Here is a 70,618-nt window from a genome sequence, read left to right as displayed (position 1 = left end):
ATGTACTTACGGTAAACCCTGCCTTTAGGTCAAAACAACCTTTTGGAAAAAAATATATTAAAAAAATATAAATAGGCCAGACACAGTGGCTCAATAATCCCAGCACTTTGAGAGGCTGAGACGGGTGGATTACCTGAGGTTAGGAGTTTGAGACCAGGCTAGCCAACATGGTGAGACCCCATCTCTACTAAAAATACAAAATTAGCTGGGTGTGGTGGCACACACACGTAGTCCCAGCTACTCGGGTGGCTGAGGAGGGAGAATCTCTTGAGCCTGGGAGGCAGAGATCACAGTGAGCCGAGATTGTGCCACTGCACTTAGCCTGGATGACAGAGTGAGACCCTCTCTCAAAAAAAAAAAAAAAAAAAAAAAGAAAAAAAAGAAAAGAAAAGAAAAGAAATATATATATATAGAGAGAGATAGGGTCTCACTATGTTGCCCAGGCTGCTAGGCTGGTCTTGAACTCCTAGCTTCAAACCATCTTCCCACCTCAGCCTCCCAAAGTGCTGGGGTTACAGGAATGAGCCACCACACCCAGTCCCCCAACAACCTAGACCATAAGCCCTGGACTTAGGCGGGTTCACTTGGCATTCTTACCTTTCTTTACAACCGCCTTCTACATTACTTCCCTATTGGTGTATAAGCCCTGGTCTGGGAGGGAATGGCGTGGGGATCAACCATCTGGCCTTGCAGCTGCCCGAGATGATAGTTTCTGTTCCTAAATCCCTATTAAATGTTCCTTTCTGAGGCTGGACGCGGTGGCTCATGCCTGTAATCCCAGCACTTTGGGAGGCTGAGGTCAGGATTTCCAGCCCAGCCTGGCTAACATGGTGAAACCCCATCTGTACTAAAAATACAAGGCCGGGTAGGGTGGCTCATACCTATAATCCCAGCACTTTGGGAGGCTGAGGCAGGCGGATCACAATGTCAAGAGATTGAGACTATCCTGGCCAACGTGGTGAAACTCTGTCCCTACTGAAAATACACAAATTAGCTGGGTGTGGTGGCACGCGCCTGTAGTCCCAGCTACTCGGGAGGCTGAGACAGGAGAACCACTTGAACTCCTTAAGGGAGGTGGAGGTTGCAGTGAGCTCAGATTGCACCACTGCACTCAAGCCTGGTGACAGACCAAGACTCTGTCTCAAAAAAAAAAAAAAAAAAATTAGGTGGTGTGGTGGTGGCTGCTTGCAATCCCAGCTATTGGGGAGGCGGAGGCAGGAGAATTATGTGAACTGGGGAGACAGAGGTGACTGAGATGAGATCAAGCCATTGCACTCCAGCCAGGGCAACAGAGTGAGACTCCATCTGAAAAGAAAAAAAAAAAAAAAAAAAGGCTGGGCTTGGTGGTTCACACCTGTAATTCCAGCACTTTGGGAGGCTGAAGCAGGTGGATCACTTGAGGTCAGGAGTTCGAGACCAGCTTGGTCAACATGGTGAGACCCCATCTCTACTAAAAATACAAAAATTAGCTGGGCGTGGTGGTGTGTGTCTGTAATCCCAGCTACTCGGGAGGCTGAGGCAGGAGAATTGCTTGAACCCAGGAAGTGGAGGTTGCGGTGAGCCGAGATCGTGCCACTGCACTCCAGTCTGGGAGTTGGTCCAGGGGAGTTAAATGTACTAGTTGGCTCCAAAGCCCAGCAGCTCCAAGGGACCTGGAATGGCCCCGAAACAACCTTTGCTCCCTGACAAATCTGTGGTTGTCCTGGCAGGGGAGTGAGTCCACCCCAAGGAATGGTAACTGGTCTTGCCTGCAGTTCTGGTGAAGGCAGCTGTGCATCCCAGTCCTTTGGCTCAGATCCTCTCTTGGTAGCATTTCCAAGCAGTCCTGGGTCACTCAGGTTAGTCCCACCGATCTGTCCACACCTTAACTGGCATCCAGAGGTGATGGTTAGGTGAGAGGCCTGACATCACTATCTTGGCTGGTCTCCAAGTCAGAATCCAGTGAGGAAGTGGATGACACCATCTAACAGCCTCTGGGCTCTCACATTGAAAAACACCAAGGCATGGTAGCTCAATCCTGTAATCCCAGCGCTTTGGGAGGCTGAGGTGGGAGGATCACTTGAGGTCAGAAGTTCGAGATCAGCCTAGCCAACATGGTGAGACCCCATCTCTATTAAAATTACCAAAATTAGCCTGGCTTGGTGGTGCATGCCTATAATCCCAGCTACTCGAGAGGCTGAGACAGGAGAATCACTTGAAGCCGGGAGGCAGAGGTTGCGGTGAGCTGAGGCAGCGCGACTGCACTCCAGCCTGAGTAACACAGCAAGACTCCATCTCAAAAAAAAAAACCTAAAAAAAATCAAAAATAAAACCAACACGAATGCAGTCACTGTGAGAGCGTCAGACAGACTTCGGGTGGTGTGGAAAGAAGTGGTGAGGTCACTGGGGCTGGGGGGCGATCTCCACCCCTCCTCCAGCTGTTGATGTCAGAGTTCTCGCTGTGAGCTGCTGCAGGCAAGGGAGAAGGGGCTCCAGAGGTCGACCTCAGTGGAAGCAACAACTCATGACTGCAGTATTAGAAATGGCCTCTGGCTGGGTGCGGTGGCTCGCGTCTGTAATCCCAGCACTTTGGGAGGCCAAAGCGGGTGGATCACCTGAGGTCAGGAGTTCGAGCCCAGCCCAGCAAACATGGTGAAATGCCATCTCTATTAAAAATACAACAATTAGCTGGGCATGGTGGTGCTTGCCTGTAACTCTAGCTACTCAGGAGGCTGGGGCAGAAGAATCGCTTGAACCTGGGAGGCAGAGGTTGCAGTGAGCCGAGCTCGCGCCACTGCACTCCAGCCTGGGCGACAGAGTGAGACTTTGTCTCAGAAAAAAAGAGAAAAGAAAAGAAACTGCATGCTTAAAATTGGGACAGAATGGGAGCTGGCCACTTGCTTGGATAAAGGCTTCTGGCATAAATGTAAACTCTGTATCTGTGAGAGAAAACTTGGAAAATAAGCTTCCTTTTTAAAAAATTTTTGTTACTTTTGAAAATAAGCTTTCTGAAAACAGTGTTCTAAGGCATTTTGTTCATTCATTCATTCAACAAAGGTGAATTGAGGTCTTACTATGGCCCAAGCATGGTACTGGGCAGCTGTGGCCAGATACACACCTTGCCCTGAAGAATCCCAGTGTGGGTGAGCAGGGGGCGGATGGGAGATACAGACAGGTCTCTGAAAGGAACATGCAGGCAAGCGCTGCGAGGAACCTTGCCTGGGGTGTGGGGAGCCTGGGAAAGCACTTTTCAGCTGGAGGAGAGGAGGCCACTGTGTCAGGGAAGGCTCTTTAGAGGAGGTCACGCCTGAATTGAGTGTGAAAGAATGAGTAAGAGTTTGGGGACTGGGGAGGGGGCGATGAGAGCATCCTGGCGGAGGGGATGAGAGCAAGGACCCTATGGAAGGAGGAAGTGTTGCTTTTGGGGATGCATGTGTGTATGTGCATGTGTATATGTGTGTGTGTGTGGGTGCATGTGTGTGTGTGTAGTGTGTGTATGAATGTATATGCATGTGTATATGTGTGTGCATCTGTTGGTGCATGTGTGTGTAGCATGTGTGTATGCATGCATGTACATGTGTATACGTGTGTGTATGCCTGTGTGTGTAGCATGTGTGTATGAATGTGTGCATGTGAATACACGTGTGTATGTGGGTGCATGTGTGTGTATGTGTGTAGCATGTGGGTATGCATGCATATATATGCATATGTACACGTGTGTATGTCGGTGGGTGCATGTGTGTGTAATGTGTATGTATGAATGTGTATATATGCATGTGTATACATGTGTGTATGTCTCTGGATGAATATGTGTGTATGTGTGTGGTGTGTGGGTATGCATGTGTGTAAAATGCATGTGTATGTGTGTGTGTCTGTGGATATGTGTATGCATGTGTATAGCATGTGTATATGTGTGTGGGTGTGTATATGTGTATATGTGTGTGTGCGTGCATGTGTTTAATTTAATCAATTAATTATATTTATTATAGCATGTATGTGTATGCGTGTGTATATGCGTGTGTATGTGTGGGTGCATATGTGTGTGTGTATGTGCATGTGTCTGTGGGTGCATATGTGTGTGTACGTGTGTGTCATGCGTGTGTGTGTGAGAAAAATTGTGGGGCTGGTATGTTAATCAAGAGGCAGGGGTGCAAGGCCTGAAAGGGGAGGGAGGCCCCCTTAAAAGGGATGTTGCATGTTATTCCACAAGGAATGGAAGGTACCAAGGCAGGAGAGTGAAACTGGAGTCCCCTTTGCCACAGACATTAATCAGGTCTCTTTTAGTTGCAAATTACAGAAACTCAGTTCCAACTAACTTAAGTACAGAAAGGTGCTATTGGTTTCCAAAAGTAAAATGGCCTCTAAGGCTAGGTCTGCTGCCTTCAGGTAGAGCTGGATCCAGGAGCTCAGGTGATATTGATAAGAATGGGCCTCCCTTTATCTCTGCTTTCTTTTGTGTGGGTCTCATTCTCAGGTGGGTGCACCCTGTGAGGTGGCAAAGGTGGCTGCCAGTGACTTAGCTCCTGTCCTGCAGATTCAGCGGATGCCCTGAGGCTGCTCTCATGGGCTGGGGTTGAGCCACAAGCCCCCTCAGGAACTGATCATTGTGACTGATTTAGACGACATGGGTCATGTGCCTGCCCCTGAAAGCAGCGGTGAGGCAGCCACGGGGATTGAAGGGAGGTCAAGACAAGGAGAGAAGGAAGCTGTGAGGTGTCTGACTCCATTTGTGTGAAATGTCCCGGATGCATAAGAGAGTCATAGAGACAGAATGCTGACTGGTGGATGCCGGGGCTGATGGGGTGTGGGGAAGAGGAGTGGCTGCCTCATGGGTAGGGAGTTTCCTTTTGGGGGGATAAGAATGTTTTGAAATTATGTAGAGGTGATGGTTGCACAACATTGTGAATGTATTAAATGTCACCAAATTGTTCACTTTAATTTTATTTATTTATTTGAGGCAGGGTTTCGCTCTGTTGTCCAAGTTGGAGTGCAGTGGTGTGATCACAGCTCACTGTAGCCTCAACCTCCTAGGCTCAAGCCATCCTCCCGCCTCGGGCTCCCAAGTAGCTGGGACTACAGTTGCATACCATCATGCCCAGCTCATTAAGACAATTTTTTTTTTTTTTTGTACAGATGGGGTCTCACTATGCTGTGCAGGCTGATCTTGAATTCCTGGACACAAGTCACGTCCTGCCTTGGCCTCCCAAAGTGCTGGGATTACAGGTGTGAGGCACCATGCCTGCAAACTGTTGACTTTAAAAATGGTAAATTTTGGTCTGGTGCTGTGGCTCAGGCCTGTCATTCCAGACGTTTGGAGTCTGAGGTGGGTGGATCACTTGAGGTCAGGAGTTTGAGACCATCCTTGCCAACATGATGAAACCCTGTCTCTACTAAAAATACAAAAATAAGCTGGGCTTGGCGGCATGTGCCTGTGGTCTCAGCTACTCAGGAAGCTGAGGCAGAAGAATGACTTGAACCCATGAGGCAGAGGTTGTGATGAGCCGAGATCATGCCACTGCACTCCAGCCTGGGTGACAAAACATGACTCCGCCTCAAAAAAAAAATTAAAAAAATAAACTAGTGAATTTTATGTAATGCAAATCTCACTGCAATAAAAAATTTTAGAACAACAGTTGCCCCTGCTCCTCGTCCCTAGGCATCCTGGGACACTCCCCTATCCATAGGGGCTGCTAGACAAGGTGACTCCCTCCTTCCATTTCTGCCTGTTTTCTCCCTTCTTAGACTTCAGAGGGTTTGGGACCCGCAGTGGATTTTAAGCCAGAGGCTACTCTACAGGGTAATTCCAGGCACGGGGGCTGGCAGAGTCCTAGCCCACTGCTGGGGCCACAGAAATGCCTGGTGGCTTCTCCAGAGGCCAGTTCCTGGATTTTCATAAGACCTGGTCTAGCAAGTTCCAGGGAGGTGCCAGGGACATCTTGTTCAGAGGAGAGCTGGTGACCAGGTTTTCCTGGTGGACCTTCAGCCAGTTGCACCTGTGTTCCTCTGGGCTGTGGGTGGAGTGGGCGCTGTCCCGACTTAGGGTCCAAGCAGCAGCTCCAGCAGGCTGGGAAGACTTGGAGCACCGAATTTCCATCATCGCTTGGCACAGAGGATGCTTGGTGAAGCCACCATGAGGAAGGGCTGGCTTGGGGAGGCGCCATTCACACTGGAATTGTAAAGAGGAAAGAGGGTTTTGGCTCACTTTCTGAGCAAATCCTCCATGCTGGGGTTTGGGCAGAAACCAGAGCCTCCTTTGGGCCCTCCCAGAGCGAGCCTGCATTGGCTCCTTCAGGAACCAGAGTTTCCATCCAAACCCTCTTCCCTGGGTTGCTCAGCGCAAGCTGGCTGTGGTGGGATGATGACTCCTGGTCCCCAGCAGGCTGGCACTGCACTCATCCGGTGTCGACACGGGGACTGGTCCCTCGGGCTGAGCTGTGCTCTCTGTTCCTCTTTGATTTTTTTTTTTTTTTTTTGACGGAGTCTCACTGAGCACGATCTCAGCTCACTGCAACCTCCACCTCCCAGGTTCAAGCGATTCTCCTGCCTCAGCCTCCCAGGTAGCTGGGACTATAGGCATGTGCTACCACACTCAGCTAATTTTTTGTATTTTTAGCATAGACGGGGTTTCACGATGTTAGCCAGAATGGTCTCAATCTCTTGACCTCATGATCCGCCTGCCTCAGCCTCCCAAAGTGCTGGGATTACAGGGGTGAGCCACCGTAATGATTTTTATTTTTATTTTTTTGAGACAGAGTCTTGATCTGGTGTTCTGTCACCCAGGGTGGAGTGCAGTGGCATGATCTCCGCTCACTGCAACCTTCGCCTCCTGGGTTCGAGTGATTCTCCTGCCTCAGCCTTCCCAGTAGCTGGGATCACAGGCGTGTACCACTGTACCTTTTTTTTTTTTTTTTTGTAATTTTTGTATTTTCAGTAGAGATAGGGTTTCTCCATGTTGGTCAGGCTGGTCTTGAACTCCTGACCTCAGGTGATCCACCTGTCTTGGCCTTGACAAGTGCTGGTCTAGTCGGTCTGTACCCACTTCCACCTGCTGAATGAGTCAGAATCTCAGGTGATTTTACAAGCTCCTTGAGGGATTTTCCCACAAGTTGAAGTTAGAGAATAACTGGAGCATGGAATCACATTGTTTTGCTTGTTTTTTAGACAAGGTCTCACTCTGTTAACTAAGCTGAATGAGGTGGCATGATCACAGCTCACTGCAGCCTCGACCTCCCAGGCTCCAGTGATTCTCTTGCCTCAGATTCCTGAGTAGCTGGGATCACAGTTGTGCAGCACCACACCTGCCTAATTTTTGATTTTTTGGAGACACGGGAGTCTTGCTATGTTACCTAGGCCAGTCTTGAATTCCTGGGCTCAGGTGATCCTCCCACCTCAGCCTCCCAAAATGTTGGGATTACAGATGTAAGCCACCACACCTGGCCAGGAGCAGTTTTTTTTTTTTTTTTTGAGACAGAGTTTTGCTCTTGTTATCCAGGCTGGAGTGCAATGGCACAATCTCGGCTCACTGCAACCTCCGCCTCCTGGTTTCAGGCAATTCTCCTGCCTCAGCCTCCTGAGTAGCTGGGATTACAGGCACGTGCCACCATGCCCAGCTAATTTTTTGTATTTTTAGTAGAGACGGGGATTCACCATGTTGACCAGGATGGTCTCGATCTCTTGACCTCGTGATCCACCCGCCTCGGCCTCCCAAAGTGCTGGGATTACAGGCTTGAGTCACCGCGCCCGGCCCCAGGAGCAGGTTTTGCTCTTGAAGGCTGACGATTTCCCACCTGTTTCCCTGCAGCTTGGCTGTCGTAGGACAGGAATTCTCAAAGAGGTCAGGTTCTGGCAAAGACAGTATGGTGGTGGGTCCTGGGCCAGGTGGCCTGGGTTCAAATCCTGACTCCATCACTTCCCAGCTGAGGGACTCTGTGCAAAGCATTTCTCATCACTGGCCCCCAGTTTTCTAATCTGTGTGAAGGGGGCACTGATACTGCCCTTCTGTGGTGGACCCCCATGATTCATGTCCACCCAGACCCTCAAATTTTAACCTTGTTTGGAAATAAGGTCTTTGCAGAGTAATTAATTAAGGATCCTGAGATGATGTCATCCTGGATGTGGGGTGGGCCCTATATCCAGCGAGTGCTGTGCTTATAAGAAGAGGAGACATGGAGACATTCACAGAGGGGAGATGGCCGTGGGAAGACAGAGAGTGGGTCAATGCGGCCACCAGCCAGGAAATGCCTGGTGCCCCCAGAAGCTAGAAGGGACCAGGAAGGATTCTTTCTTAAAGGCTTCAGAGGGACTGTGGCCCGCTGATATCTCGATTTTGGACTTCTGGACTCCTGAACTTCGAGAGAACTCATTTCTGTTCTTTTTTTTGAGATGGAGTCTCACTCTGTTGCCCAGGCTGGAGTGCAGTGGCGTGATCTCAGCTCACTGCAACCTCACCACTCAGGTTCAAGCGATTCTCCTGCCTCAGCCTCCTGAGTAGCTGGGATTACAGACACATGCCACCACACCCAGCTAATGTTTTGCATTTTTAGTAGAGATGGAGTTTCACCATCTTGGCCAGGCTGGTCTTGAACTCCTGACCTCGTGATTCACCCACCTCAGTCTCCCAAAATGTTGGGATTACCAGTGTGAGCCACTGTGCCAGGTCTCATTTCTGTTCTTTTTCTGTTTTGTTTTGTTTTGAGATGGAGTCTTGCTCTGTTGCCCAGGCTGGAGTGCAATGGTAGGATCTCGGCTCACTGCAACCTCTGCCTCTCAGGTTCAAGCGATTCTCTTGCCTCAGACTCCTGAATAGCTGGAATTATAGAGGTGTGCCACCATGCCCAGCTAATTTTTGTGTTTTTAGTAGAGACAAGGCTTCACATGTTGACCAGGCTGGTCTTGATCCTGACCTCATGGTCCGCCTGCCTTGGCCTCCCAAAGTGCTAGGATTACAGGTGTGAACCACTATCCCTGGCCCTCATTTCTGTTCTTTTAAACCACCCAGTTTATGATGACTTGAAGTGGCAGCCCCAGGAAATGAACATACCCTCTCAAAGGACAGTTATCACCTGAAGGCTTTGACATACAGCACAGAGTAGGTGCTTAGTAAACATCCACTAGGACCCGTGTGCTGCCTTCTGCAGGGTGGGAGGTAGGAGATGTGGACACAGGAAGAAAAACCATCAGGATAGCTCTGTCACCTTTCAGAGCAGCAGCCTGTGGCCTCGGATGGGACCATCCCGGGGTATACAGGGGCCCCCAGCTCCTGCAGCTGCTGGGTGTCACTCTGCCCTGCTGGCTGGCAGCTGAGGCTGGAGCCCTGGAAGGACAAAGGTGGAGGGAAAGCAGGGAGTCTGCTGGGAAGGGCAGCTGCAGGGCCAAGGGCCAAGGCTGTGAACAGGGATGCTCGCTGCTGTGAATCACAGCCCACGAGCCAATCGCTGCCTGCCGACACATCACACCCCAGCGAGAGGATGGCCGTGACCTCATGCTGATTTCAAACACTCAGGGCCTCTCCCAGCTCTGTCCAATGCTTCAACTTGGCCTGGAGGGAGCTGTCCCCACCCCACCCCTGCCCAGCTTTGTGTGTTCTCCCCTCCCCTTACACACAGCAGGACAATCAGACTTTCAGAGCCAAGACTTTAGTGGCAGTTTATGATTTGGATGCTTTGGGAATGGGTGAGGCCAGCAGTTTCCACTTCCCTGAGGGCAGCCGAGTTGTAAACCCTGGAAGACGCTTTGCACATCTGCCACAGCTGCCTGGCCAGGGAGCGCGGGGATACGCCTCGGAGGGTGTGTTCCCAGGGCTGGAGTCCCATTCTCTCCTGCCTTTGTCTATAAAAATAATAGTTTGCAGATGGGGAAACTGAGGCCCGGAGGAGTCAAGGACTTGCGATATACCTCCAAGTCAAACAGCATCTTGGCAAGAGCGGTGGGACCACAGCTGAGAGTTTATCTTGGGCAAAGCTCTGTTCTACTTCCTGGACTGGGGTCCTCATTTTCCGGGCTCTGCTGGGAATCTCAGCTCCTCTGCTTCCTGGTTCCAGGATGGGCCCGAGGCATCATTTAAGCCTCGGTGATGCTTCCATGTTGGCTTCAAGTTGCGATGGTAAAATAAATAAGCAAGAGGCTTGGGGAGCTCTAACCGGCTCTGCCGGCTGTTCCCAGATCTCCATTCAAAGCTTCGAGGTGGCTTAAGTATTGTGAAGCCTGGAACTCTCACCTGGGGGGACAGGGGACGGGGGGCTCGTTAGGGGCTGGATATGCCTGGCTCCTGGCCTCTAGACACAACTCTGCTTCCTTTGCCCTTCCCTACTGAAGGTGAGCACATCTCCTGACAGCAGAACTGCAGCTTGTGAACTCCCTGCGTGCCCATCCAGCCTTCACAGGTTGAGAAAACTTCCCCATGCTCAGGATTTGCATTCTTGGCCACTGCATTGCCAGAGAACTGAGCTAGAATTTTGGGAGAGTCTATTCAGGGTGGACATCTGCAGCGAGCGTGGATCCTGAGCACCCAGGACACATTGTGCTCCTAACCTGTCCCCTGTCCCCCAGGTGAGAGTTCCAGACTTCACAATACCTGAGCCACCTTTGTGGCTTTCAATGGTGACCTGGGAACAGTGGGCAGGCCTGGTTGGAGCTCCCCAAGCCTCTGGCTTATTTATTTTACCATCACAACATGAAGCCAATGTTTAAACATCACCAAGGCAACAGCTCAAATCTCCCGGCCCTTGGCCCCCATCCAGCCCCACATGGTGGGGACGAGGGCAGGAGGGGGAGCAGAGAAAATGAGTCAACCATCCCCTTGCCCCGCAGCCACCTGGGAAAACAGTGACCCAAAAAACAAATCCCAGCTTCTCTTGTGGGGTCACTGCTCTTTTTTTTGTGTGTGTGGCCCTAGAACGGAGCGCTTTTAACACAGCAGAAGAGTCTCACAAGACCTCAGTGCTAACATTTCGTTTCTGCGTTGTGGTTAGAGCCCACAGGTTTTAAAAACTTCTTAAGAAGTTTATTATTCATGCACAAAGTGTACAAACCGTAAGCGTACACCTTTCACAAGCTATGCAATTTTTGCAAACGGAACATACCTGGATCAAGGGTAGGCACACAGCCAGCTCCCAAGGGTCCTCCTTGCCCCCCAGTCCTTGTACCCCCAAAATGAGGGTCATCCTAACTTCTCACAGCACTGGTTAGTTGATTTTTTTTTTTTTGAGATGGAGTTTCGCTCTTGTTGCCCAGGCTGGAGTGCAATGGTGTGATCTTGGCTCACTGCAATCTCTGCCTCCCAGCGATTCTCCTGCCTCAGCCGCCTGAGTAGCTGGGATTACAGCCATGCGCCACCACACTCTAAAAATTTTGTATTTTTAGAAGAGATGGTTTCTTCATGTTGGTCAGGCTGGTCTCAAACTCCCAACCTCAGGTGATCTGCCTGCCTTGGCTTCCCAGAGTGCTGGGATTATAGGTGTGAGCCACCGCGCCTGGCCAGTTGATTTGTTTTCCTTTTTTTTAACTTTTGCATTGTGGGACCCGTGTGTAGGATGTGCAGTCTTGTTACATAGGTAAGCGTGTGTTGTGTTGGTTTGCTGCATGGATCATCCCATCTCCTCACTGGCTAGCTTTGTTTTTGTACTTTATATAAATGGAATCACAGACTCTGTTCTCTTTTTGGTTAAAGCCAGTGGAATTTTTAGGCTCGAGTTACTCTCCTCACTTCCAGCTCTGGGGACGAGAGAATAAAGGAAGTAGAAGGCACTTTCCTATTTATTTATTCATTTGAGATGGAGTCTCACTTGGTTACCCAGGCTGGAGTGCAGTGGCACAATCTCAGCTCACTTCAAGCGAATATCCTGTCTCAGCCTCCCAAGTATCTGGGATTACAGGTGACAGCCTCCACACTCAGATAATTTTTGTATTTTTAGTAGAGACGGGGTTTTGCTGTGTTTGCCAGGCTGGTATAGAACTCATGACCGCAGGTGATCCTCCCGCCTCAGCCTCCCAAAGTACTGGGATTGTAGGGGTGAGCCACCATGCCTGCCCTGAAGCCACTTTTCCTGTGCCCACAAACCATGTGGGTGTTGATGGGAGGGCTGGAATGCATGATTTCAGCTGATACATAGAATGGTGGAGGGCGGGGTAGAGGGGCTTGATTATTTTAAAAGGCCCAGCATCATTTTCCCTTATACTGTGGAACTGAGGTTTGTATCTGCCTGGTGTCAGTTTGGAGGATGGAGAGTAGTGCTGCATCACTAACAAGCCTGAGCTGGGTTGGGGGTCTCTGAAGCCCTCACTTCTCCTGGCAGGATGCTGGGGGCAGCTCCATAGTCTTTGCTGGGAACCCTTCTACTGCAGGCGGGCTCTAGTCACTCCTGTTTTTTTTTTTTTGAGACTGAGTCTTGCTCTGTCACCCAGGCTGGAGTGCAGTGGTGCAATCTCTGCTCACTGCAACCTCCGCCTCCCAGGTACAACGGATTCTCCTGCCTCAGCCTCCCAAGGAGCTGGGATTACAGGCACTCACCACCATGCCCAGCTAATTTTAGTATTCTTATTTTTTTTTGAGACGGAGTTTCGCTCTTGTTATCCAGGCTGGAGTGCAATGGCGTGAGCTCGGCTCACTGCAACCTCCGCCTCCTGGGTTCAGGCAATTCTCCTGCCTCAGCCTCCTGAGTAGCTGGGATTACAGGCACGTGCCAATGCCCAGCTCATTTTAGTATTCTTAGTAGAGACGGGGTCTTACCAGTTGCCTGGCCTGGTCTGGAACTCCTGAGCTCAGATGATTTGCCAGCCTTGGCCTCCCAAAGTGTTGGTATTACAGGCATGAGCCACCACTCCCAGACTTTATTTATTTCTTTTTTGAGATAGGATCTCACTCTGTTGCCCAGGCTGGAGTGCAGTGGCACAATCACTGCTCACCACAGCTTCAACCTCCTGGGCTAAAGTGATCCTCCCCCACCTCAGCCTCCCGAGTAGCTGTGATTACAGGTGTGTGTCACCACACCTGCTAATATTTTGATTTTTTTGTAGAGACAGGATCTTGGTATGTTGCCCAGGCTGATCTTGAACTCCTGGGCACAATTGATTCTCTTGCCTTGGCCTCCCAAAGTGCCAGGATTATACGTGTGAGCCACTGCTCCCATCCTGCATATGACTTTTAAAAAAATGTAAGCAGGAGAAACATGACAAGGAGAAAATCGTACATAAACCTGTCTAAGTGCTTACTCTTGATTTCTTTCTTTTTCTTTTTCCTTTTTTTTGAGATGGAGTCTCACTCTGTCGCCCAGGCTGGAGTGCAGTGGCATGATCTCTGCTCACTGCAACCTCCACCTCCCAGGTTCAAGCAATTCTCCTACCTCAGCCTTCTGAGTAGCTGGGATTACAGGCACCTGCCACCACACCTAGCTAATTTTAAAAATTTTTTTATTTTTAGTAGAGACAAGTTTTCACCATGTTGGCCGGGCTGGTCTAGAACTCCTGACCTCAGGTTACCCACCTGCCTCAGCCTCCCAAAGTGCTGGGATTACAGGCATGAGCCACGGTGCCTGGCTGTACACGTGGCTTCTTTTGGCCTCTTGTGGCTTCTCCCTCTTTGGTGTGGGACAAGTTCCCTCAGGAGGTGGACAGGACCACAATACAGGTTGACGAGAGTCATGTCCCCGCCGAACCTCTCTTCCCCTCACGTCTTGCACTGAATCTTGCACCTGGTCTCTCTCCTGGGGGAATGCGGGAATGCTGGGGGCGAGGGAAGGGGCCGTCTCTGGAGGGTGGAGGAAGAATCTTTGCCCTTCCCTGCTCAAGCATCTCAGTCCTGTGGTTCAATCCGAAGCCCATCTGTCCTGCAGCTTCTCAGGACTGGTATGAGTTGGCAGCCTCATTCTGGCCAAGGTCACTGCCAGGTACATAACCGAGCCCCCCACATCGTTGCTGCCCTCTCTGTTCCTGTAGGAAATTCATAGGGTGGTGCCCTCTTCCTCCAGAGAACCCTGTAAGCTTCTTGTCCTCCCTCCCATCTACCTCTGTGGCCATCCACAGCCTCTTCTTGGGTCAACCTTCATTCGCTTCCTCTGGCTCCAGGTACCACCAAACTCATCTTACCAGCGTGTCATGAGTATGCATGGGACAGAATATAGGAAGGGGGCTGATGAGAGGAGGGAGTGTGTTTTCCACGCGAGATTGGAATTTTTGGGGGCTTCTTTGGGGACAGACAGCTTGGTGAGGACGCCAGCCCAGGATGGACACACACAGGACCAGGGGCGTTTGGATTGACGAGCTGTCAGCATCCTTGCTGTTATACAAGCCTTCTTGCTTTTTCCTTTCCTCTCCTCATTCTTCTGCTTGCTTGCTCTTTTCTTTTTAATAACGCTGACTGCATATTTTCTCTAACCCAAACCATCTGTTTACTAGCTTTTATAAGCAGTCATAAAACCAGTGAGGACCCAAGCGCTGTTTGGGTCCAAGGTACTTTCTCCCGCTGTCTCTCTAAGCAGCCTGAGGAAGAGCTTAAGTGCCGGAGTGCGGGTCTAGAGGTGACGCTTCCAGCAGGACCCTTTTCTTCCACCTGGAGTTGCGTGTTCAAAGCCGGGCCCCTTTGGAGAGGCTTGGCAGAGCCGTGGCAGCCTTTTATTTGCTCCCTTTTCTGCAGTTCTATCCAAGGACCTCTGGGTCACCTGCCTGCGGCAAGCTGCCTGCTGCAGAGGGAGCTGGCGTGCAGGAGCTGGGAAATGAGGTGGCCGTGCAAACTCGGGCTTCGGAGGTGCCAAGAGATCACTCGGAGGGAATGTACTGAGCTGTGAGGACGGGCGAGCTGGGGAAAACAATTTGACAACAATGCTGAGCGCCTAGGTGACAGAGGAAAAAAAAGGAGTCTGTTTGGGAACAGATTTCGGCCTCCACTTCCAAAGCATTAGTAATTCAAGCAGCAGTGAGTGTAATATTTACTTGGGAAACTATGAAAAGTCATATAACAATGTTCTTTTAACAGCTTTCATCATCAGCTTGCTGGGTTCCGCGTGGAGTCTGCCACCTAATCATAAACAGGGGCTCGTGCTGCCATCTGGCAGCAAGGCGTCTGTGTGCTGCTGTTGGCTGGGACTTGGGCCTCATCCTATGTGAGGTGTCCTCCATCATCAGGTACAGAGGCGGGTGCTGAGCCCCAGGAGGTCACTGCGGTGAAAGATGGCACCGCTCACCTCTTCCACCGCGAGGAAATCAGAGATGGTGGCGCTGGCAGCTTCCATGTCTAGCCCAGTAAGCAGGCCAGAGAGAAGATGAAATCTTAGTTCAACAAAACTCTGCTTTTCAATTAAATTATCTATTTTTTAAGACAGAGTCTTGCTCTGTTGTCCAGGCTGGAGTGCAGTGGCGTGATCTCGCCTCCCTATAGACTGTGCCTCCTGCATTCAAGTGATTCTTGTGCCTCCTGAGTAGCTGGGATTACAGGGGTGCACCACCATACCTGGGTAATTTTCGTAGTTTTAGTAGAAACGGGGTTTTTTCATGTTGGTCAGGCTGGTCTTGAACTCCTGGCCTCAAGGGACCTCCCTACCTTGGCCTCCCAAAGTGCTGGGATTACAGGTGTGAGCCACCGTGCCCTGTCTAAATTGCATTTTGTTTTATCTTATTTTATTTCTTGGTGGGAGAGGAGGGTAGGAAGTGAGAGTTTGTGTGGCCCATCATCCTGGTTTGCCTGGGTTGGGAGGGTTCCAGGGTTATAGGACTTTCTGTACATGAACCCAGAGACTGAGCAAACAGGACCGAGTTGGTCATTGTAGTGGGAGGGGACGTCTACAGAGCAGGAAGAAGCACAGGGTTTCTCAGCGTGCATGGTTTGCCACGTGAAAATCAGGAAAACTCCCCAGGGTTTATCTCTAAAAGGCATATGCTGGGGGATGGTGGAGGCAGAGGAGGGAGCAGATATTAGGGCGTTGGGGCTGTGTGTGTGTGGCAGTCACCAAGGGGACCTGCAGGACAGGCTCCTCCACCCGGCCCAGCCCACCGTCACCAGGAGGGATGTGGGCCTGGGCTGCCAGATGGCTGATTGTTAAAAAAATGTTTGTGAAGGCTACCAAATTCTGCAAGGTTGGCTCAGGCGCTCAGGACATCCTGTATAGGCCACACAAACACATCCGATTGCCAAGTTGGCCTCTGGGCAGCCGGTTTGCAACCTCTCGACTGCACCATTTCTAAGCTTCCTGTCAGTTCTAGAGTTCAGTGACTATCCAAACTCCAGCCAGCCATACTCCCAGGCAATACGTGGTGTACTTTGAGGAAGAATGAGCAAGTACATATGTTTTAAAAGCTGATGTCAGGCTAGGCACGATGGCTCACACCTGTAATCCCAGCACTTAGGGAGGCTAAGGCAGGTGGATCACAAAGTCAGGACTTCGAGACCATCCTGGTCAACACGGTGAAACCCTGTCTCTACTAAAAATACAAAAAATTAGCTGGGCATGGTGGCGTGTGCCTGTAGTCCCAGCTACTCGGGAGGCTGAGGCAGGAGAATTGCTTGAACCCAGAAGGCGGAGGTTGCGGTGAGCCGAGATCGCGCCATTGCACTCCAGCCTGGGTAACAAGAGCGAAACTCCAACTCAAAAAAAAAAAAAAAAAAAAAAATGGATAGGTTGGGCCTGGAATCCCAGCACTTTGGGAGGCCGAGGGATTTCTTGAGCCCAGGAGTTCAAGACCAGCCTGAGCAACATAGTGAGACTCTGTATCTACAAACAATAAAAAAAATGAGCTGGGTGTTGCATACCTATAGTCCCAGCTACTTGGGAGGATCATTTGAGTCAGGAGGTCGAGGCTGCAGTGAGCTGTGATGTGTCGCTGCAGTGAGCTGTGATTGATGTGTCACTGCAGTCTAGTTTGGATGACAGACTGAGATACCGACTCAAAGAATAAAAATAAAAATGGACAAAATGTTTGAGCAAACAACTGCTTATTTATTTAATAAGCCTATATTTTGTTACTGGATGGCCAATTAGCATATGAGAAAATACTAAAATCATTAGTCATTAGGGAAATGCAAATTAAAGCCACAAAGTGATACTGCTATCTGTACACCTATTGTAATGGGTAACATTGAAAAGACTGACCATACCAAGTACTGATGAAGATGTGGGGAAATTGGAATGCTCATTCTTTGCTGGCAGGAATGTAAAATAGTACAACCACTTTCAAGAACAGTTCAGCAGTTTTTAAAAAAAGTTAAACACACACCTGCTATCGGACCCAGGCATTCTACTCCTAATTACTTACCTCACCCTAAGTACTTACCTAAAAGAAAAGGAAATATATGTTTATATGAAGACTTGTACATGAATGCTCATAGCAGCATTATTTGTAATAAGCAAAAACTCGAAATAACTTGAATGGCCATTAGCAGATGAATGGATCAACAAATTGTGACATATCTGTATACTGGCCTATTAATAAAGAATAAAGGAGTTACGAATACACATGACAACATAGATGAATTTCAAAATATGCTGAATGAAAGAAGTCAGGCAGAAGGAGGTTCATTTGCTAGGGCTGCCAAAAGGAAGCGCTGCCAACAGGGTAGCTTAAATGACAGGAGTTAATTTTCTCACAATTGTAGGGGCTGGAAGTCTGAGCTCATAATGGCAACAGGCTTGGTTTTTCTGAGGCCTCTACCTTCAGCATGTAAATGGGCCTTCTGGTGGCCTCACATCATTGTCCCTCCGCATGTGCCTGTGTCCTAATTTCCTCCTGTTTTTTTCTTCTTCTTTTTTTAATAGATTGATTATATTTTGCCTTTTTTTTGGAGACAAGGTCTCACTTTGTCATCCAGGCTGGAGTGCAGTGATGTAAACACTGCTCACTGAAGCCTTGACCTCCTGGGCTCCTCCCACCTCAGCCCACTGAGTCAAGTAGCTGGGACTACAGGCATGCATCACCACACTAGGCTAATTGTTATTTCATTACAATTTCATTCAATCGTAAATTTTCAGTGCTGCAAAGAAAAGTCAGCACTGGGACAAAGGATCTCTCAGCAAGGCAATCTTTACTTTCTGCAGAAAGGGTACTTTTGCCAGCAATCTTGCCACAAGAGCACAGTGAACAAAGGAAAAGCAGAAGACATATTTATCTTTTACACGTTTGAGGTCGATTTTACTGCTGTGTCTGATCTCCATCGGCTGGAGCTAAACTTTACAATCTAAAACTGACCTTGATTGCCTAATAACTTAAAACTTTCTTGAGTAGGTAAAGGCAATGGAGAACAAAAGGAAAAGAGGAAGTCTCCATAAGGAAGGGTTGGGAAGTTGCTTGTGAAAGGACTTAGAAAAGTAATAGCATTGAAATCTTGGTTAAAGTACAAGGACATAGACTGTGCTATGTGCCTGTGAGCGTGTCTAACAGCTACATAGGATAGGGCTTAACAAAGACCTATTAGCAAAAAGCAAGAAGGCTTTGAAGAAAGTGTGTAAAACAAACTGTTATTTCTAATGCTTATGATTATCCTTTAACAAGAAAGGAAACTTTGAAGAGGAACTTTTCTACTTGCTACATTCCTTTTTGTATTTTTTGTAGATCTAGGGTCTCACTATGTTGCACAGGCCTGTCTTGAGGAACTTTTTTACCTCCAACATTAATTTTTGTATTTTTTGTAGATACAGGGTCTCAATATAGTGCCCAGGCCTTTCTTGAATTTCTGGGCTCAAGTGGTCCTCCTGCCTTGGCCTCCCCAAGTGCTGAGATTGCTGGCATGAGCCACCAGTCCTGGCCAATTTTCTCTTCTTATAAGGACACCAATTGTATTGGGTTGGGGCCCACTCTAATGACCTTATTTTAGCTTGATTACCTTTTTAAAGACCCTATCCTTAAATACAGTCACATGCCAAGGTGCTGGGGGTTAAGAACTTCAACATATGAACTTCAAAGGGACACAACTCATTCCTGGCTATACCGTATGATGCATTTACATCAAACTCTAATAAATGCAACCTGCTCTATCATGATAGGAAGGAGACCCTGGTTTTCTAGAGAGGGCAGAGCAGCAGAGATGGAGGAAGGGACGACAGTGGGGCTTGAGGTGACTTTTGGGAATGCTGGATGTCTCCATTGTCTTGACTGTGGACACGTCTTCACAGGTGCACACCTATGTCAAAAGTTATCAACTGTGGCCAGGCGTGGTGGCTCATGCCTGTAATCCTAGCACTTTGGGAGGCTGAGGCAGGTGGATTATGAGGTCAGGAATTCGAGACCAGCCTAGCTAACATAGCGAAACCCCGTTTCTACTAAAAATACAAAAATTGACTGGGCATGGTGGTGCATGGCTGTAATCCCAGCTACTCAGGGGGCTGAGCAATAGGATTGCTTGAACCCAGGTGGCAGAGGTTGCACTGAGCCAAGATCATGCCGATGCACTCCAATCTGAGCAACAGATAGAGTCTCCATCTCAAAAAAAAAAAAGTTAGCAACTGTACAGTTTAAATACGTGCTGTTTATTGCACACAAATTATTCATTATATGTTATACCTTAATTAAGCTAGATTTGTTTATTTATTTGTTTATTTATTTATTTATTTTGAGACGGAGTTTCGCTCTTGTTACCCAGGCTGGAGTGCAATGGCGCGATCTCGGCTCACCACAACCTCCATCTCCCGGGTTCAGGCAATTCTCCTGCCTCAGCCTCCTGAGTAGCTGGGACTACAGGCACGTGCCACCATGCCCAGCTAATTTTTTGTATTTTGAGTAGAGACGGGGTTTCACCATGTTGCCTCACGATCCACCCACCTCTGCCTCCCAAAGTGCTGGGATTCCAGGCATGAGCCACTGTATTTATTTTTTCAATGGAGTCTCGCTCTGTTGCCCAGGCTGGAGTGCAGGGACATGATCTTGGCTCACTGCAACCTCTGCCTCCCAGGTTCAAGTGATTCTTCTGCCTCAGCCTCCTGAGTAGCTGGGACTACAGGTGTGCACCACTACACCAGGCTAATTTTTGTATTTTTAGTAGAGATGGAGTTTCATCATGTTGGTCAGGCTGGTCTCGAATTTCTGGCCTCAAGTGATCTGCCTGCCTTGGCCTCCCAAAGTGCTGGGATTACAGGCATGAGCCACCATGCCTGCCAATTGAGCTATTTTTAAAAAGCAGGATTTTAAGGTCTAATTCTAGAGAGCAGTCTCTGCCGAGTGCCCTGGGCCTGGGACCCTTCTGGCTCTGCCCTGTCCACAGCTGTCTCCCAGGGGCCCCATTGGTGAGGGGGTCTCCTCTGCCCACTCACCAGCCTCAGGCCATGCTGCCCATTGCTCATGTCCTGCCGCCCAGGGGCCTTTCAGTGCCTCACACAAACCTAGCCTCTTCCTCCCCCAGGGAGAATGCTGGCCCCTCTGTCTGGGCTGTTTCTCTTCCCACGGCCACGTCCTCATTGCCTCCTCCTGCTCGAGGTCTCAGGGACATCTCCTGTGCTTGCCAAGATTTTAAACATGGCCTCCCCGCCCAGCCCATTGTGTGTCCTCATCCCGGAGCCTGTGACTGTGCCATCACTCCTGGGCTTTGTTATGGCTTATGACATGGTTACCCTTAAGAATGGAAGACGGAGATCATCTCGCCAGCACAAGTGAATCACAACGGCCTGTGAAACAGAGGGCTGTGTTTGGCTGGTGGCAGAGGAGGAAGCCAGAGAAGTTCAAAGGGAGAGACGGACCAAGGTGCCACTGCTGCTTTGAGGATGACGGAAGGAGAGTGCTCCTGAGTAGCTGAGGGCAACCCTGGCCTATGGCCAGCAAGGAGGCAGGAACCTGGGTCTGACAACTGCAGGAAGCTGGCTCCTGTGAGTACTGGAATGAGCTTGGATGGGGGTTCTTTCTCCGAGGCTCCAGAGGGGAGCCCAGCCCAGCCAACACCTTGATCTCGTCCACATGAGACCCTGACCACAGAGCCCAGTTGAGCCCACCCAGACTTCTGACCCCTAGAATGCTGGGCTCCGAAGTGGATGATCTTTGAAACTGCTGAGTTTGAGGTTACTGGTAATTGACAGCAAGAGAAAATGGACACACCTCTGCAGAGAGGGGTTTCCTGGTTACCCTACCTGGAGCACTGCCCCTACCTTTGCTATTTTTTCTCAACCCTGCCTTGGTACCTTCAAAGCACAATCAAGGCTCACTGTGGCCTCCACCTCCCAGGCTCAGGTGATCCTCCCACCTCAGCCTCCCGAGTAGTTGGGACTGAGGACATGCACCACCACACCTGGCTAATTTTTTGTATATTTGGTGGAGACAAGCTTTCACCATGTTGCCCAGGCTGGTCTCAAACTCCTGAGCTCAAGAAATCTGCCTGTCTTGGGCTCCCAAAGTGCAGGGATTACAGGTGTGAGCCACCATGCTTGGCCCAAAATGGGACTTTAAATATTATAATTACCTTCAACTAACCAGAGCAGCTAGTCAACCAACTCTCCCTGCTGAAAATGGAAATTTAACTCTAGGACATCTTCAGGCTTTTTCTGGAAAGATCCAGTAATATTGGTATTGTTCGTCAAATAGGACTGACTAATTCTTAGGACTCCTACAAGGTGAACAGAGGTAGGAAACAAACTAGTAGTTCCTCAATAGGTTAAACACAGAATTACCATATACTCCAGCAATTTCACTCCTATGTATAGACCCAAGAGAACTGAAAACGTATGCCTAAACAAAATCATTTCTGTTGGCATAAAAATGATAAGAACAAAAGAAACAAAAGGAAATTTTAAAAATCATGTACACAAATATTCTTAGCAGTATTATTTATAGTAATAGCCAAAAAGTGGGCTGGGGATGATGGCTCATGCCTGTAATTCCAGCACTTTGGAAGGCTGAGGCGGGAGGATCCCTTGAGCCCAGCAGTTTGAGACCAGCCTGGGCAATATACTGAGACCCTGTCTTTATAAAAAATGAACAAAATTAACGGGGCATGGTGTCGCATACCTGTAGTCTCAGCTACTTGAGAGGCTGAGGCGGGAGGATCACTTGAGTCTAGGAGGTTGAGGCTGCAGTGAGCCAAGACAGTGCCTCTGCACTCCAAGCCTCAGAGACAGAATGAGAGACTGTCTCAAAAAGAAAAAAAAAAAAAGCCAGAATAGGCAAATTCATAGAGATAGAAAGTATATTAGTGTTTGCAGTGAGCCAAGATTGCACCACTGCACTCCAGCTTGGGTGACAGAGCAAGACTCTGCCACAGAAAAAAGCTGGGCATGGTGGCTCAAGCCTGTAATCCCAGTACTTTGGGAGGCTGAGGTAGGAGGATCACTTGAGGTCAGGAGTTCGAAAGTAAATTAGTGGTTTCCTAGGGCTACCGAGTGTCGGAGTGGGACTGGGGAATGATGGTTACAGGTTGCAGGGTCTCTGTTTGGTTTGGGTTTGCGAGGGGCTCTATTGGTCACCTAGGCAGTGGTGAGATCATGGCTCACTTTAGCCTCGACAGCCCAGGCTCAAGCCATCCTTTCACCTCGGCTTCCCCAGTAGCTGGGACTACAGCTATCTGCCCCCACATCTGGCTAATTTTTGTAGGGTTTTTTTTTTTTTGATGGGGTTTCACCATGTTGCTCATGCTGGTCTTGAACTCCTGGACTCAAGTGATCCTCCTGCTTTGGCCTCCCAAAGTGCTGGCATTACAGGCGTGAGCCACTGGGCCTGGTCGGTTGTAGAGTTTCTTTTGGAGGAATAAAAATACTAAAAAATGGGTCATGATGATGGTTGCACAGCTCTGTAAGTATACTAAAGCACTGTGTGTTTAAAAGAGTGAATTGCAGGGCATGGGAATTACTACTCGATACAAAATTATATGCCACAAAAGTAAAAACTAAAAAATGTGGATAAGGGTGAGAGCTGTAGGCATTTTGGAGATGAGGAACTGAGGCATCAGTGGAGGAAGGGAATTGGGGACAGAGCTTCAGTGCAGTCCCGCTCACCGTGTCCCCATTCATAGGGCAGATCCCTACCCCAACACTCCCACCAAGACTGTTCTAAGAAAACTTCTATTTTCCTGGTCCATCAGGAGTATAGGATGCTTTCAAGCTTCATCACTGGTATTCTTGTACTTCAGGAAAACAAAACCAAAAAGCTCTCTAAAATGTGGTGCGCTGAAGCCAGGGAGTAAATGCAGCCTGCAGATCTTCTTCAGGGGGATCGATGATGTCATGACAGAATCTTCTGACTTTCTTTCTCAGGGTCCCCCTGGGCCTTCCAAGAGCTGCCTCATGGACCTTCAAACCCTCTGCAGGGGCTGGATGGGCCAGCAACCTCCAGGTGTGAGTGTCAGGGCACAGTGAGATCCTTCTTGCCTAATCCCAATGGAAGCCGTGCCTGACCCCTCCGGCAAATTGCAGAAAGCTCAGAAGGAACCTCCCCTGAACCACACAGATGGCACAGAGGAATTCCTTGTGGCTCCCCAGTGTCTCTGGTTTCACGCCCAGAGCACCCCTTATCAATGCTCCACAGCGACCGATGTGATTTACTGTAATCGAATCACCCAGCCTTGGATGGGAATCTCAGTCTGAGAACTGGAACTATCAGGCGTGTAAGTCCGAGCCTGGAGAGATTCTGGAAGCATCAGTGCGGTGTCCAGAACTCCCTACAACTTCTTCTAGGCTTTGAGTTGGGGCCTGGAAGGACAGAACCATCTGCTTCAGCCTTTCACAAATATTTCCACCAGACCCAGAGGGAAAGTCCTGGTGTTGGGCTGTTTGGAGACCATGCCCTTTCACAAGCCTTAGACCTCGTTTTTTATTTTTCCTGAGATTCTGGATAATCATGTTTGACAAGTACTTGTATTCCAGATTAGAGATGCTTGGTTCAACTTGGAGGCTGCCTGATGTCTGCTCGGTCTTAACCTGGAGGCGAGTCCTGCTGGTGCAGCGATGGCTGAGTAGGATGGGTGTTATGGCCTCTTTTCCTTGGCAGCACCTCTTTTCCTGGGGCCATGGGGACTTGACGGCAGAAGGACACCCAGGCTGGGCTCCCGGAAGGGACTCGGCCCCACTCTCGCCAGAGGGCACCACACTCCTCCTTTATCACCATCCTGGCCTCGCTCTTGCGTTTCAAAGGCTCAGGAGAGGGGTTGGGCAGCCCTTCAGGGAAGATTCTCACAGTTGCGCCACTCTGCAAACCACTCACATGCTTTGCAGTTTCCTATCGGGTCGCTGAGTGATTTCATGAGGGAAAAACAGCTGACCTGACCATGGCTCTTCTTCCATAAAATAATCCATTTTTGTATTTAGCAACAGCAGACCACAAACCGAGTTTCTTCCTTGGCTTCCATTCCAGTTTATGAGTCAAAAACAATTTTCCCCTTTTGCAAGTCCAGCATTGATCCCACTTGGAAGCCGTGATGGTCAAGAGATTCCTCAGAAATGAACCTGACAAAATGGAGCTGGTGACAGTTTTCCTTTCTCTAAAAAAGTTCTACTGAGGTTGGGTGTGGTGGCTCACACCTGTAATCCCAACATTTTGGGAGGCCAAAGAGGGCGGATCACGAGGTCAGGAGATTGAGACCATCCTGGCTAACATGGTGAAACCCCATCTCTACTAAAAATACAAAAATTAGCTGGACACGGTGGCGTGTGCCCGTAGTCCCAGCTACTTGGGAGGCTGAGGCAGAAGAATCGCTTGAACCAGGGAGACAGAGGTTGCAGTAAGCTGAGATCACGCCACTACACTCCAGCCTGGGCAACAGAGACTCTCAAAAAAAAAAAAAAAAAAAAAACAAAGAAAAGAAAAGAAAAAAAAAGGGCTATCAATCGCAGGTGCAGCTACTATTCCAAGAAACTGAGTGAAGACATTTTTTTTTTTCTTTCTCAGTAGCTGTTCACCGTGAAGAGATGACGACAGAGTTCCCAACCAGACAAGCATCAGGCAACACGCCTCTTCCATGCCCCACGGGACGGGGTTGGTCCAGGCACAGAATTTCCATGACTCTTGCTCTTGCTGCGCATGGGGCCCATGAGTGAAAGCTGTGCAGAGTGTTTTTTGAGAGATCCCAGTCCAGGAATCCTGTGGGGAAAGAGGTGAAGCCAGGGAAGGTGAGGCAGCAAGGTAGAGAGCTTGACTCCCTGATCATGTGATTAAGGGGTAGGAGGTTGTGCCAAAAATATTCATGCCAATGAGCGTGTCTGCACGTGTCTGAGCGTGTGGTGTGAGTGCACATGTGAGTGCATGCTTGTTAAAGTCACACCGATGCAAATTGGGGTTGCTCTTCTCCTAGAGTCTGCCTGGAGGTGTGGGAGTTCACACTCATGAGCAGTCTCCATTCTTGGCTTTTGTGTCTGCGTCTTTTGTAAATTTCCTGAAGGTAACTGATCTCACTGCGCCTTTCCCTGTAGATGATGCCACCAGGGCAGGGGTCTGGCCCCGCTGTGCCCTCTCACCCATGTGCTCCAGGAAGCTATGGACGCTGAGCAGGGCAGCCTGGGAAGCTTAACCATCTAGATGTTTTACTTGCAGGAGTTCCCAGGCCACTCCTGGAACAGCCTGGGTCCATGGACCTCAAAAGCAGCGCTTGCATCCTTGAGGGTCTCTAAGGCTCAGCTCGGCTCCTTTGTCCTCTGGGGACCTGTGTTTTGGCCGCCACTGCCTCAAATGGCACTGGCCTCTGTGCACACCATGCCCCTTGGCATGGTTAAAGCAAGTTTTTGTCTCTTGACACTTTTACAACAGAGATTTCATTTGGTGGTGGGAATGGGGGAGGGCTGTGGGGAGGCATGGAGCTGGAGGCAAGACAACTCCTCATTCCTCATCCTAGGCCTTCCTCTTGGAGCCCTCTCTGTGGGGCTCCTTGATCAGCAGGTATGCTTGGCAAACAGGTGACAGAGGAGCAGACTAAGCCCTGGGTGACAACCCTCAAATCCAGGACTTCCCGGCTCCAGTCATTTTTTTCCTTTTTAATTGGTGGACCTATTTCATGTTTCTCACTTCTCATCGCCAAGTAAGGACTTTAAGAACAATAGCCATAAGCTGCCCTGCTTGTTTTCTAGAAGAAAGAGGAGCTTAGCTCTTCCCACAGGACTACTTCACCTCAGAATAGATGACCACCAGATGGCCTTTAACTGGATGGACTATGTTTAGTTTGATGAGGAGCCTGCTACCTGTGTCCTGTTCCTCCTCATCTCACTGCACGTCTGTGAACGTGTCCTCAGGTCCAGCGTGTCCTGCAGACTCAGACTCGGGATCTCTCTCCCATGTACCCTCCCTCCTCCACCTCTGGGCTATGCCCACCTCTGGTGGCACTTGGTGTAGTTTTTTCACAAGTTCATGTGAATAGTAACCTTTCCACTTCACTGTGCACCTATCCTAGTGCATCTTTCTCATGCTACCAAAGTGCCCTGCGGCCCTTTGGAGAATGTATGTGTATGTGTGAGTATGTGTGTATATGTGCACATATATGCATGCATGTGTGCACATATATGTAGTACATGTGCACAAACATGTGCAGGTGAATGTGTGCACGTGTATATGCATACATTGTGTATGCATGTACGTGTGTGCATTCACACGTGCACGTGGCTGCTCCCTCTAGCCCAGCAGCATCCAGCTCTCTGCCTCCCGGCTTCCTCCACTAACCTTTGACCAAGCCAAATGGCTATGTGACAAAGAACAAACCAAGTTAGAGGGAAGAATAATATGGATTACCTGGAAAGCCTTCGAAGCATGCCCAGAAGAAACAGAATTTGAACCAAACACCTGTTAAGAGAAAAACCTTAGACCAATTATATTTAATAGAGGTTAATGGAGCAAAGAACGATTCATGAATCGGGCAGCACCCAGACCACAGTAGGCTCAGAGACTCCAGCATAGCCACGTGGTGGAAGAAAGTTTATGGACAGAAAAAGGAAAGTGACACACAGAAAACAAGTAGGTACAGAAACAGCCGGTTTGGTTACAGCTGGGTGTTTGCCTTATTTGAACCAGGTTTGAACAGTTGGCTGCCTGTGATTGGCCAAAACTTGGTGATTGGCACTAGAGTAAGTTGCAGTCTGTTTACACATCCAGTGAGGTGACAGCTCACTATGCACAGAGAAACCTTTAGGTGGAGCTTAGAATACGCAAGGAGGCAGAGTTAGGCTATACTTAATTGAACATACCTAGGTTCAGGAGTACACCAGGACTTTCTCACAAGTTTCTGATCCCTGTAGAAAGATAAGGTCACCAAGAACTTGACAGCAGCTCAGGGCCAAGGTCAGAGGGCTCTGCTGGTGGGAACACTGTTGCCTGCCAAGTGTGGCCCAGACTCACCCGTCCAGAGTGCCTTCTGCCATCCTGTCCTTGGCTGTGCTGGGCTCTGCTTGTTTAGAGCTCACAGACAATCGCAGCTCTGCATGGAGCCTCTCTGTCTCTGTCTCCTCCTCTCGATGCATTTAAACTCCATTTATTTTCTGCTTCTCTTTCCATCTTCCTGATTTTGTCATTGTACTCTCCCATCCTCCCCATCCCTGAAGCTTAGCCAAGAGCCTTTCCTTTCCTAACTCCGTCATCTCCTTCTCTGAAACCCAATAAATTAGCCAGGAGCATTTGGGGTTTTATTGTTTTGTTGTGAGACAGGCTCTCACTCTATGGCCCAGGCTGGAGTGCAATGGCTGGATTGCAGCTCACTGCAGCCTGAACCTCCTGGGCTTAAAATAGCCTTCTGCCTCAGCCTCCCAAGTAGCTGGGACTACAGGCATGTACCACCATAGCCGGCTATTTTTTGTAGAAATGGGGTCTCACTATGTTGCCCAGGCTGATCTCAAACTCCTTGGCTCAAGCAATCTTCCTGCCTGGGTCTCTCCCAAACTCCTGGGAATACAGGTGTGAGCCACCACACCTGGTCCTCAGGAGTGTTCATCCTTCCCTTGTAAGGCCATTGGAATAGATTCTTTCCTGTCCCCTAGGCTCCAGCCTGCACAGATGGGTCTCTTTCTTTGCCTTTATACATATATATAGTTGTAACCACCCAGCTTAGTGAGTGATTAAATTCTGGGTTAGGTTTTTTCTCCCCAACATGGGCCCCAAGGATAGGACTTTGTTTTATTGGTCCCTAAGATGCTGCGTACAGGGCTGGGTACACACAACACCACACTGCTCCAGAATGCTGTGGGGCAGAGAAACGACCTGCTTACCTGTGGACTCAGGGTTCTTCTTGGGGAACAAAATGTCTTTGTTTAGGAAAATACCAGGCTGAGGGGTGACAGGAGAGGTCCTTGGGGTAGGTGAAAAAGAGACCAAAAAACCAAAAACAAAACCAAGAATTCCTTTAATTGTTCCGCATAATGGGAGAACAGGTGTTTGGGAAGAGAGAGAAGAAAGAAGGAATATAGGCAGCAAGTGGGTGGCGCCGGAATCCAGTTGACGGAAACGGCTTGAGGAAGTTTAAGAACAGGGTAAGGTAAATATTCCATTTTAAGTTGTCTGTGTTTGTAAATACCTCCGTCTCCTCAGACCTTCAGCAAAGGCTGCAATGCACAGAAATGTCTTTTGTTGTCATTGTTCTCATTACTTGCTGATATGGTTTGGCTGTGTCCCCACCCAAATCTCATCTTGAATTGTAGCTCCCATGATTCCCATTTGTGGTAGGAGGGACCCAGTAGGAGGTAATTGAATTATGGGGGCGGGTCTTTCCCGAGCTGTTCTCATGACAGTGAATGAATTTCACGAGATCTGATGGTTTTATAAAGGGGAGTTCCCCTGCACAAGCTCTCTTTCTGTCTGCCGCTATGTGAGACGTGCCTTTCACCTTCTACCAGGACTGTGAAGCCTCCCCAGCCAGGTGGAACTGTGAGTCCATTAAACCTCTTTCCTTTAAAAATTATCCAGTCTCAGATACGTCTTTATCAGCAGCATGAAAATGGTCAAATACATTTAATTTTCTTTCTTTCTTTTTTGTTTTTTGAGATGGAGTCTCACTCTGCTGCCCAGGCTAGAGTATGTGGCTTGATCCTGGCTCACTGTGACCTCTGACTCCTGCCTCGGCCTCCCAAGTAGCTGGGATTACAGCCACCTGCCACTATGCCTAGCTAATTTTTGTACGTTAGTAGAGACAGGGTTTTGCCATGTTGGCCAGGCTGGTCTCGAACTCCTGACTTCAAGTAATTCCCCCACCTTGGCCTACCAAAGTGCTAGGATTACAGCACTTGGGAGGTCCTCAGGGGTAGGTAAGCCATCATGCCTGGCCAATACACTTAATTTTCAAATAGAAGGAAAGAGGCGACATGCTGTTTGGGTTGAGGCTGGTGTGGAGATGAAGCTACAGGCACAGGCTCAGATGGGACCAGAGCGGGGACAGGGCAAGGGCTGGGCTCCAGGGCAGGTGGTGGCCAGGAGAAGCCTTGGGGAGGCTTGGATCTGCTGCAGGGTCTGGGTGTGCTTGAACCCTTCTGGAAGGAGAAGATGCCCACAGCTGCCATCAGGCATGCAGGAATCTGCCTGGACCTGGTTTGGGGTCAGGGGCCTGAGGAAGGCCTGCCACACTTAGTAATCTTAATGACCATCTCATCTCATGGACAGTCTGTGAGACAGAGATGCCCCATGTGAGTCAAGTCCCCATGCTTCGACAAGCACTTATGGAGCACTGATTGTGCCAGGCACAGTGCCGCAGGGCACGGGAGCACGGGGAAAGACCTGCTCACAGACCCACAGTTCTCGTTGCTTCCTGGAATAAGAATCCCTTCTCTCCCTAGAAACCTTTACCAGCTCCTCCTGCCTAAAGGCAAAGTCTACCAAACTCCACATTCCTGAGTGTGGGAGGTGACCCTTTGCAGCCTGGCCCTGGCTCACCTGTTCAGCCTCCTCCTCTGACACCTTCAGGAAACCCCCTGCCCTCTGGCCCCATCTGATGTGCCTGGATGTTCCCAGAATGCATCAGGTAGGCAGCAAAGCCTCTGTTCCCTCTGCCCTTCTCACCAGACCTCCCTCACCCATCCTTCAAAGCCAGGTGAGCCGTCACTAGCCATGTGGGTCACTTTGACAACTCCTTCCCTCTTGCCACCCCACCACTGTCCCCAGGCCCAGCAGCCACCACCACGTGGCTGTTCCCAGGCTCCCATGGGGCTCTTGGCCTATAGGAATGGAGTGGGTCATCACAAGTGGTTTTCCTGCGCCATCATAAAAGGCAGGCCTTGTCTCATTTATCTCAGTGCTGCCCACCCAGCGCCTGGCACGCAGTCTGCATCTGCTGGATTGAGCCATTTAGGCAGTGAGGACGGGGGACATGCTCATGTAAGGATGGGGGGTGCCTTCCTCAGTGCTAAGAGGACAGGAACATCAGTTATGGCTGCAGCCTCTTTTCTGGCTAATTTTCATACAGCTCCCTTTGTCCGTATCAGAAAACATCTGCTCCCACTAGCTGCCCAGTCATGTGCCAACACTATAAATATCCTGGCTGGGTCTCCCCTGCCTTGGCAAAGGGGCCAAGTGAACTTGGAAAGAGTGAGCCCCAAGTGAGATGAGGGTGGTGGGAGTGAAGGAGCAGAAATTGCCCAATCTCCCTCTACTGGCGCCCCCAGGCACAGGCTGATAATGCTTCCCACGTGGGCTCAGAAACCCCCGCAGGATTCCTGGGAATTCTGCAGAGACGGATAAGCACCAGCTACTTTTGGTCTGTTGGTTTTCAACACATTGTCTGGTGCAAATCTCTCAGGGGCTGAGATGCAGCTTGGAACTGAGTCTGAGCCAATCCTCCCCATTCCAGCAGGATGCTTGTAGAGTGGAAAACGACAGGGGAAAGAGCTGCTTTTCATGCACATTTTAAAAGGAATCATGTAATTCTATGCTCCTTGAAGCCCCTTCTTATTTAATAAATGGAAGACCTACATTCCACATAGTATTTTTCTCTAGAATCTGCACAGATTTCCAAGGAGATTAGCATCTGGGAGAAGAGACTAGAGAAATACTCAGGTTTCATCTAAATACACAATGTCCTCCCAACCCCATCGGGATCATATGCCATGTTTGTGAAACTGGTGTGTGACACAGGCGGGTTTGTGGCGACAGCAGAAGGAAACCTCCTCTTTATTCTCCAGGGAACGTTCAACACTAGCACTGCTGGGTGGGGTGGGGGCTGGTTTGCCCCGAGTCCTAAGATGAAATCTCTGGCAGCCATGTGACCTTCCAGCGGCTCTTGGATAAGAAAAGTCCTCCACTCACTTCAAGTCCACAGTGCTCAGTTTGTGATAGGGATTCCTTGAAGTGAAAGTTCTTCCCAGCAAGAAGCTTTCCTGTCTGCCAGCCTCCCTCCCACTCCCCAGGCTGGCTGGGCTCCTGGAGGGTGAAGCCAGAGGAGGGGCGGCACCCATGTGCCCCCACTGTGGTTTCCCTTGGCTGTGTAAATGTTTCAAGTGAATGTTTCTCCCATGAGGGGCTGTAGGGTTCTCTGGAGATTTCCTGGAAGCTGGGGTGTTGCTCACTTGGGGTGGGTGAGGACATCGTCAGCGAGTGCTTTGGTTCCTGGCTCAGCCTTTTCTCCTGGTGGCCCACTGGGCGGTTCCTTCTCAGGGACCATATTGGGTCCCTGGGAAATACTCATGTAGCCTTTGTCCCAGGGGGTGGAACTCTCCCCAGGGAAGCCACCTGCAATGGTGCAATCTTGGCTCACTGCAACCTCTGCCTCCTGGGTTCAAGCCATCTTTATGCCTCAGCCTTCCTAGTAGTTGGGATTACAGGCATGCACCATCGTGCTCAACAAATTTTTGTATTTTTGTAGAGATGGGGTTTCTCTATGTTGGCCAGGCTGGTCTTGAACTCTTGAGTTCAAGCAATCTTCCTCCCTGGGCCTCCTGAAGTGCTGGGATTACAAGTGTGAACCACTGCGCCTGGCTGGACCTTTCCTTGTTTTGACTTCAGGGCTTCTTGCTTTTAGGATTTCTCAGGCAGGTGACAGACACTAGTTGTCAGGTCCCCAAGCTCTTGGGTACCTCCGACAGCTCTCCAAAGGGTGTCCTTGAAGTTCTTCTTGCTAGGCCCCCCTTCTCTCATCCACGGCAGGGACGGGATGGGGAGGAAAAGTGCCCTAGTATCCAAGTGCTCTCTCAAAAGAAGTCGTCTCTCAGCCGGGCGTGGTGTAATCTTGGGAAGCCAAGACAGGCGGATCACCTGAGATCAGGAGTTCAAGACCAGCCTGGCCAACCTGGTGAAACCCCGTTTCTACTAAAAATACAAAAAAATTAGCCAGGTGTGGTGGCAGTGCCTGTAATCCCAGTTACTCAGGAGGCTGAGGCAGGAGAATTGCTTGAACCAGGGAGTTGGAGGTTGCAGTGAGCCGAGATTGTACCACTGCACTCAAGCCTGAGTGACAAGAGCAAGACTCCGTCTCAAAAAAAAAAAATTCTAACCTCCCTTGGCCTTGCCATCCTCTGCCCTGGGGGTGGTCACAGGTTCCCAGAAGCCTCTGCAGGCCCCGGTGAGCTGCTTCAGCACGTCACTTTGGAACATTGGAGTTGTTGCCACTTACTGATTTGTTTTCTGTCTCAGGAGTTTTGCCAGAATTGAAACAGAATTTTTTTTTGGATGGGAGGACAGAGTCTTGCTCTGTTGCCCAGGCTGGAGTGCAGTGGCTCGATCTCAGCTCACTATAACCTCCGCCTCCTGGGTTCAAGCAATTTGCCTGCCTCAGCCTCCCGAGTAGCTGAGATTACAGGCATGTGCCACCACACTTGGCTCATTTTTTGTATTTTTAGTAGAGAGAGAGTTTTGCCATGTTGCCCAGGCTGGTCTTGAACTCCTGACCTTGGATGATTCACCTGCTTTGGCCTCCCAAAGAGCTGGGATTACAGGCGTGAGCCGCTGTACTCAGCCAAAACAGAATCACTTTTAACATCTTGTTCTGTTTCTATTTGCTGAAGATAGTAGGACTAGCAAATGGTTTTAATAACATGGCTGGTCTTCTTTGGTTTGTTAATGTTCTAGGCATTTCCAGTGTCCTACTGCAGTTACACCTTGGGAACAGAAGGCTGGCCAGTGGGAGCAGCCCTGTGTACTAGGCTACTAGTGTCTTCAAAGAGTTGCCGATCACCTCATGATCATAAATGGCTGCTGCTGCTCCAGGAATCACACCCAGAGTCAAGGTAGGAAGAAGCGGGAGGGGCATTTCCAGTCCTATCTGTCTTTATAGAAGAAAAGCAAGACTTCTAGAGGGCCTCCAGGAGGCATGCACGTGTGTGTCCTTTGGTAGAACTGGGCCAGGTGCATCTGGCTTTCTTAGCCTCCTGAGTGGAGATGGCGAGCGAGGAGGGGGTTAGGGACAGTGACGTGTTAGTGAAGCTACAGCATCAGCATCAATGGACAGCTCACATGAACCAAGGTGCTGGCTGTTCCCCAGGAATGCCTTTCCCGTCCTCCTCCTCCTCATTACCAAATACTATGAATGGACTCACACAAATGACACCGCGGAGGTAACACTTTGAATACAGGAAATCAGGCTCCATTCTCAATGGGCTCATGGTAATTCCAGTAGAGTCCCTACACAGACATTTACGCAAACACCGCACTCTTTACTACTGTGGTCCATCTCATTGAAGTGGAATTTGAACCTTGGTTCGGGAAAATTGAGATGTTACAAAGTGAGTTGAGTTTGTAACGTCTGGGATGCACCTCAAGGCTTGAAAACGTGTCTCGGTCAGGGGCGGTGGCTCATGTCTATAATTCCAGCACTTTGGGAGGCCAAGGTGGGTGGATCACCTGAGGTCAGGAGTTCAAGACCAGCCTGGCCAACATGGTGAAACCAAAAATATTTTTAAAAATTAGCCGGGTATGGTGGCACGTGCCTGTAATCCCAGCTACTTGGGAGGCTGAGGCAGGAGAACTGCTTGAACCCAGGAGGCAGAGATTGCAGTGAGCCAAAATTGTGCCACTGCACTTCAGCCTGGGTGACAGAGCAAGACTCTGTCTCTGAAAAAAAAAAAAAAGAAAAAGAAAAAAGAAAACGTGCCCCAAACCATCAGGACTGAAGTAGGGGGATCGCTATAACACTTCATCAAAAATTAGCTGCAGCTTTAATGTTTCTCTTTTATGGAAATTTAGCTTCATTTGTATTTGCTTGTGTGTAGACCTTTTCTAGAGAAAATTCCTGTGTGAACTGTAGGTAAATTCTGGTCTAAAGTTATTTTTTGAGTCAGATTTCTCTCAGAACTCAAAGAATTCCTTGAAAGTAGTTTGGGTGCACTTTCTGTCTAGTTCTGTGCCTTTTCTTTCCCCTTTATTTTTACATTTCTATTTATTTATTTATTTATTTATTTTTATTCTTATATTTGAGACAGAGTTTTGCTCTGTTGCCCAGGCTGGAGTGCAGTGGTGTGATCTCGGCTTGTTGCAACCTCCATCTCCCAGGTTCAAGTGATTCTCCTGCCTCAGCCTCCTGAGTTGCTGAGATTAGAGGCACCTGCCACTGTGCCTGGCTAATTTTTGTATTTTCAGTAGATGGGTTTCACCACATTGCCCAGGCTGATCTGGAACTCCTGACCTCAAGTGATCTGCCCACCCCCAGAGTGGACTGGATGACCCAGAGGCTCTCTGCAGTCAGAGGAATCCCAGAGGGGAGAATAGGCCGAGTTCCTTCCCCACAGCCCCACTGGATAAGTGGCTTCTCCTTCCTAAGGACAGCAGGAGGTGACAGGAGAAAGGAGGTGTTGAGAATGGGGGGTAGAGAGGCCTTTGACATGGTGGCCTTTCGGGTGGAGAAGTGTCCTCCCCTCCCCACAGATGTAAACATAAAGCTTTACAGAGGGAAGCCAGTAGGTTACATTCCGATTTGCAGTAGAGCAAACTCGGGGGACGATAGACCCTTCCGTTCTTCCTGTGGCTGTCACAGCACTGACCTAGCTGCCGTGGGTCAATCAGGGTGGCTCTGTGCCTCAGTTTGCTTATTGCAACCTGAAGGTTAATAATAGCCTTAGTATTGATAAGGATGACATACAGTTGTTCTATAGTTGTTCTATTTAAGCCATTTTTTTCTCTTTTTTGAGTCTTGCTCTATTGCCCAGGCTCAGCGTGATCTCAACTCATTGCAACCTCTGCCTCCTGGATTTAAGTGATTCTCCTGCCTCAGCCTCCTGAGTAACTGGGATTACAGGCACCCACCACCATGCCCAGCTAACTTTTGTATTTTTAGTAGAGACGGGGTTTGCCATGTCAGCCAGGCTGGTCTCAAACTCCTGACCTCAGGTGATCCACCTGCCTCAGCCTCCCAAAGTGCTGGGGTGACAGGCATGAGCCACTGCACCCAGCCCCTTCTGTTCTTCCTGTGGCTCTCCCATCACTGACCTATCTGCTGTTGTAAATCAGGGTCACTCTGTGCCTCAGTTTACTTATTACAACCAGAAGGATAATAATAGGCTCAGTATTGATAGGGTTGATATATATATTTGTTCTAGTTAAGCCACATATTTATTATATTGTAGGTTTAATTATAATACTAGTTATGTCACCCATGGAAGAGTCTGTCTTTTTTTTTTTTTTTTTCCGAGATGGAGTTTCGCTCTTGTTACCCAGGCTGGAGTGCAATGGTGCGATCTCGGCTCACCGCAACCTCTGCCTCCTGGGTTCAGGCAATTCTCCTGCCTCAGCCTCCTGAGTAGCTGGGATTACAGGCGTGCGCCACCATGTCCAGCTATTTTTTTGTATTTTTAGTAGAGACGAGGTTTCACCATGTTGACCAGGATGGTCTCGATCTCTTGATGTCGTGATCCACCCGCCTCGGCCTCCCAAAGTTCTGAGATTACAGGCTTGAGCCACCGTGCCCGGCCGAGTCTGTCTTCTTAAAAATATACGAAAATGGCTACATCCAGACAATGGAATATTATTCAGTGGAAATGAGCTATCAAGCTGTGAGAAAACATGCAAATGCATATTATTAAATGAAAGAAGCCACTCTGAAAAGCAACGTTCCATACGATTCCAACTATGTGACATTCTGGAAAATGCAAAGCTTTGGGGACCAGGGGATGGGGGAGGGAGGGGTTACCAGGTGGAGCACAGAGGATTCTCAGACACTGAAATTACTCTGTATGACACAGCAATGGCAGGTCCATGTCATGGTACATTTGTCAAAATGCACAGAACGCATGACACCAAGAGTCTGTAATGTAGGTGATGGACGTGGGCGATAATGATGTGTGAATATCGTTCCATCGACTGTAGGATGAAACAGGGGCAGGATGCTGAAGTGGGGGAGGTGGTGTGTATGTTGGGAAAGGGAGTCTATGGGACCTCCGTATTTTCTGCTCAAGTTTGCGGCAGACTTTATACTTAAAGTATAAAGTCTGTTTAAATAAATATGTATGTATGTAAGAATGAAAATTGGTGAACAGAGAGGCCTGGGTATATTTTTCTTAGAGGTCCAGCCCATTTGAGTACCAAGATCTGCCAGGAGATTCTTCCTCCACATCTGAAATGGCGTTGCGTCAGTCAGAGGGCACAGCAGCGACTGTTTCCAGTGAGACGCTTATTGAGGCCACCTCACCTTCCTCTGCTTACAGCCCTCTCCGGGCAGCTGCGGGGCCTGCCCACACTCATGTTGCAGGCAGAGAACATTGCCAGGTCAGCAGTATACACCGTCCCCTTAGACACAAGGAGTATTATTTAGTCTAGAAACTCTCAAAGGAAATATCCGCTTGCACGTGAAAAATCTCTGGAATTTCTCTGTTCCTCTCTGTCCAACGTCCTTGTATCTGCAAAACCTCCTTGAAAAGCTCCCGTGCATAAATGCTGCCTTGTTTGGGCCCGAATGCCTCAGGCCTGACCCCAGGGCACTTCTGTCCCAGCCAGTGTCATTCAGAGCGGTTCCTGCTCCTCCAAGACAGACTGTGCCTAGGGTGAAGGAAGGAGGAGGGGTAGGGGGAGAAGAAGGAGGTGGAGGAAAAAGGCGAAGAAGGGAGGAGAAGGAGGTGGGGGGAAGGGGCGAAGAAGGGAGAGGGAGGAGACGGAGGGAGAGGAAGCGGAGGACCCTCTGAAGGTCAGAAGTGAGATGTTTTACATTTTGTTTTTTGAGACTGTCTCACTGTGTCACCCAGGCTGGAGTGCAGTGGTGCAATCTCGGCTCACTGCAACCTCTGTCTCCTGGGTTCAAATGATTCTCATGCCTCAGCCTCCCGAGTAGCTGCGATTACAGGCATGTGTCACCACACCCGGCTAATTTTTATATTTTTAGTAGAGATGGGATTTCATCATGTTGGCCAGGCTGGTCTCTAACTCCGGGCCTCAGGTGGCCTGCCCATTTTGGCTTCCCAAAGTGCTGGGATTACAGGTGTGAGCTCCCACCCCTGGCCTGTTTTACAGTCTTAAGTTCCCAGCCCTTGACTGTTTTAGCCTTGTCACTTCTCAGTCTATAATTTGGCGATGAAGATGTGTTTGGACGTAGAGGACAACAGAAACTATGGGCTTGTTTCCTGACATCCCTGTCTTAGTCTCAGGCTCTTCTTTAAATTGCTTTGCTGTGCATTCCCCCATTTCCTCGTTTCTGGCCTTTCTTCATCCCATTCTAAATGCTCCTTCCTTTCTTGAGCCCCTCTCTCCCTAGAGACAACTGAGGGTGACAGATCTGGAATTTGACAGGATCTTGCTACGTTGCCCAGCTGGCCTCAAACTCCTGGGCTCAAGTGATCCTCCTGCCTCAGAATCTAGAGTAGCTGGGACTTACAGGCACCACCATCACGGCTGGCTCAGATCTGGAGTTTTTGATTAGGCATGCTGGGTTCCAGGGGAGCGTCCAAAGGCCTCACCCAAGCGGACTAGGAAGGTCCATGGCCTTAAGTACCTGTCTTTGCCTTCTCTTTACCATGAAGTCAGGGAAACCTGCTTTTCTGGGTCCCTGGCCGGTCCGTGCTCCTCACTCCCAGCATTGTTTCTCAGGCCGTCTTGTCTCTACCCGGCCCCAGTTTTAGAAGCAAAGACAAAAGCGCACTACCTCCCTGCTCCTTTTATAAATGGCTTTTGTAACTGTCCTTCTCTTCATGCCAGCAGGCTGAGATAAACTGGACTAACACAGAGAAGGAGAAAGGTGGGAAAAAAAATCCACGGGAAAGAGGGTCCCCTTTGGAAAGCAAGTGCTACTGAGGTGCCAGGTGCAAAGGTTGTAAATAGAAAGCTGCTCACACTGCCCTTACGACAGCCGGCATGCCCAGGTCCCAGCTCTTTTCAGAAGATGAACACCGAACTTCCAGATAATTCTGGGGCAGTCACATGAGTTCACCGTAGCAAATGTGACAGCTCGGTGGCCCATTCTGCTTGTACACCTCAAACTTCCAGTTCAGGAGTTTATCTTCCAAGTTACAGGCTAACCCTCTCACTTTCCAAGACATACACAATGACTTTTTCAAAATGTGGTCATACGTGGGAATTTTATGACATCACACCCTCAAAAATGTGAAGCTTTGGTCTTAAGTTACTCAATGGGGCAAATAATAAACCTCTTGATTGGCAGTTACTTTGCTTAAGGGTTTATTTGATTTGATTGTTTTTGAGACAGGGCCTTACTCTGTCGCCCAGGCTGGAGTGCAGTGGTGTGATCACGGCTCACTGCAGCCTTGACCTCCGAGACTCAAGCAATCCTCCCACCTCATTGTCCCAAGTAGCTAGGACTACAGGTGTGCACCACTATACTGGCTAATTAAAAAAAAATTTTTTTGTAGTGACAGAGTCTCACCATGTTGCCCAGGCTAGTCTCTAACTCCTGGGCTCAAGTGATCCTTCTGTCTTGGCCTTCCAAAGAGCAAGGATTACAGGCGTGAGCCCCTGCACCCGGCCAGGGTTCATTTCTGAAACTGACAGGCACATGCTCAGGAGACTGTGTTCATAATCAAGTATTCATAGAGGCCAAGGCTTGGCGCTGCAGTCTCTCCGATCTGGAAATATTTTCCCTTCCAACAGGAACAGAGAGGTTACTTTGGGGTCACTTGCTAGCTCACAAAAGACCTTTTCAAATGAGACGAAAGAAAAGAAGTTCCAATTTGTTGGGAGAACACTCGTGAGCCTCCGGCCTGGCTGTATCTCTGGGCAGGAAGGGTGGTGAGCCCCCATGGCGGGCGGGGTGAGCACCACGGGTTAGTTGGTGGAGGAGGTGCTGGAGGCCCCTGCTTCCTCCAGGTGTCCCTTACACAGACTTTCCAGTCAGGCTGTTGGCTCAGGCGCCGGCCCTTTCCCGTGGCGTGGGCATCAGCTCTCCAGCCCTCTCTGCAGAGCCGGTGCGATGGCTGCCTGCCTGCCTGTGGTTGCCTCGCTGACAACTCCGCCAGTTCAACAGCTCTGTTAATGATCAGGGGAGGGTGACAGCATTTCAGATGCATTTCCTCCTAGAAGCTCAGAGAAAGCTGGGAGCAATTGACCTCCGTGGAACAAACACCTGGGTTCCTAAGTCATGGAAGGCTCTGCCTTTCCTGGGAATGACCCCACTTTCCCATGTTTGTGAGGAGAGCTGATATATGAAGTCAGAGGGGCAGTGGGGTGGAGGGAGACAGCAAAGTGACACTGCATCTGCTCAGCTCCTCAAAGCTCTCGGAGGAATCAGAAGACACAACAGTTCCTTTGAGTTTAAAGAATTTTAGTTCTTCAGTCACTGGAGAAACATTTGCAGAAGCAGCCAGGACGAGTGCCTGGTGTGCAGTGGGCACTCAGTAAATGCTGCAGGGTGGACATGCCTGGCACTGTGCTGGCACCAGGCTGTGGCAGTGGGCGAGAGAGTCAAAAATCCTTGCCAGGCAGAGTTGGCACTGCAGAGGGGGAGGCAGATAAGGAACAAGTAACGTGCTATTTCAGATGGGGACAGAAGCTGGGGGAATAACGTGTGGAAGGACAGGCAAGCAAGCGCCTGGGGAGGGGGCAAGTGAGTCAAGACGAGAAGGAAGGGAGGCAGGGAGCTGTGGGAATGGCCTGGCGAGTGTTCCTGCTGGAGGGAAGGGCACGTGCCTAGATTCTGAGGTGGGTGTGTGTCTGGCATGGATGGGCATCGGCAGGGCGGCCATTGTAGCTGTGCCAAGTGGGTAGAGAGCATGGGTCATGAGGCCAGAGAGGGGGAAGGGAAGAACTTGGCTTAGCGCCTGCTACGGTTTGACTGTGCCCTCTAACATCCGTGTACTGGAAACCTGATCCCTAATATGGAGATGTTGGGAGGTAGGACCCTTCAGAGGTGTTTAATGGATGATGGATTAATGTCATTATCTCAGGAGTGGGTTCCTGATAAAGAAACAAGTTCAGCCTCCTTTTGTCTGTCTTCCTCTCCCACCCACTACTGCCTGTCCGTCTTCTGCCATGGGATGACGCGGTAAGGCGGCCCTTGCCAGATGCTGGCGCCTTGATCTTGGACTTCTCAGCCTTCAGAACTGTGAGAAATAAATTCCTGTTCATTATAAATTACCCGGTCCCACGCATTGTTAGAGCAGCACAAAACAGGCTAAGTTTGGGAAGTCAAAAACTTCCCGAAGAATATTGAAGGGAAAAATAATTTTAAAAGATTATAAAGTGAGGCTGGGTGCAGTGGCTCACACTGTGAGCCCAGCACTTTGGGAGGCCAAGGAGGGCAGACTGGACGAGCCCAGGAGTTTGAGACCAGCCTGGGCAACATGAAAAAACTTCGTCTCAACAAAAAAAAATACAAAAAATGTAGCTGAGGGTGGTGGTGTGCATCTGTAGTTACAGCTAACTTGGGATGCTGTGGTGGGAAGATCACCTGAGCCTGGGAGCTGGAGGCTGCAGAGAGCTGTGATCTCACCACTGCACTCCAGCCTGGGTGACAGAGTGAGACTCTGTCTCAAAAACAAACAAACAAACAAACAAACAAACAAACAAACAAACAAGCAAACATTCTAAGATGATATGACAATGACACTGTTGCTAAGACAGGCTACAGAATTGATGGCAAACAACCTGTGTTTGAGTCAGGACAGGAGCAGACAGGAGCATCTTAGGATGGTGGGTGGCTCACGCCTGTAATCTTAGCACTTTGGAAGCCTGAGGTGGGAGGATCACGAGGTCAGGAGTTTGAGACCAGCCTGGCCAACATGGTGAAACCCCATCTCTACTAAAAATACAAAAATTAGCTGGTCATGGTGGTGGGCACCTGTAGTCCCAGTTACTCAGAAGGCTGGGGTAGGAGAATCGCTAGAACCCGGGAGGCAGAGGTTGCAGTGAGCTGAGACCTCACCACTGCACTCCAGTCAGGGTGACAGACAGAGCGAGACTCCATCTCAAAAAAATAAAAAAAGAAGGAGCATCTTGGGGCTGAGACAGGTTGTGTGAGTTCCTGAGAAAAGCCTGTGAGAGAACTGATCTGTGACTGCAACTGTCCAGTGGGTCCCAGGGACCCTAGCATGTCAACCTTCAAGTGAGGAGAGGTGTTCTGAAATCTCCTATGCAGCTGGACTTAGGATGAGACAGTGAGTCTTCATCCTAGACTGACAACCCCTCCTTCTGGTGAGGCCACAGGGAGAGACAGCTGACCTCTTTATATCTGGGACTGTAGTCCTCTGCGATGTTTATTCTTGTGTTCACATCAGCTGTCTCACTGTTCTCCGGTTGGGGGACCAGAGCACGGGGCGTGGCCATCAAAGTCTGGTCGTCAACAGTGAGGAAGGGAAAGCTTCTTCTTGAATCTGCCTTTGCCTCCAATGCCTAAACAATCTCCTACTCCAGATTCTTTCTCACAGATTCTACTCCAGATTCTTTCTCTCCACAGCACTTTTCAGATTTTCTTGGGCAAAATCATCACAGCCTATGATGCCCACGATTATTTTGAGATCCAAGCCAAATCACCCTCACTTAGCCTCGTCCTGACTTACTGTGCTCAGGTGGGGAAATTGCTGCCAGAGCAGAGATAGTGGCTGCAGACTTTGACTGCACACTTTCTTGCTGCTGCTACCCTATGGCAACAGCTCAGGACTTGGACAAACAGGTCAGTGACACTCCAGCCCTTTGCTGCTCTGAGACACTGGGAGCTGGGCCCCTGGCACTGTTGTGGGGTGCTGCCCTTCCCTTCTGCCCTGAGCCTCCCCAGGAACCTCGTGAACTCAGAGATGGTCACCCCATGAATGTGTGTTCTTCCTATGAGGGTTCTGAGCACCTGTGACTTGTTTTTGTTTTCATCAGTGTGGGAAGCTCCTGAAAGGACACTCTGGCCTGTGGGACATCATTACCTTTGGAGGTGGCTTCCATGGCACTCTGAGTCACTCTCACACCACACATGTGGAGCCATCCTGGGATAAATAATTCTTAAAACTCTGTTTCCTGGCAGCATGAAGCTTGTGGTGTGAGGGGGTGTCCAGGAGCGAGGTGCTACAATACCAAGGTAGCAGTCTGAGGGATGAACCGCTGTGCCAGGCGAAGCTTGGATGTGACATCGTGTCCAGGCTGCAGCCCGTGTTGGGTCTGCTTCTACAGAGAGAGGAGCCGGGCCCCAGAAAATGCTAGGGAGAGTGGCTGACCTGGGGGAGCTGGGAGAAGGTTGCCCTGGAAGTCGTGACAAATGCTGGTCAGATTCTAGTGGGAATGCTGTCTGCTGACTCCTTTGCCGAAACCCCAGCTGTGCTGGGAACTGACCTCATTCATGAAGTAAACACTGAATCAGATACCAGCAGGCCTAACCCTGGCTGAGTGGAAATAACATGGACGTTTCCACAATTACGAAGCTGCCAGTTGGAGTTGGCAAGAGAATCTCCAAATATGTCAATCGGAATGAGTTCATTACCTCCTCTTGCCAACTTAATCAGAAGCCAATTGCCTTGTTGCGGTTGAAATTATTTGTATGAAAATGCTTTACTTACATTTTAGCTTTTATATTCCAAATAATGTACTGGAAAGCAGCGTAGTCTAGCAACTGGAAGACAATATTGGGAATCCGTCGATTGGCGCCCAGTCCTGGCTACATCTGCAGCTCACTGTGCCAGCAGTAACCGCACTCAGCCTTGTAATCCTGTTACTGGGAGGCAGGGGCTGGGCAGCCAGGTCCTGTCTCATGACACAATCTTACTGAGAATCTGGAGGCCTGGTGTTTGTGTGTTCTGCCTCGTGGCCACAGACACTCACTGCAGGTTCACACGGTCCACTTGGGATTACTCAGAGGCTGTGCACCCCAGTTACAGGTTCTTCAGGCTCTGGGCTTCCCTTCCCTCCTCACTCTCTCCTTTGCACATGGTTCTTTCAGGAGATGAAAAAGCTGTTTGTTACACCTTAGTAGTTGAGACCACTGTCTGCAATGCAGCTTCACAGTTTGGGGGAGAAATCATTTCCAGTTATTCCTTTCTTATCCTCATTTATTTATAGAAGCAGCAGAACATTACCATTCAGAGCCTGAACCATGGAGTCAGACTGCCTGAGTTCAAACCCCAGCTCTGCCCTTTGTAAGAGAGGTGCCCTGTCTACAGCCACACTGCCCTGAGTGCCCCGGGCCTTGTCTGATCCTGGGTGATCTGAAGGGGGTTACTTAGTCTCTCTCCTGTGCCTCCATCTCCTCACCTATAAAAGATGGAGTGAAGCACTGAGAACATGATGAGGGCTCATAAGGATTGGCCAGCCTTTGTATTAGCCTATTTGTGCTCTAACAAAATACCACAGACTGGGTCATTTATAAACACAAGAAGTTCATTTCTCAGAGCTCTGGGCCAGTCCAAGCTCAAAGTGCCAGCATTTGGTGTCTGGTGACTTTGAGCTTGGACTGGCCTTCTTGCTGTGTCCTCAGGTGGCAGAAAGTGGGAGGGCGAGGGGACTGAACTCGCTCCCTCAGGCTTTTATAAAAGCCCCACCTCTCAATACCATCGCCATGGGGCTCAGCTTCAACCTGAGTCATGGAGTGGATACCAACATTCAAATTACAGTAGCCTTGGCTGGGTGGTGGCTCATACCTGTAATCCTAGTACTTTAGGAGGCCGAGGTGGGTAGATCTTCTGAGGTCAAGAGTTGGAGACAAGCCTGGCCAACATGGCAAAACACCATCTCTGCTAAAAATACAAAAATTAGCATGGTGGCATGTACCTGTAATCCCAGCTACTCAGGAGGCTGAGGCAGGAGAATCACTTGAACCCAGGAGTCAGAGGTTGCGGTGAGCCGAGATCACGTCACTGCACTCCAGCCTGGGCGACAGAGCGAGATTCCATCTCAAAAACAAAAACAAAAATTAGCTAGGCATGGTGGCATGTGACTGTAATCACAGCTACTTGGGAGGCTGAGGCAGAAGAATTGTTTGAACCTAGGAGGCGAGGTTGCAGTGAGCCAAGATGGCACTGCTGCACTTCAGCCTGGGAGACAGAGCTAGAGTCCATCTCAAAAAACAACCAACCAACCAACCAACCAAATAAACCATGGCAGCTTTTATTATCATTTACTTTTACACACACACACACATATATATATATACACACACACACATACACATTTTTTTTTTGAGACAGGATCTTGCTCTGTTGCCCAGGCTGAAATGCAGTGATGTGAACATGGCTCACTGCAGCCCTGACCTCCCAGGCTCAAGCAATCCTCCTGCCTCAGCCTCCCATGTAGTTGGGACCACAGGAGCATGCCAGCATGTCCAGCTAATTTTTAAATTTTATGTAGAGACAGGATCTTGCCATATTGCCCAAGCTGGTCTCAAACTCCTGGGCTCAAGCAACCCTCCTGCCCCAGCCTCCCAGAGTGCTGGGATTACAGGTGTGAGCCACTGTGCCGGGACTATTATCATGATTACTATTATTATTAGTCTGGATAAACAAGAACAGACGGTACGGAATAGCCACTTGTACATTGTGTACTGAGAAATTTACAAGGTTTACACCTTATTGTAAATCAATAACTACATTCCAGGCAGGGTGGTAAGAAGCCACGTCACCAGAGTTATGACAGACTCCCTGTGTCACTTAAATCAGTTACCTAATTTCTCTTAGTCTTTTATCTGTTACATGGGGTTAATATTTACCGCTCCTTCCTTAAAGTCTTGTCTGATTTTGATGTTGAAGTAACTCAAAGAAACACGACATCACGTGCTATCATTTCACTTGGAGATGATACTGCTGATGTGTATTTTCTTTATGAAGCTCAGGGCTGGAGAGAATGACGCATAACCAGAGGTCCCTCTGGCAGGGCCATGGACGCTGTTTCTTCAGCTCCTGACTTGAGCAGCTGCCATGTGTCAGTCTCATGAAGCCCTTTTTTCCCCAAACTAAGCATTTTCCCTGTTTCCTTTCAATGCTGCCATAGCTATGAATGAACTCTGGCCCTCTGTCCATGCCTGGAGGGGAGGTGGCCTTCCCACCTTGCTCCTTCCTGATATGAAAGAAAACGGAACCAGGGCAACAGAACCAACAAGCCCTGGCAGGGAGTGCTGAGCGCTTTCGACATCTCAGGGTGCTTTGAGGAATCGCGGGGAACTGAGGAGGCCAGAACCATAAACAGACAACCACAGCAGCCTTGATTATCATTATTACTATTGTGTATATATATATATATATATATATATATATATATATATATATATATATATTTTTTTTTTTTGAGATGGAGCCTCACTCTGTCACCAGGCTGGACTGCAGTGGCACGATCTCGGCTCACTGCAACCTCCACCTCCCAGGTTCAAGTGATTCTCTTGCCTCAGCCTCCTGAGTTGCTGGGACTAAAGGCACACACCACCATGCCCAGCTATTTTTTGCATTTTTAGTAGAGATGGGGTTTCACCATGAGGGCCAGGAGGGTCTTCATCTCTTGACCCTGTGATCTCCCCACCCCAGCCTCCCAAAGTGCTAGGATTACAGGCGTGAGCCACTGCACCTGGCCAAAACCCTATTTTTTTTTTTTTTTTTAATGTGTGAATTGGATAAACTGAAGGCTGTTGAGCTTCAGGAATTCTGGGGCAAAAAATCAAACAGATGGTTGACCAGCACATAGGAAGGGCGGTACCAGAGGTCAATGTCCATGACAGAGGGCTTCGTGTTTGTCCTACTAAATCAGAAAATGGGGTGAACACTTCGTGATAGTGCCATGACTTTTGACAACAATTTGACCGTTTCTCATGACATTCTTTTTTTTTTTTAATTCGGTAGGTGAGTTATTACACACTCCTTAGCGGATTCCGACTTCCATGGCCACCGTCCTGCTTCTCATGAAAGTCTTATGGACAGAATAGTGAGAAAAAGGCTGCTGGAGCTCAAAAGTACAGCTCAGTGAAAGACGACAGCACTTGCTCAGGGCCAAGTAGCTAATCAGGGCCAGGGGTGGAGTCTATGTCCCAGGTGAAGGTTCCTAAGATGGCTGTGACTCCCAGGCATGGTGAGGTTGAACTGTAACAGCGATGGGACAGTGTCGCCCCAAGGCATTCTCCAGCGGAATGCCGAGCAGTTCTGTCCTTAGTTCTCCACTCATTAACACTCTGTCAACAACTTGGATAAGTCCAAAGATAACTGCTTATCAACTGTGCAAATAACATGAGACTGGGAAGGAAGGCCAACCCGCTGGGACTGCAGAGTCAGGGTCCAAAATTATCTCAACAGGAAGGAATGATTGGTTGAATCCAACAAGATAAAATTTAACTGGAAAACATGTTAGATTTTGCCTTGAATTCCAAAACTCAACTGCAAAAGTATAGGATGTGGTTGGAAAACATGTCCAATCTCACCCATAATCAAAGAAATGCAAATTAAAGCAATCATGAGATAACCATTTCCCCTTATCAGATTGGCAATGATTAAAAGAATGAAAATTCCCCATGTTGGTGGGTAGGGTGTGGGGGAAACAGGCTCTCTTGTAAATTGCTGGCGGGTGTACAAGCAAAAGCCACTCCTTTGGAAGAAATATATAGCACAAACTATAAAATGCACCATTTGTCCCAGAAGTTTCATTTATAGAAATGTATCCAAAGGCAAATATGAAAAGATTTATGTACAAGAATATTCATAAAAGCATCATTAAGAAAAGTAAGAAAACACCTTTTTGGCGGGGCAGGGGGAGGTGTTCAGTTTGTGAACAGAAGACTTGGAGGTCTCAAGGGTAGCCCAGAGCCCAGGGTCATTGCCAAATATTTAATGCCATAAAGAGGAGGCACTGGGTTTGTGTAGCTCCTGAAGGCCAGACCAGGACTTAACAAGAGATGGATTTGGCCTCATGTTACAAAGCAGATTCTAACAATTAATTCTGTCCAAAATTAGGATAGGCTGTCTGCTGCATTCCCAATCACTGGCAGATGGCCCTGTCAAGGGTGTGGAGGAGGACAGTCAGAGTTCTTTAGCCATTGGGATAAAATGCTTGTCTTGGTTCCTTCCAAGACAAAGAGCAGTCATTGTTGCATTAAACCATCAGAAGGCACTGTCATAAGCTGGGTGTGGTGACATGTGCCTGTAGTCCCAGCTATGGGCTGAGGTGGGGGAATCACTTGAGCCTAGGAGTTTGAGGCTGCAGTGAGCTATAACTGCTCCTGTGAATAGCCACTGCACCCAGCCTGGGTGACAGACCACAGCTCTTGGGGAAAAAAAAAAAAAAGAAGCCAGGCACATTGGCTCATTCCTATAATCCCAGTACTTTGGGAGGCCAAGGCAGGATTGCTTGAGCCCAGGAGGTCGAGACCAGCCAGGGCAACATAGTGAGACCACATCTCTACAAGAAATAAAAAATTCAGCCAGGGGTGGTGGTGCATATGAGTAGTCCCAGCTACTAGGGAGGCTGAGGTGGGAGGATCACTTGAGCCCAGGAGGCCCAGGCTGCAGTGAGCTGCAGCTGCACCACTGCACTCCAGCCTGGGTGATGGAGCAAGACTCTGTCTCAAAAGAAAAAAGAAACGGTAGAGTCACCAGTCAAGTTGAAGGGAGCTGGGAGCTCACATCAGGTTCCACTTCTGGACACTGAGTTCCAGGAATGAAATGAGGAAGCTTCCCACTGCCCAGCAGTACTCTCACCGAGAGCCTGTAGGAGGTGACCTCACATCCCTCACCCATACTCTGAATCTTTTAGGAGTAGCTCTGTGCATCAGCACCCTGACAGTAGACTTAAGGAGTGCTTTCAGCTGAATCTGAAGAAAGGAAAGAAAAGATGAATGCTCCTTCTCTCAGATCGTTTCCACTGTCTTTGGGCTTCTGGAAGGTGACACATGGGGTCAGTGCCTCCCTGCTCCAGCATCCTTCCTCTTTTGCATGAGTCTCAGCTAAAACCTTCTGGGACAATGAGCAATCACATCTGTTCAAACCACCTTTATCCAGCGCCACCAAATACAGACTCTTTGGTACTTTTGGATGCTTATTCTAGTGTTCTCCTTATCACTTATTAAGTCCTTCCTGGCCTCTTTTCCATTCAATCCTCCCATCAACCATGCCAGGTGGCCATTATGAAAAGTATTAACCAGTAACCCTTTACAGTCCTTACTAGGAGACACCATGCACTGTGTCACAGAGTCCTCACCATGACACTAGCTCTGGAGCTAAGGGGAGCCTCTCTCCAACCCATCTGTGGCCAGAGTAATCTTGCCATTAGAGCAGGGGTCCCAAACCCCAGGGACACAGGCCGGTAGCAGTCCATAGCCTGTTAGAAACTGGGCCACACAGCAGGAGGTGAGTGTTATCACCTGAGCTCTGCCTCATGTCAGATCAGCAATAGCATTAGATTCTCCTAGGAGCATGAATTCTATTGTGAACTGTGCATACCAGGGATCTAGGTTGCGCACTCCTTATGAGAATCTAATGCCTGATGATCTGAGGTGGACCAGTTTCATTCTGAAACCAACCTCCCGGGCCCTGGTCCATGGAAGAACTGTCTTCTATGAACCCGGTTCCTGGTGCCAAAAAGGTCAGGGACCGCTGCATTACATGACTGTTACCACATCACTCCCAACAACAGTTCTGGGTGGCTTCCAAGATCTTACATGGGTGGCTCCTCACCCTCAACTCCCAGTGTAACTCCCACCAAGATCCCTCACTCTGCGCTCAAGCCACATGGGCCTTCTACTGCCTCTAACTTAACACAGTGCTTCCAGCCACAGGATTTCAATACCTCTGCTTCTCTTCCTGAAAGGTTCCTCTGGTTCCATGGCTCCTTTCTATGCATCTTTTGGATTTTAAACGTTATGGGCTGAACCCTAGCCCCCAGCACTTCAGAAAGTGTCTGTATTTGGCCTTTAACAAGGTAATTACATTCAAATGAGGTCATTGGAGTGAGCTCTAATCCAGTCTGACTAATGTCCTTATAAGAGCTTAGAACACTGGGCTGGGTGCTGTGGCTCATGCCTGTAATCCCAGCACTTTCCGAGGCTCAGGCAGGTGGATCGCCTAAGGTCAGGAGTTCGAGACCAGCCTGGCCAACATGGTGAAAACCCGTCTCTACTAAAAATACAAAAATTAGCCAGGTTTGGTGGTGGACGCCTATAATTCCAGCTACTTGGGAGGCTGAGGCAGGAGAATCACTTAAACATGGGAGGTGGAGGTTACAGTGAGCTGAGATCCCACCACTGCACTCTAGCCTGGGCAACACAGTCAGACTCCATCACCAAAAAGAAAAAAAGAGATTAGGAGGTGAGCATTATCACCTGAGCTCCACCTCCTGTCATATCGGCAAAAAGCATTAGATTAGATTCTCCTAGGAGCACAAACCCTACCGTGAATTGTGCATACCAGGGATCTAGGTTGTATACTCCTTATGAGATTAATGCCTGATGATCTGAGGTAGACCAGTTTCATCCTGAAACCAACCTCCCTGGCTCCGGTCTGTGGAAGAACTGAACCTGATCCCTGGTGCTTTTAGTAGAGATGGGGTTTCACCACATTGGCCAGGGTGGTCTTGAACTCCTGACCTAAGGTGATCCACCTGCCTCAACTTCCCAAAGAATTCAGCACTTTGAGAGGCCAAACTGGGTGAACCACCTGAGACCAGGAGTTCAAGACCAGCCTGGCCAACATAGCAAAACCCCATCTCTACTAAAAATACAAAAATTAGCTGGGTGTGGTGGTGCATGCCTGTAGTCCCAGCTACTTGGGAGGCTGAGGTAGGAGAATCACTTGAATCCAGGAGGTAGAGGTTGCAGTGAGCAGAAATCATGCCACTGCACTCCAGCTTGGGCCGCAGAGCAAGACTCTGTCTCAAAAAAAAAGAAAGAAAGAAAAAAAGAATCAGCTAAATGGTAAAGACAGCCTGGAACCCAAGCCTCTAAAGCTCTGGCTCCTAACCATGCCTTAACCCTAGGATTCTGCAATGCACCCATTCTACCCACAGACCTTTACTGAGCACCTAACATGTGCCATGCATTCTGTCTCAGAATTGGGGATGGAGCAATGATGAAACAAATTTCTGTCTTCATGTGGAGAGGGACATCAAATGAGATGAAGAACTCAATTCAATGGTTTATTAGAAGGTGATAAACTAAATGCAATGGAGCAAAAGGGAAGGGAATGGGAATGTGGGAATGCAGGCTTGCCAGAGTCTGATTTGCAATTTCAAACCAGGAGGCTGATGAAGGCCTTTGTCAGTGGGGAACATCTGAGCCAAGTCTTAGAGGAAGTAAGGGAGGGAGTCCTGGGGATAAATGAGGACACGTTCCATGCAGAGGTAAAGGCAACTTCAGAGTCCCAGAGGTAGAAGCAAGCTTGGCAAAATGGCTAATGTGGCTGGTGTTAAGTGAGCAAGGGAGACAAGAATGGAGAGCTCTAGAATAGAGGCCTGGTGGTGTGGGACAGTTCTAGCCCTGGTAAAGCTTTGGCTTTTACTCTGATACAGGAGGACTGGTAGTTTTTGCACAGAGGAGCCACATGATATAACTTTTAACAGAATTACCGAGGTTGTTATGTAAACATAAACTTAACGGAGTAGGGGTGGAAGAAGGGGAACCAGTTGGGCAATTACAGTAATCCAGGTGAGAGATGGGGGCTTGCTTGAAGATGGTGTCAGTGGAGACTGGATTCTGGCGAAAAAAGAAAAGCCAATAGGATCTGCTGACAGATTTGACATGGGATGAAGAACTCAAAGTTTACAGCCTGAGAAGCCAGAAGGATTTTTCTGAGATGAGGATGAGTGCTAGGCTGGAGCTATACAGATGGGAGTCATCAGCACACAGATAGTCTTTAAAGCCATGAAATCATCAAGAGATTAAGTGAAAAGAAAGAGAAGTCGAAGGAACCAGTGCTGGGGGCACTGCTACATTTAGAGGTAAGAAAAAGAGGAGAGGCTAGCAAAAGAAACAGAAGAGGAGGGGCAGGGATGGAGGGAAAAACAAGTGTGTGTACTCCCAAAAGCCAAGTGAAGAAAATTTTGCGCAGGAGAGGGTGATAAACCGTATCAAAAATCGCTGACAGAGCAGGTGAGATGAGGACTGGGGAGAGACTGAGTTTGCCTGGAGGGAGTTCAACACTGAGTGGGAGGAGAGGGCTGGACAAAGAATATACACACTCTTCCAGGCAGTTACGATATTCAGAAAGCGAGGGGATGAGGTGGGAGCTGAAGCCACGAAAGGGTTCTCAGGAAGGTGGAAATCACATGTTTATATGCCGATGGGAAAGATCCCTTCGAGAAGAAATTAAGGCTCAAAAGGTCAGGTTATCATGACACTAGTCTGGTCCAAACTCTTTCCCACCACTAAGCTACTGAAGTGATATATTTAAGTCTTCCCAGGCCTCCTGCTTTACATGAAATCCGATTAGGGCAGTTTGCATTTTTACTTTAATGGAGCCGTTTGATATTTAGTACCTTCGGTCAAGTCGCCCCTCAAATTGGTTTTTGGGCTCTGCGTTTCGACAGGACCTCCTGCGCGCTTTCGAAACGTCATCCTTGTCACCTGACCGGTTCTCCTCCTATCCCACCTCGGTGGCGGGACTCGGCGCATCGTCTCTACAGCAACGCCTTAGCTAGATGGTGCTCGGGGTTTCGGGACTGCGTGTGGCGCTCTCAGATGACGTCACACACACGCGGCGCTTGTGTGACGTAAGCCCTGCTCAGTCAGAAGGCTCCGCACAGGTCGGCAGGTATGAAAAGGAGCACGACCTTGCACACTGCGCATGCACCAACTTGGGTGGCCCTGGCTGCTGCCGGGAGTTGAGTTTGAGGTCTGCTCCCTCTGGCTGTTGTGCCTTTAACCTGAACCAGAGAAATCCTCCGCGGTGCTGCAGTTTCCGGCTGGCTTTCTCGAAGCCACCTTGCGGGCAGATATCCGAGAATCACAGTTCATTCTCATCTTGCCCATCTCTTATCTCTGCTGGCAAGTTCGTCGTTGCATCCCTGTCTGAAAGTGCTTGTCGAACTCCCAGTTTGCTGTTGTCCGCAAGCTTCCCCCAGCGGGTCATCTCCCTTCGAAACCCAATCTTGTGTCCTGGAACAATTGCACAGGTGTGTGTAAGGGCAACCGGGCTACAGCTGAAGACCTGAGAATTTCTGCTGTGAACTAAGTACTTGAACTTTTACGTGCTAGGACCCGTTACTTCTGTTGACTGCTTGTGGTTTTTTCTGTCTTCTTTCACATTTTTTTTTTTTTTGAGACAGAGTTTCACTCTTGTTACCCAGGCTGGAGTGCAATGGCGCGATCTCGGCTCACCGCAACCTCCGCCTCCTGGGTTCAGGCAATTCTCCTGCCTCAGCCTCCCGAGTAGCTGGGATTACAGGCACGCGCCACCATGCACAGCTCATTTTTTTGTATTTTTAGTAGAGACGGGGTTTCACCATGTTGACCAGGATGGTCTCGATTTCTTGACCTCGTGATCCACCCGCCTCGGCCTCCCAAAGTGCCGGGATTACAGGCTTGAGCCACCGCGCCTGGCCTTCTTTCACATTTTTAGTCAGGATCCAAACAGTTGGCCTTGCTAAGTAAATGACCTGCAGAAAAATGACGTATCTGCTGGATGCGGTGGCTCACATCTGCAATCCCAGCACTTTGGGAGGCCGAGTTGGGAGGATCACTTGAGGCCAGGAGTTCGAGGCCAGCCTAGTCAACATGGTGAAACCCCTGTCTCTACGAAAAATACAAAAATTAGTCGGGTGTGGTGGTGCACGCCTGAAATCTCAGCTACTCTGGAGGCTGAGGCGGGGGAATAACTTGAATCCTGGAGGTGGAGGTTCCTGTGAGCTGAGTTAGCACCTCTGCACTCTGGCCTGGGTGACAGAGTCTGGCTCAAAAGAAACAAAAACAACAACAACAAAGAAAAATAAAGTCTCACTCTTCTAAGACTTAGAATTCCTTTACGTATTCATTCGCTGACATTGATTAAGCACCCATTCTTTCCTGGATACCGTGCTGAGCCTGAGGGCTACAGTGAGTATGACATCTGTCTCTGCCATCATAGCTCAATTAGGTGATTAATTCAAGAAACACTGAATTCCAGCTGTTTGCTAGGTACAGTTCAGATTATGAATGCACATTTAAAGAACGAAGTGTGATCTAAGGTCTAGCATGAGGCCGGGCTTTGGTTTGAATTGAACCTGCCCCTGCTTCTTATGTGCTGTATACACTGGGGTGACTTCAGCATCTGTGTGCACATCCATTTCATGATTCATAAAAATGGGCATAATAGTGCCTACTTCCTGAGGGTACCATGAGAGCTAAACCTCATGCTATGGTTTGGGGAGCCTTTTGTTTCTACTTCCGTATGTTTCTTCCCTTCAGAAAAATGAAAAACCCTGTTTTCTCCTTACACAGAGAACACCACCACTAATGGGAAAGCTACCCCCAGTCAGCATATGGCCCCAGCAGTCATCCATTGATGCTCCTTGAATTGTTTGAAAGCCAGCTTTTTTTCTGGGTGTGGTGGCTCATGCCTGTAATCCCAGCACTTTGGGAGGCCAAGGCGGGTGGATCATGAAGTCAAGAGACTGAGACCATCCTGGCCAACATGGTGAAACCTCATCTCTACTAAAAATACAAAAATTAGCTGGGCATGATGGCACGTGTCTGTAGTCCCAGCTACTCAGGAGGCCAAGGCAGGAGAATCACTTGAACTTGGGAGGTGTAGGTTGCAGTGAGCCGAGATTGTGCCACTGCACTCCATCCTGGGCAACAGAGTGAGACTCAGTCTCAAAAACAAAACAAAACAAACAAAAACAGCTTTTTGGCTGGGTGTGGTGTCTCATGCCTAAAATCCCAGTACTTTGGGAGGCCAGAGTGAGCGGATCACCTGAGGTCAGGAGTTTGAGACCAGTCTGGCCAACATGGTGAAACCCGTCTCTATTAAAAATACAAAAAAATTATCTGAGCATGGTGGTGGGCACCTGTAATCCCAGCTATTTGGGAGGCTGAGGTAGGAGAATTGCTTGAACCTGGGAGGTGGAGGTTGCAGTGAGCTAAGATCACGCCAATGCACTCCAGCCTGGGTGGCAGAGCAAGACTCTGTCTCAAAAAACAAAACAAAACAAAACAAAAAACCCCAAAACAGCTTTTGTCCAGTGGCTGCTTTTTGTGAGTCTGTATGCTGAGGCCAAGTTATATGTAAGCAGAGACTTCCCACCTCACCTTCCAACAGTGCCTCTAAACTATCACCATCTGAAAATAAAAGAAATTCCTTTCTTCAAATGCGTGGTGACCTGAAGCTAGCTAAGGGCCGGGGACTGGTAGGCGGCCCGGGAGGCGGAGTCGGACCCCAGGTTACTGTCTGAGGAGGGACGACACGCTGTAAGGGCTGGGGAGCCAGTGTCTGGCTTCCCTGTCACCGCAAGCCCTGTGGTTTCTAGCTCTGTCTGCTCCAAGTCCCACTAAGCAGCAGCAGAAGAGAAAACAGACATGCACACAGGCGGACGCACACATGCACACCGGCCCCCAGACGTGCACAGCCCTCAGAGGAAGTGGAGCACCAGATGTTCTGGGTTTCCTGTTCGACGCTTCCACAGCTGGTGGAGTCTGTGGTTGTGGTTTGTCTGTCTCGGGCTCATGTGAGAGACAAAAGCTGGGCTGACGGGAAACCTTTTCTCCTGGCCCCCACTCCCCAGCTCTGACTGATCAGGAACCCTGGCAGGTCAGAAATTTCCGGAAACACCCAGAGCTGGGTTCTCCCAAGAAGAGGCTGAATCCCTGACTCTCATCCCTGAGGAGCAGCCCTGGGCTGATAATCAGGCCTTCCAGAACCTGGGCGATGGAAACCTCTACAAATATCCCATTAAGAAAGCCCACCAGCCCTGCTGAGCAGAATGAAGTGGAGGCCGGGTTGCTACGGTCTCTACTCTGAGGCTTGGCATCGAGCTGCCTCTGAAAAACACTCAGCACATGAAGGAATGTATGAGGAACAGAGAACTTCACCTTTGGGGGCTGGGTGTAAAAGCCCTAGCTGGGCCTCAAGTCCCATAAATAGCTTTGGATTCCAACAGACATCTGATGCTGCGAGGTGCTGCTGACTTGCTGTGACCTGGAGCAGGTCATGCAGCCTCTCTGGGCCCGGCGTCTTCATCTGCAAAATGGAGATGATAATATCTACTTCACAAAGGTGTGGAGGCCCAGTGAGACACCGCACACGGATTTCCTTGACACTGTTTCCCCATTGTAACTGCTCCAGAGAGGCGGGGCTCCCTCTTCTCGCAACACTGCGGTTTATTTCAGGAGATGAACTGAAAGGCAAGCAAGATAAAACAAGCAACAACTGAAACACGGATCCCGGGACAGCTGCCCGGCGGGACAGCAGAGCAAGAGTCCCGGCACCTGTGCTGCTGCTCTTTGTGGGGGGATGTTGGGGGAAGGGGCTGGAAACATCCCAGGGTCTCTAGGCTCTGGAAGGGAGCACCCCGTATCCTCCTCTGGGTGTGGAATAAGGTGAGTGTCTTCGGGGTGGAGGGAGAACAGGCAGAGTGCGCCCTCCCCCCTTTGCTCTGCAGTGATCTTAATGATTAAGGCTACTGTTCAGTCTGCATTTGGATCTGAGCAACAGGGACCCCTGCCCAGAGGGCCGTCCTTCAGCAAGCTGCACCCCGGCCTCCTCCACTACAGCCCTCTCTATGACATGAAGCATCTGCCGCTGACTGTAGCTATGAGGGCCACTGCCCCTGCAATATGATCGACTAGGTTCAAGTATTGACTCTGAGACTTAGAAGCTGTGCCACTTTGGGGCGAGATACTTCATCTCTCTGTGCCTCACTTTCTTCCTTTATAAAATGGGTAAAACAATAATCACACAATCGGTTATTTATGAAGATTAAATGAGTTAATAATATATGAAAAGCACTTAGCATGGCTACTGGCTCAAGGTTCAGCCAATGTTAACTGTTGCGCACGTGATGTGTTTGATTCTTACAATGTCCCTATAGGTAGGTTCTGTTGTTAGCTCTGTTTTACATGTGAGAAAACTGAGGCATAGGAAATAAAGTAACATTTGCAAGGTCACATCGATAAGTAGCAAGGCTGAGGCTTTACTCCAATTCTTTTCTTTTTTTTTTTTCTGTCACCCAGGCTGGAGTGCAGTGGTGAAATCTCCGCTCACTGCAACCTCTGCCTCCTGGGCTCAAGCGATTCTGCCTCAGCCTCCTGAGTAGCTGAGATTACAGAGGTGCAACACCATGCCCGGCTAATTTTTGTATTTTTAGTAGAGACGGGGTTTCACCATGTTGGCCAGGCTGGTCTCAAACTCCCGACTTCAGGCAATCCACCTGCCTTGACCTCCTGAAGTGCTGGGATTATAGGCGTGAGCCACCATGCCCAGCCTCCAGTTCTTTTTTTTTTTGAGACAGAATTTCGCTGTTGTTACCCAGGCTGGAGTGCAATGGCATGATCTCAGCTCACTGCAACCTCCGCCTTCTGGGTTCAAGCAATTCTCCTGCCTCAGCCTCCCGAGTAGCTGGGACTACAGGTGCGCACCATCATGCCCAGCTAATTTTTTTTTTTTTTTTGTATTTTTAGTAGAGACGGGGTTTCACCTTGTTGACCAGGATGGTCTCGATCTCTTGACCTTGTGATCCACCCGCCTCGGCCTCCCAAAGTGCTGGGATTATAGGCGTGAGCCACTGCGTCCGGCCTCGGTTCTTTCTGACTCTGGTGTGTGTGTGTGTGGCTTCACCCTCTTCCCCAGTTGCATTTTCTTTTCTCTCCTAGGAGTCCTCTACCTTCACCCCCACCCCCACCCCACTTCCACTCTCCCCCCCATCCCACCCTTACCCCAGTGATGCTCAGCTTCTCCCTGTCGTGCAGGATCTCACCACCTGCAACCTCCAGCTGGATTTGCCTTTTCCGATCAAGGTCTTGACTCTTGAGTCATGTTTCCCCACAAAAGCTGAACTTGTGGAGTGACTTCGTACAAGCAGTTGTTCTCGTCTGACAATAACCCGAGTTCATTCATGAGAAGGTCCCAAGTGATCCAGGACTGTTTGTATTTTAACCCAAAGAAATGAGTCTTTTGGGATAATTTGAGGCACAAAGAGCAGTCTGTCAGGGGAAGACATTTTTTATTTGTTGCTTTAGTTGGGGAGGTAATCCTTTGCTTCACTCCTGAAGTCCCACGGCTCTGGGGGTGACTTCCTCCCCTCCCACTGTAGAAAGCTGACCAGGTGGGAGGAGGCAGTGTGGGGGCAAGGGTTCTCAAACTCAGCATAATTATGGCCTGAGGAACTTAAAAAATGCACATCCCCAGGTCCTGGCTTATGGTCTTTGAACTACATTTTGTTTTTTGAGACAGAGTCTCACTCTGTCACCCAGGCTGGTGTGCAGTGGTGTGATCTTAGCTCACTGCAACCTCCACCTCCCAGCTTCAAGTGACGCTTGTGCCTCAGCCTCCCAAATAGCTAGGGCTACAGGTGTGCACTGCCACGCCTGGCTAATTTTTGTATTTTTAGTAGAGTGGGGGTTTCATCATGTTGGCCAGGCTGTTCTTGAACTCCTGGCCTCAAGTGATCTGCTGGCCTTGGCCTCCCAAAGTGTTGGGATTACAGATGTGAGCTACCATGCCTGACTGGAACTACATTTTGAGAAATGCTGGTTTTGTGGCAAGACACCTAGGTTCAAGTACTTTAATTAGCTGTGTGACCTTGAATGTGACCCTCTGAGCTGCAATGCCCTCAGCTTTAAAACAGGAATTAAGCTTATTTCCTCCACCTCATGGGGGATCATCAGCAAATGTGCTTCATGCCTGTTAAATACCTCAACATGTGGAAGAGTTCCTTTTTTTTTTCTTTTTTTGAGACGGAGTCTCGCTCTGTTGCCCAGGCTGGAGTGCAGTGGCACGATCTCAGTTCATTGCAACCTCCACTTCCCGGGTTCAAACAATTCTTCTGCGTCAGCCTCCTGAGTAGCTGAGATTACAGGCAGTGCCACCAGGCCCAGCTAACTGTGTATTTTTTGTAGAGACAGGGTTTCTCCATGTTGGTCAGGCTGGTCTCAAACTCCTGACCTCAGGTGATCTGCCCACCTCGGCCTCCCAAAGTGCTGTGATTACAGGCTTGAGCCACCGCACCTGGCGGAAGAGTGCCATTTTTATACTAGAGCCCAAACACATGTTGTAGAGAAATACAAAGGAAGGCATAGACCTGGGCCCAATCTCAGAGAGTAATTCCTTAAATCTTTGGGGCTGGACGTAAACTCATCAGCACTATTTTGGGTGAAGGCTGCTGGCCAGAGTGGAAGGAAGTATTTTCTATCTCTTGCATGCTGGTGCCTCCCAGTGAACAGCCTGGCAAAGTCTACAGAGCGTGTCAGGAGCTTGAATCAGTCAGGTGTGCCAGGCAATGCTGCAGTAACAAATGGCCCCTGGGCCTCAGTGGCTGAGCCCAACAAAAGCTTATTTCTTGCTCACATTGTCTATTCTAGCAGGTTAGCAGGCAGTTCTCTTCCACAGACTCACTCAGGGACCCAGGCTGACAGCAGTTCCATCAGCTGTAACAGCACCGTCTGGAACACGTGGGCACCATCAGGAACACATGGCCTCCATGACTGCAGCAGCTGGGAAACAGACCCTGGAGAAGGGCGCATGGGCTTTTTACTGCCTCAGCCTGGAAATGACACGCATCACTTCTGCTCAATTTCATCGGCCAAAGCTAGCCATGTGGCACCACTGGGAAACGCAGGGGAGCCAATGGCCTGTGTAGTGAGCATTATTGTTTCTGCCACAGAGGACTTTCAAGAGTAGAGAGATGTGAGAGCTCGTGGTTCAGATTTCCAGTTTGGGCACAAAGATGTGTGTCTCCTAGAGAGAAAGGGGTGGGAGACGTCTCTGTGGGATGGCTCCTGTTCCCTACATCCCAGAGAGGCCCAGCTTTCGTGTCCGGTGGGGTGCAGATTTATTTGTTTGAGAATACGCATTTTGTTTTGTTTTGTTTTGTTTTTTTCTTTTTCTCATTCTTGCCTACCCTCAAAACATGGGAAGAGAAGCTGTGTGACTCAAACAGCCAGCAGTTTGGTCTGGGCCCCCTAAGATGGAGAGGCACCGTTTCCCAGAAGGAACTCCAAGGGTTCTGTGGGTCCTGGGAGGAGAGGCTGACACAGCCAAGAAGACCCAGGGTCAGGCTGAGTGGAGGCTGAGGCGGTGTGCCTGGCCGCCCACACTGCCATTTGTCCTAGCGCTCTGCAGAGAACAGCTGAAAACTACCCAAATATCTTTGGAAATGAAGAACACTGGATTGGCACCTGGCAATTTGGGACAGTAGTTTTTCTGAAGTGCACAGCTTGGGAATTTGCCTGAAGAAATCTTTCATTCTTAGAGCATTGGTGGATAAATGGCACTTATTTGTTTAACCTCAAATCAAGCCGCAGCCCCCATTTCTGGGGCTGCTTTGAGAGGGTTGTTTTAAAATAGCTGAACAAGCTGAAAATCATGGGTCTAGGTTGCTGGAATGGCTTTGCAGAGAGCAGCCGGGCTGAGGAAATGCTTTAATTTTCCATAGAACGTGACTGGCAGTGTTTGGGGGTGGGGGTTGGGGGTAGGGGCAGGGAGGTGGGCTGTCAGAGAGGAGCAAAGCCTGGGCCCTTCTTCTGGAAGGGTCCATATTGGTTGACCAGTCTCTGCAATGGATTCAATCTGGCCTGGTCCCCTTGGGGTTCGGGGTGTGATGATACCCTGGAGGAGTCCTTTCTGAGGTTCGATGCAGGCAGCTTTGAATTCAATGGAGTCAAGTTCCTCTGTTATTCCTGTCTGATCAGGGTCCATTTCCTCTTTTATTAACAGAACAGCTCTTTCCTCCGGAGAACCTATTTCATGGGTTTGGGTAGAACTGACTCAGTGGTGCACAAAAGTGTTTAATGGCCAGCTGGGGCCGGGGAGGGAGCAGGGAGGAAAACCTTGATTTGTAGAGTTTGCCAATTTCCATGGTGTAAACACTCCCCCACTACCACCTTCAAGCTATAAAGATAACATCACTGAGACGTCACTGACCGTGGACCAGGAAGAGGTGCGCACACCCAGCTCTCACAAACACATCCCTGGTGCTGATTCTACCCCAGCCAGGGATGGGCACAGGACCCAGAGGTACCCTATTGGAATTCTTCAGGGCCACCGGAGGAGACTGCTCCTTTTCTTAGGCATCGCTAAACAGAATGTTAGTTGGGGCCACCAGCAGCCATCTTGCCAGCTCTAGTGAGAGAATTTGGTTGAGAGAGGGGGAGAAAGGACACCCATGATGTCCTCTGAACCCTGAAGCCAGCCATACCTGAAGCTGGTATATTCCTGGACTTTCCAGTCACACAAATCAGTATCCTCTCTTCTTTGCCTAGGTAGTGTGAGTTGAGTTCCTGCCACCTGCCAATAAAAATGCCATGAATAAAACAAGTGGGTCACCCAGTCAAAGAAGCCCATAAAATAATCTCGCTTTATCTTGATTGCGGCGGTTTCCCAGGCATATACAACTGTGACATTCGCTGAGTTGTACACTTTTCATTACTGCAGCTTATTGTAGGTAAATTCTATCTCAATAAAGCTGTTAAAAGTATAAAAAATGTATCTGGGGTGCATGTATTGGGGAGTGTGTAGATTTTTCTATATCGATTCTGCCAAGCAGAGACCCAGGTAGGAAAATAAAATGAAAATAGAAGAACTGTTGTACCACCACCATCAACCAATATCTGCTTTGAGCTGTGCTGAGATTTTTTTTTTTTTGAGATGGAGTTTCACTCTTGGTGCCCAGGCTGGAGTGCGATGGTGCGATTTTGGCTCACTGCAACCTCTACATCCCAGGTTCAAGCAATTTTCCTGCCTCAGCCTCCGGAGCAGCTGGGATTACAGGTGCCTGCCACCATGCCCGGCTAATTTTTTGTATTTTTTTTTTGTTGAGACAGGAGTTTCTCCATGTTGGTCAGGTTGGTCTCGAACTTCTGATCTCAGGTGAACTGCCCGCCTTGGCCTCCCAAAGTGCTGGGATTATAGGCGTCAGCCACCGCACCCAGCCTATACTGAGATTTTTATCCACTCACAGACTTACCACCTGGGACTTCTTAGAGAAGAAACAGATGAAGGAAGGAAGGCAACACCTCACCTGGGACTGGGAGAAGCAGAATCCTCCCAAGATGAGACCGGGTGGCATCTCCCACTGTAAGCCTTGGAAACCAGCTGGAGTTACCGTTATCCTTCATCCAGTGAAATCAGCCTCCCAGAGCAACAATGCTGAACGGGGCAAAAGGGGCAGCCCAGCAACGTTTCTGCAGCCTGGCTTTCTTTGAGAAGGCGATGAAACTAATGTGACATTAATCCATTCTCCCTTTCTATCTTTGGGGTCTGAGGAGAGGGTGGGCTGCAGATTACAAAGAAGGAGAAAGAATCAGGTGTGATGGCTCATGCTCGTAATCCCAGTTCTTTAGGAGGCCAAGGCAGATGGATCAGGAGTTCGAGGTCAGGAGTTCAAGACCAGCTGGCCAATCCCATGGGCAAAACCTCATCTCTACTAAAAATACAAAACTTAGCCGGGTGTGATGATGTGTGCCTGTAGTATCAGCTACTTGGAAGGCTGAGGCATGAGAATCGCTTGAACCCAGGAGGTGGAAGTTACAGTGAGCTGAGATTGCATAACTGCACTCCAGACTGGGTGACAGAGTGAGATTCTGTCTCAAAAAAAAAAAAAAAAAGAGGAGGGGTGGGCAGCCTACCTCAGGCTGAGTCCTCAGTTCCTACCTTTCCTGACACAGGGCTCTGAGGCCCTGGCCTATTTTTTCCCTCCGCTAGAATTGCTTAGGGGCATGCCTGGGTGCCCGGGGCCACATGGCATCTGCTACACTGCCAACCTAGTTCCCAATGGAGTTGGGAAATATTGACATCAGCAGCTGCTGCTTTCCTATGAGACCATTGGAGTGTCCACCCCATGCCTGGCTTTACAAGTATGAGCTCAAAGGAGCTCTAGAGGTAATTCTGGAGGTCAGTCACAATTCTAGAGTGAGTTTTCTGGTAATCCCCATTATACAGATGAGGCGCAGGGAGGTCAAATTACTTGCCCAGGACCACACAGCTAAGAAGAGGCATTGCTGAGCCTCAAACTCAGGTCTCTCTGGCCTGGAACCTGGCTTTCCTGCTTGTACAGTATGCAAAGCAGGGAGAACTGCATTTATCTTTCTCACCCAGTGGCACTGAATTTGTAATAATCAGTGCCAGAAGTTTCAAGTAAGGTGAGCTCAGCAAGCAGAGTTTTAAATACCTGTGGCCAGCGGAGGGGCACTCAAGCACCATGATCAGGGCGGGGGTTTCCCGCTGACTGCACAGATGCCCTCTTCATACTGTCCTCCCTCCAGCTCTGGGAGACAGCTGGTGAACAGAGCTGGGAAGCCCAACTGCTATGGGCCACATCACGTAGGGACCAGCTCACAGCTCTGCAGGGTGGCCAGGTGTAGGTGATATCCCTGGTTGCGGGCACCACTTCCAGTGTGGCAAGAGCACTGGGCCAGGCCAGGGCAGGGCCTCAGTCCAGTCTGCGCACGTGAACTTCTCAGATGCCTGCCTGGCCCCCAAAGAGAAGGGTAGGGTCCTCAAGACATCGCACCACCATGTGGAGCTCCTGCAGGATGGCCACAGGTATGTCTCCTGTGCCCTAGTCACTCTGGTCACCCCCATTTCTGACCTCCTGAAGCTTCTGTTGGAATTACCTGCTTTTTTTCTCTTTTGTTTTTTGAGACTGAGTCTCACTCTGTTGCCCAAGCTGGAGTGCGTTGACTCAATCTCGGCTCACGGCAACCTCCACTTCCCGGGTTCAAGCGATTCTCTGCCTCAGCCTCCCAAATAGCTGTGATTACAGGCACCCACCACCACACCTGGGTAATTTTTGTATTTTCAGTAGAGACATGAGACGTGAGATCCAAGATGGCTAATCACTAACAGCTCGAGATTGTAGCTCCCAGTGAAAGTGCAGAGAACGAGAGGATGCCACACTTTCAGATGTATTTTCGTCGCTCACGTACCAGAAGATTCCCAGTAGAGGGGCCCCATGGGTCGCCAGAGCGACTCTTGTGGCCAGTGCAGCGGTTTTGCCGGCGCCTCAGTGCGGCAGCTCTTCGTGCAGAGTAAACAGGAGGAGATTCCTGGGCAGAAGAGCACCATCAGCCTTATCACTGCTGTTTTGGCCGGCGCAGTGGGTTGCTTGGATTCCAGTGCTGGGAATCAATAAACTGGGCGTCCACTCAGAAACCCAACTAGAAAGGCGGCAATCGTAAAGATGACGGATAAATTTATAACAAAGGGAAGAAACCAGCCTAAAAAGGCTGAGAATACCCAAAATCAGAGCTCCTCTCCCTCTACAGGGGATTACAGTTCCTCATCAGCAACGGAACAAGCCCTGATGGAAAAGGACTGTGTGCCATTAACAGAAGTAGGCTTCAGAAGGTGGATGATAAGAAACTTCTGGGAGTTAAAAGAACTTGTTCTAACCCAATGTAAAGAAACTAAGAACTTTGAAAAAAGGTTTGACGAAATGCTAACAAGAATGGACAACATAGAGAGGAATATAAATGAACTAATGAAGTTGAAAAACACAACACAAAAACTTAGCAAAATATGCACAAGTTTGAATAGCTGAAGTGATCAAGCAGAAGAAAGGATATCAGAGGTTGAAGACCTACTTAATGAAATAAAATGAGAAGACAAGAATAGAGAAAAAAGAATAAAAAGGAATGAGCAAAGTCTCCAAGAAATATGAGACTATGTGAAAAGACCTAATTTACATTTGATAGGTGTACCTGAATGTGACAGAGAGAATGAATCCAAGCTGGAAAATACTCCTCAGGATATTATTCAGGAAAACTTTCCGAATCTAGCAAAGCAGGACAATATTCAACCCCAGGTAATACAGAGAACATCACAAAGATATTCCTCAAGAAGAGCAACCCCAAGGCACATAATTGTTAGATTCACTAGGGTTGAAACGAAGGAGAAAATACTAAGAGCAGCCAGAGAGAAAGGTCAGGTTGCCCACAAAGGGAAGTCTATTAGACTTACAGCAGATATCTCAGCAGAAACCCTACAAGCCAGAAGAGAGTGGGGGCCCATATTCAACATCCTTAAAGAACAGAACTTTCAGCCCAGAATTTAATATCTTGCCAAACTAAGCTTCACAATTGAAGGAAAAATAAAATCTTTTATGAACAAGCAAGTACTCAGAGATTTTACTATCACCAGGCCGGCTTTACAAGAGCTTCTGAAAGAAGCATTATACATAGAAAGGAAAAACCAGTATTAGCCTTTCTAAAAATATACCAAAAAGTAAAGAGCATCAACATAAAGAAGAATTTACATCAACAAATGGATAAAATAGCCAGTTAACATCAAATGGCAGTAACCCTATATTTAAGTTGACAAAATCCCCCAATCAAAAGATACAGCCAAAACCTAACGGTATGCTACATCCAGAGCCATTTCACATCCAAAGATACACAAAGACTTAAAACAAAGGGACGGAGAAAGATTTACCAACCAAATGAAGAGCAAAAATAAATAAATTAATAAAAAGCAGGTGTTGCAATTCTCACATCTGATAAAATAGATTTCAAAGCAACAAAGATATAATGGTAAAAGGATCAATGCAACAATAAGAGCTAATGATCCTAACACCCAGATGCATAGGACTCATAAAGAGATTTAGACTCAATGAGACAGAAAATTAATAAGGATATCCAGGACTTGAACTCAGATCCGGAACAAGTAAACTCAATAAATATTTATAGAGCTCTCCACTTTAAATACACAAAATATACATTCTCCACCTTAAATACACAAAATATTGATCGGCCATTATTAATACCCATTTTTAGAATAAAGCTACATTCCCATTCTCTCTCCCTCTTTTTCTTCCTCTTTCTTCCTCTCCTTCACTCCTTTTTTCTTACTTAAAAAAAAATTTTAACTTGTATATATTTTCCATCCTTTCACTTTAACATTTTCCTACTTTCTTAAGTTTTCTAAAAAAAAAAAAAAAAAAAAAGAAGAAACACCTGCAACACAAAAGCAAAGACCCCTTTTTATTTGGAAATATTGGGGCCAAATAAACATAATTTAAAACTCCATGATTCATAAATATCCTTCTTTACATTGTAGTTAATGCAAATGTCTTGTTCACATCACCAGCCACCAGCCATGTTAGATGCCCCATTATGCATTTACCTCTAGGGCACGTACACACTACAATGACTCTCCCAGTAAACGATGGCCCGCTTTTCATACCAGCATCTAGGGCTTGCCATGTTACAGATGCTATAGATACTTCATAAATGTTTCTGAAATAAAGAACTATTCATTTTTTATAACCTTGGTTCTAGAGTTCTGGAGAGATAATAAATGATGGCTACTTATAATTATTAACTTATTTGAGTACATCTAATTCCAACTGGTTAGTTGTTCTGCAAAGAATGTTTGGTCTTTTCATTTCACACCCTCTAAAAAAAAAAAAAGAAAGAAAAAAGAGACAGGGTTTCACTGTCTTGGCCTGGCTGGTCTTGAACTCCTGACTTTTTGATCCGCCTACCTCGACCTCCCAAAGTGCTGGGATTACAGGCATATTACCTGCTTTTCTATCTGCTAAGGCACTACTCCAGGAAAAGACCCTCTTTGGCTGAGATTTTAGCTGTATTCCTGGAGCACTGGTTTGGTCTGATTGGGTGGACTGATGGGGCCAGGGGGGCCATTGGAAGAAGGGATGTAGATGAGGGAGGGTCCTAGGAAGACACTGTACAGACAGGGGTGCCAGGGAGGTGGGGCTGGCTCTGCCCCTAGATTGAAGGGATTGGGCTCCGTGGGAAAGATGATCCTGAGAGCTGGGGAGAGAGGCTGATGGGAAGAAGGAAAAGCATCAAGGTCATTCCAGCAAAGAACCAGAGCAGGAGAGTTACCAGCCAGGTACAAATGTTATTAAACGACCCAGACGGCAGGAAATCGACTAAAGGCTGGTAGGTCCGGCGGTGGGGGAGGCGAGGAGTCCTGGGAAGCTGCCCCAGTTTGGGGATGAGTGTCTGGGTGTGTCTGTGACTGGCAGGAAGCGGAGCAGAGCCTCCTCGGCCGCTGGGTTTGGGCTTCGACGTCCGCTGGGTGTGGACAGCAGCCGCAGGTTGCTGGGTCTCTGGGGCCCCAGAGGCTGTCCTGGCGGCGATGGGGATGAGTGGAGAGCTAGGGTGACAGCTATTTCCATAAGGGCGCTTTTCTCAGTAAGTGGAATTGTAGTGTGAGCGACTCGGGAATAAGAATCAGCTCTGTGAGGCTTTGTTCAGGCCTCTGGATGCTGGAGCAAGATGCCTGAGGGTCTCCAATAATGAGGCTACTGAGGCTCTTCCCTTGGCGAGGCGTTTTCCATCTGCGTGACCTGCGCGGTGCTCAGCATGCCCAGCGCTTCGCATGTATTAGGTTATATGGTCGTCCAGCACTCCCGTGATGGAGGCACCACACATGTACCTGGGGAAACTGAGGTTCAGAATCCAGTCTGGGAGAAGGTGGTGGAGGGTGGGAACGGGACTTGGACCTGGGTCTTTCTTCTCAGCTTATGGCCCTAAGCAGCCACCCTGCCCCTGTGGAGGGGATGGGAGTTGAGGCATGGCCTGCAGCTGCAGGGGGAGGTGGAGGTGGATGCCTCAGGGCTCTCACCCTAGAAGTGGGGCAGTGGCTTCCACCCTGGCCAGGCCCTCAGCCCTTGGCCAAGCAGCTGCTCTGGGTTGACCAGGAGTGTCTCCTTCTCCGCTCCTCTGTGTGGGTCAGCAAGGGCATGGCTGTTCTGAGTAACTGGAGGTGTGAGTGTGAATGTGAGTGTGAGCACGTGAAGATGGGAGAGTGAGTGTAAGCATGTGTGAGTGTGCGTGGTGTGTACAAAGGTGTGAGCGTGCATGTGTGTGGGGGAGTTCTGCTCCCTCTCTGGTCCAGCCAGGACACATAGCTGCTGTGGGATTAGCTGTCCCTCAGGGCATGACGGCTTTCCTTGGGCCGAGGCACACAGATCACTTGAGGGAAGGAGTTCAAGACCAGCCTGTCCAACATGGCAAAACCCCATTTCTACTAAAAATACAAAAATTAGCAGGGCAAGGTGGCAGCTGTCTGTAATCCCAGCTACTCAGAAGGCTGAGGCAGGAGAATCGCTTGAACCCACGAGGCGGAGGTTGCAGTGAGCCAAGATGATGGAGTTGCTGTGGGAAAGTGGAAAGTGGGAGGGTGTGGAAGGGAGGCTGTGGGGAAGGTGCAGGGAGCGTGGGGTGGGAGATGGGCATGGGAAAGGTGAGGTACCTCGGAGATTTGCATGGGCAACCAAGGGGTGAGATGAGTGAAAGGTCAAGAAACTTTGGCAATATTAGTCACTGAAAAATCCAGGGGGAGGGAATCTTGTCTCATGTCCCCAGGGATACAGGGGGGACATGTTAAGTATGTGTTTCCTGGAACTGTCCCGATCCACCCTCAGCTTGCGTCTCACTATTTTCTGCCTCCCAGGTTCCTCTGGATGGGCCCTTGCTGCCAAGCCAGGAAACCTGGCCCATGCCTTCCCTCACCTGGCTGGCCAAAACCCTGCCCATCTTTGAAGATGCGGTTGATGCCTCAGCTCCTTTGAGAAGCCCTACAAAGTGTTTTTCCTGCCTGGTCCAAGCTGCTCATTTGCACAGATCTTGACTCTCAACTATACTGGGGAGTCTTACAACTTCAACCTCCTATCTAATGGGGCAGGGCAGGGCTCCAGGTCAATACCGTTGTTGATAGTGAAAGCCCTGTGTGTGGATGGGACATCGGGGGTGGGAGAGATCCCACCCAGTGCCCTGTCCTCAACGAAGTCTCCTTCTCATTTTTCTTTTCCTTTTTTTTTTGAGATGGAGTTTCGCTTCTGTTGCCCAGGCTGGAGTGCAATGGCACAATCTCAGCTCACCGCAACCTCTGCCTCCCCAGTTCAAGCGATTCTCACACCTCAGCCTCCAGAATAACTAAGATCACAGGCATGTGTCACCATGCCCAGCTAATTTTTGTATTATTAGTAGAGACGGCGTTTCTCCATGTTGGTCAGGCTGGTCTTGAACTTCCGACCTCAGGTGATCTGCCCACCTAGATCTCCCAAAATGTTGGCATTATAGTTGTGAGCCACCTTGCTTGGCCCATTTTTCTTTAAATATAACAACATTTGGGTCTGGGTGTGGTGGCTCATGCCTGTGATCCCAGCACTCTGGGAGGCCGAGGCAGGCAGATCACCTAACATCAGGCATTCGAGACCAGCCTGGCCAACATGGTGAAACCCCTTCTTTAATAAAAAGACAAAATTGTCCAGCAGAGAAATTCTACCAAAAAAAAAAAAAAAAAAAAGCTGGGTGTGGTGGCGGGCACCTGTAAGCCCAGCTACTTGGGCGGCTGAGGCAGAAGAATTGCTTGAATCTGGCAGGTGGAGGTTGCAGTGAGCTGAGATCGCACCACTGCACTCCAGCTTGGGCGACAGAGCAAGATTTTATCTCAAGAACAACAACAATAAAAAACAAAAAGCCACCACCAACAACAAAAACATTTGGCAGGATTCAAGATGGGCATTTTGCACTTAGACTAACTTGGGTTCAAGTTCACTCTTCTGCTTAGTGTGTGGCAATCTTACACTGTAATCCCACATCTGGAAATATGAGAATTTGACTTAAAAGATAATTATGTAAAAGATGAAATAATAGCCAGGCATGGTGACTCATGCCTGCAATCCCAGCACTTTGGGAGGACAAGGTGGACAGATCACTTGAGGTCAGAAGTTCAAGGCCAGCCTGGCCAACATGGCAAAATCCTATCTCTACTAAAAATACAAAAATTATCAGGGCAAGGAGGCAGGTGCCTGTAATCCCAGCTACTCGGAAGGCTGAGGCAGGAGAATCATTTGAACCCCAGGAGGCGGAGGTTGCAGTGAGCCAAGATCACGCCACTGCACTCCAGCGTGTGTGACAGAGTGAGACTCCATTCGAAAAGAAGAAAGAAAGAAAGAGAGAGAGAGAGAGAGAGAGAGAGAGAGAGAGAGAGAGAGAGAGAGAAGGAAATTTCCACATGAAGATGTTCACAACAGTGTTATTTATAATAGCAAAGAATTGGAAACTACCTATCTTAGTACCTTCAAATGCGAGATTGGCTAAATGAATAATGGTATTATCTACTGAATAAATATTAGATAGACTTTGTTTTTTCTTTTTAAACAGAGTCTCTGTTGCCCAGGTTGGAGTGCAGTGGTGTAATTTCTGCTCACTGCAGCCTCCACCTCCCTTATTCCAGTGATTCTCGTGCCTCAGACTCCTGTATAGCTGCGATTACAGGCATGTGCCACCACAACTGGCTAATTTTTGTATTTTTAGGAGAGACAGGGTTTCATCATGTTGGCCAGGCTGGTCTTGAACTCCTGACCTCAAGTTATCCATCCACCTTGGCCTCCCAAAGTGCCTGGATTACAGGCATGAGCCACCACACTTGGCGTAGATAGACATTTTAGAAGATAGTTATGATGCCTTTCTGGTAACACATAAAATTTTGTAATAATGTAAAATACAGCATGAAGTTAGGCACAGTGGTTGATGCGTATAAATCCCAGCACTTGGAGAGTCCGAGACTAGAGGATTGCTTGAGCTCAGGAGTTTGAGATTAGCCTGAGCAATATAAGGAAACATCATCTCTACAAAAAATATGCAAGTCAGCTGGGCATAGTGGCATGTGCCTGTGGTCCCAGCTACTCAGGAGGTTGAGGTGCAGGATTGCTGGAACCCGGAAGGTTGAGGCTGCAGTGAGCCCTGATTGTGCCGCTGCACTCCAGCCTGGGAGAGAGCGAAACCCTGTCTCAAAAATAGAATAATAAAGTACAGCATGAACAACCACCTTACACCCAAATGTCTGCATAGAAGAAATCACAAAAGAAAACACAGCAGGCCAGGCAAAGTGTGCTATCCCAGCACTTTGGGAGGCCAAGGCAGGTGGATCGTTTGAGTCTAGGAGGCAGAGGTTGCAGTGAGCCGAGACTGCACCATTGTACTCCAGCCTGGGCAACAGAGCGAGACCCTGTCAAGAAAGAGAGAAAGAGAGAAAGAGAAGAAAGAAAGAAGGAAAGAGAAAGGAAGGAAGAAAAAAAGAAAGAAAGAAAGAAAGAAAACAGCAAAATGTCGGTGGTTAATAGCACTGTGTGAGTTCAATGTTCCAATTTTCTATAGCAACATGAAAATGTGGCACATATACACCATGGAATACTATGCAGCTATAAAAAATGAGTTCGTGTCCTTTGTGGGGACATGGATGAATCTGGAAACCACAATTCTCAGCAAACTGATGCAAGAACCCGCATGTTCTCACTCATAGGCAGGTGATGAACAATGAGAACACATGGACACAGGTAGGGGAGCATCACACACTGGGATCTGCTGGGGGGAGCCAAGGGAAGGACAGCGGGGGCGGGGGAGGTTGGGAGGGATAACATGGAGAGAAATGCCAGATGTAGGTGA

At 48.9% G+C, this 70,618-nt stretch overlaps 1 long non-coding RNA gene across 1 annotated transcript; it reads right to left on the bottom strand.

The window, feature by feature from the left end:
* Nucleotides 1–35,751: 35,751 nt before the first annotated feature.
* LOC118155342 (uncharacterized) lies at nucleotides 35,752–51,746 on the bottom strand. The gene is made up of 3 exons (XR_004745717.3): nucleotides 51,547–51,746; nucleotides 43,749–43,844; nucleotides 35,752–39,626 (listed from the first exon to the last, which is right to left on the bottom strand). It is a non-coding gene; the product is annotated as an uncharacterized LOC118155342 (long non-coding RNA).
* Nucleotides 51,747–70,618: the final 18,872 nt, after the last annotated feature.

This window comes from Callithrix jacchus, chromosome 7 (genome assembly GCF_049354715.1).
Source record: "Callithrix jacchus isolate 240 chromosome 7, calJac240_pri, whole genome shotgun sequence".
In the NCBI taxonomy this organism is placed as follows: domain Eukaryota; kingdom Metazoa; phylum Chordata; class Mammalia; order Primates; family Cebidae; genus Callithrix; species Callithrix jacchus.
This window is presented reverse-complemented; position numbering and strand designations above follow the sequence as displayed.